At 35.7% G+C, this 63,377-nt stretch overlaps 1 protein-coding gene across 1 annotated transcript; it reads right to left on the bottom strand.

Annotated features, from left to right (window-relative positions):
- Positions 1-4,764: 4,764 nt before the first annotated feature.
- LOC127859835 (uncharacterized) lies at positions 4,765-34,073 on the bottom strand. Its single transcript, XM_052397358.1, has 7 exons — positions 34,069-34,073; positions 12,498-12,686; positions 11,938-12,105; positions 9,697-9,776; positions 9,258-9,329; positions 6,052-6,142; positions 4,765-5,059 (listed from the first exon to the last, which is right to left on the bottom strand). The coding sequence occupies exons 2-7, from the start codon at positions 12,670-12,672 to the stop codon at positions 4,893-4,895; spliced, it is 753 nt and encodes a 250-aa protein (XP_052253318.1). The 5' UTR covers positions 12,673-12,686; positions 34,069-34,073; the 3' UTR covers positions 4,765-4,892.
- Positions 34,074-63,377: the final 29,304 nt, after the last annotated feature.

Genomic DNA, 63,377 nt, shown 5'->3' with positions numbered 1-63,377 from the left:
AATCTCTTGCACGACGGTCACATTACATTCACCTCTGTGTTGGGCTCAGAACGGACTATTGTTATGAAAGCGTCTCATTCATGTCATGATCATTCCAAGCGTTCATCATTGAGGTTACAGTATACTAAACAATCTCTTGCACGACGGTTACATTGCATTCACTGCATTAAAGAAAACCATCTCATACCATGATATCTTATATCAGTCTTAATTCATTATTATATAAAATTGATATGTTTTTTATGTTAAGAAACCAACATACATACACACGTCGAAGCAATTCCTAACGTCACTCAATAAAAAAGTATGTTCAATTGTTTAAATTTGTGAAGTGCATGGAATGATTCCATCTGCGTAAATGGGCAATAAAATAGTTCCAAAGAGTTGCATTAAAACTCGCAAGTTTTTGCACGATTTATATTATATTATTTACATTTAAAAGTCATATTTCTTAATTTAATGCATGCGATCTTAAATATCCAATCAAATATACATTGAATGCGTTTGTTAGGTTTTATCTATTTTATAGACAAAATGGCGTGCTGAGCCTTTCGCAGAGTTGTATGTGATAGCAAGGAACGACAACTCTGCGTGGAGATTGTGTTATATTGTGTAGTTGTATATACTTCAATTAATTGGAAAGGTTACCTCTCTTGGTCGAAGATATTTTTACTAGTTCGACCATGGCAAGTCTATCCAGTATTTGTACTGATCATGTGTCACTTTATGCACAATTTCATTGATGTTACTGTAGTAGATGACGCCGTCGCGGGACCAAGTTGATGTTACTATTTCTCTTTGTTTTTTTGCGTACACAAGCAAGGATGTGGTTATACAGTTTGGTGAGGTGGTCGTTAATGTATAAAGGTGTTTTTTGTCTTCGCAGGATTTTGGCGCTCTGCATTATTTTGCTTCTTTTTATGCGGGAGATCAACTTCAGAACGATGGGTCTAGGTTTTCTATTGTCGAAATTACCTATTCTGTGTGTTATATCGATATCGTGTTCTGACAAGTGAAGGTCGGGGATATTTCGGTTTAGCGTATCTAAAACTTTTGCTGTTGTTTCGTTTGCGGTTTCTTTATCGTTATCGGGTATACCATCTATCTTGATGTTGCTTTGCCGGCTGTACTGTTCCATTTCGTTTATTTTCATTTCACAACTGGATTCCTGCTGTTTTAGTTGTTTGCGAAGATGTTCATTTTCGTCTTTCTGCTCATTCAATTTGCATTTCATTTCGCTTATTGTTTGTGACAGTTTATTGTTTTCAATTTCTTTGTCAAATAACTCGCTCTCGACCTTTTCGATTCTTAAGATTATTTGTTTTCTTACAATATACGCTGATGTTACTTTTAATTCACTTCCCGTAAAGCGAACTTCCACATGCACACACATTAACAGAATTCAAAAGAACAAAAATATTAAACTTTTAAGACCATACTCAAAAATCCAGTTTTGACACCAAGGGTCATACATTGAACAAATTTAGTAGAAAATATTAAGAGGATGTTACTTACCATTAAACCATCTGTATTTGTAGTTTCATGGAAGACTCATGCATTCAACACATTTTTGCATTGTGGTGGTTATTTCATTAAATAATACATTTGCTAAGCAATTCAGTATAGTGTGTAGAACACAAAAAATACTAGTGAACACAGGGACTGGTATATTTAAATAAGATATCAAATTAAGTCGAGTATTGAACACCTTGGTATCTGTAGAATTTGTTGAATTTATTCTATAGAGGATATTTGTTCATGTCAGTGTAAAGGGACCGCCAACCACAAACGACGAAATAAGAAACGTTCTAAAATAACGATTTTTTTTAATATAATTAGTTTATATTGATTAAAATATCACGACTGGTATATTACATTACTTGAAAAAAGTTCTTTTTTCCCAGTATATTCGGTAATAAAATTTTGCGATGTGAAATCGCAAGTACATCGCGAATATAGGTGATATAACGATATACACACAATAAATTACGCAAGCAGATATATGCAATTCACTACGCATGCAAAATTTGCATTCCTGGGTTTACCACGCGACGATGATGATCAATCTACTTGCGTTATATATAGTTAACTGGTCGTTATCTGGTACCTGTACCCAGTAAAATTTTATTACCGAATATACTGAAAATATGAAACTTAACAACTTTTTCAAGTAATGTAATCAAGTCGTGATATTTTAATCAATATAAACCAAAACTAAAAATACGGTATTTAAGAATTTTCTGTGTTCGTCGTTTGTGGCTGACGTTTTAAGATCGTTTGTTATTTCACGAGTAAAAGACATAGAAAATATAATTTCATATATGATCACGAGTGAAATAACAAACGATCTTACACTGACATGAAATACAATCTATTTCTTTTATGCCCCCTTTTCAAGAAAATATTTAACAGCTGTTTCCTTTTCGCTAAAAAGTTACCCTTTTTCCCGTGGAGTTCCTCAATACATTTAAATACACAAAATGACGTCATTATTTCAGCAAAATTCTCCAGTTAAACTCTTTTACAATGTAAATAAACGGTAAAAAAGGCATAACAGAAAAAGAAAATTTCTTTGATTCGATGGAATACCGATTTTAATTCACTCGTGAATTATTATAACAAAATATGATAATCTTGATATGATAATCTAAAAATAGAAATAGTAGTTCCGATTTTTTTTATTTTCACCGCCGAAAATAACAATTTGTTTATTTTCACTGCTGGTATTTCACTGCAGAAATGTCATATTTAATCATAAGGTATAAAAGAAAAAGAAAATCTTACAAATGTTTACCTGCGTTGTTCTGGATACTCAGTAGGGCAAGACGGTATCAAAACGTGCCACACTATAACAGTAGTTGTACAATAATGACGCAATAATGCGGATATAATGGACTTATTAATTATTGTCTACTTTCAACACACTGTACTGCAGAAATCACCCCTTAATTGACGCAAGTAGATGCTGGATTACCGGTAGATTGATACGTACTGTATATGCTACTGTGGGATAACTTCATTCATACCAAGCAGCAATAGTATATATTAAGGTCGCATCAATAATACGTTTAGCTCACCAGAGTGCAACTTTCTCATGGTGAACTTTTGAGTCCGGCTTTTGTCCGTCGTGCGCATTTTGTTGCAATGATATTTTGACAAAGCTCATAAGTTGAGAACATGGCCACCAGGGACATAGCAGTTTCTCGTCTATCGATATAGTGAACCTATGTGGGCACTGTATACGTCACTGTTGTGTATAATCATCATGAGACTTGCTCAGAATCTTAGTTTTTTTATGATATCTCGTTTGAGTTCGAAACTGTTTCAATTTTGATGACTTTCTCAGAACATTGGTTCTAATAACATCACGGCTGAATTCGAAATGGAACCTGTACTTAAAAAACATTGCCGACCGGAGGCCCTGCGGTTTTCATCAAATGTCAGAAGTGAATAATTGCTAACACGTTACAACTCTCATGTATTAACCAATATTCATAAAACTCACCAATTAATTTTGTGATAATATTTTCGGTTGGAATGGAACATTTTTCCGGCCCGAATCAAGGCCGCCAGGAGGATAGGCAGATTTTCCTACAGTTTTAGTGTTAAATCTTGTGATTGCTGTAGAAGTGAAATTGTTTGTCGAAGCTTCATGACACTTGATCAGAACATTCGTTCTTATGACATGTCTGCCGATTTCGAAAATGGTTCCAGTCCGTTGAAAAACATGGCCACCAGGGGCGGGAAAGTTTTTCTTGTATGTAAATAATATACCGTAGCTCTTTGAATCCTCTTTAAGTCACATTTTGTGTAAAAATCTTAAGAAAATTTGCCCAGAGCCTTCGCTCTAATGATATCTCGACCGAGTTTAAAAATAGTTCCCGTCCGGTATAAATCATTGCTACCAATAGGCGGGTTAGTTTTCCATATATGACTTCATTGAAATCATGGGAACAGTTTATTGGTCACATTAATTTGCCCAAATAAGCATACAACTTGTATCAACTTTTAATGATATCGCAAACGAGCTTGAAAATTGTTCCAGATAAACAGGAAGGTCAGAAGCTACATTTATCATACACGAATTACAAAAACTGATTAAAAAAGTTCCATAGGTTCTTATGTGGGAAAAAGCCATTCACTCCCAATTCAATTTGTTAAAAAAAACGAAATATTTTTGGTGAAATAAATGTCATATGAAACTGTTTTCTTCTTACATGCATGTTTATCTTGTATTTTTGGTGGACTGCAATTTATAGCGATGAGGTTTGGTGCCATATATGTGATAACCCTTAGCCTCTCATACGCATTCACGCGTAAAGCTTTCTACGAGAAAAAAATACTTTGCTGAAATGTTTGCTCATAATTCTGCATGATAAAATTAAGATTCTCGGTAAACGTCAGTCTTGATTATATACATTTAAATTAAATTTAGTTTTACATGTTTTTTTGTTAGAACTGGACCTCAACGATTAAAAAATAAACAGAATAATTGAAGGTCACATTTAAGTCTAGGTATTATTGGCTAAGGGGGTATACAGACGTTAACAAATTATTTGGAGTTACGATGTACTTTGATTACTTTGCTCGTCTATGCTTTACACATTTTCCTCGTGTGAGTCAAAGAAAAAACTATAGGGTTTTTCCTAGAAGCGCGTTTTTTTCTCGCTTTGGTACAAAAGGCAGTTCGGTTTCATTTGCTGGTGTATGAAATAAATTGCTCAAATAAAAAAGAAATTAAGCAAAATTAACGAACTAGAGAAGCATGCTAACATATAGTTTACTGTTAATTGACCTCAAGTCATTGAAAAACTAGAACATTGTCATATTGTTGGAGGGCCTACGCCGTTTCCACAGACGATCATACAGACTATCGGTATTTCGGTTTTTATTTACTTATGGCAAAGCCCGCATTTTATAGGACAATGGAGGATATTCTCAGGAGTGCTACAAGCCAACCGAGAACAGATGCTACTATCGTGATCGTGCTCCAAACAGCGGGGATTGGGCGTTCGATGAGTGGTAGTCGCGGTGGTTGTTGAAGAAGTTGTTGTTGGCGCTGAAATAGAAACACTCGATGATACATTTTTTTCGTTAGAGTAACACTTGCAAAGATGTATATATTCGTACGCACCAGACTGGTTCAATATGAAATATAGATATGCTTTATGCACCCATTCCTTCATAGGTGGCGTCATGAACCAGTTGTACCAGTTGTACTGTCTTTTCGTCTGTTCTAAGTTTACTCTCTCTCAGTCATTACTACTCCATATATTGATGGATTATTTTAAAATAACTTACCACTTATGTTTACAATCCTACGACGACGTTCATCGTGTAACACACGCTGTCTTATCTTGAAAGGCAACTTCATATTTAAGTCATTTGTCAAATTGGCTGTCTCAACTTGATATTCCCTGTCTGAGTCATACTTTGAAAAATGCGATGGATTAATTTAAAATAACAAATGTAATCACTAATAAGACGACGTGTCGCATGTTACGCTCGTCTCCCTACGTTACAGGTAACGGTAACACTTAAAGTTAAAGGTCAGATATTGCCATAAAACAGATTGTCCGCAATGTAACTTTATCATTTAGCATTTTATTTAAGAATAACTTACCACTAAAGAATGACCACAGGAGGAGGATGAGTGTCGCGTTTATCGCACGTCTGATATCCTCAGTGGTCAATGTCACACGTAGTGGTCAACAACATAATTTGACCATAAACAGTTAGCTTATATAAAGTGGAATGTGCGTTAATTCGTGCCATGTGGACACATGATTTGTCCTAGTCAGTTTTCTTTCCCCTGTACAGGTTTTTGTACGAGTATGTTAAATGCATGTATGTTTGTTTTTAATAATAAATTGCTGATCGAGCTAGTGTTTTCTGGTATAAGGTAGGTATTGGTTTCGTTAAATGCCGTTTATAGTTTGTACCCTTTGTATTTCATAATAATGTATGGCTAGCATATCCGCGTGGGGTGAATTATACATACATTACACATGTATTCGTATACTGAATTGATATCATTTGGATGTTACATACGGATGTTGCACCGGTCCGTATCACAGCAGCTGGTGTGAACCGTGCTCGAACTTCGACCAACCATCAGCTCGTTATTGTGTGGAATGCACAGCTGTTAATACAAAATTCATTTGTAAAGTTATAATTTGCATTGAACAAACAATTACATCGAAACGTTGTCGTTAGTATGCTTTATTGTCATGATCTTTATGATCATCACCATCTTTCCTTTTACCGGTACAGCTTTTTTCTGAAGTCCTCGACTGCAACTGTCTCTATAGTGGTCTACAGTATAGTCTTGCACAGCGAGTCGTGTCTGATGACGTGTTCAAACCAATCCATTTTTCGCCGTTTGATGATTGCCACAAGGGGCTCTTGTAGGCCAAAAAATGTTGCTGTCATGTTCCAGACGAACCAATTGGTACTCATTAGTATTGTGCTTCACTTGTGTTTAAATCCGTTCTGTGTCCTGCCCGAAACATCCAGGATTCGCAGTAGTAAAATAGAATGGAGACTTGAAGAGCTTGTAGTTGGTAGGAAAGGTGATGTATCTGCTTATCCACAATATGATCAGTCAGGCAATCGCTATTGCAATTCTTATTCGGACATGACCTGAAGTATTTAAAATGGTCACTTCTTACAGCTTCTCCCTGTTCACGTTGATGACTGCACCATGATCTTCGACTTCTCTTTGATGACCTCCATCCCATATGCTCCTGCTCTTTAATGAGTATCTACATACTCATGAGGTCGCTGAGTTCACTGCTTGTGCGACCCATTAGGTAAATGTCATCAGCGAGTGTCAACTTCGCGATATGTCCGCAATCGTTAGATAAAGAGATGTGGGGTCTTGGACAGTCTCCGGCATTATCTTCTTAGGAAGAAGATTAAACATGACGTGGTGAGCAGACATCTAAGAAGGACGCCCACTTATGTCCTAAAGAAGTCAACAGTTTGAGCAGTACTGTGCTGCTCTCTTTTCCATAGAGTTCTTAGAAAACTGCATCAGCTCTCAACACCTGCCATATGCAATCATGCCAACGTGGGTCGAGAGCTTTGTTTAAGTCGATGAAGTTGTGGAAGAGCTAAATATGGTGCTGAAGGTGTTTCTCCATGATAACTCTGCAGAAGATCTGTTCCACTGGTTCTGCCTTGATTTTAGGATGACGATAGCATGACTTATCTGGGATGACTTATGTTTATAGTTTTTATGTGGTGCAGTATTTATCGTAAACATTGTGGTTGCCGTTTTTCTAAAGGGGGATGACCGAAGAACTTTTAATGAATGTTGAACCCTCTCAACACCTGCCATATGCAATCACGCCAACGGGGTCGAGAGCTTTGTTTAAGTCGATGAAGTTGTGGAAGAGCTTAAGTTGGTGCTGCAGGTGTTTCTCCACGATAATTCTGCAGAAGATCTGTTCCATTGGCTGTGCCCAGCTTTTAATCCAGCATACTCTTTTGCAAGCTGTTTTTCGTACCTTATTTTCAATCGGTTTAGGATGATGATAACATTACTTATCTGGGATGACTGATGTTTATAGTTTTATGTTGTGCAGTATTTCTCGCAAAACTTGTGGTTGCCGTTTTTTTAAGGGGGATGACCGGAAATTGGTTATACTTTTTAGTCCTTGATCACATCTCCCCCTAGATCTTCTAGCCAAGTGCCGTCACTGCTGCAATCGTTGCCGCACCACGTGACACTCCCGCAGATTATCCCGACTTCAGACTGCGCACTGCCTCCTACGTCTCAGTCTGAAGTATCGAAGGACTAACGTCGACAGCTTCTGATCTGGTTGTCGTTTTGAAGAAGACTTGGTTTAAGCGTGTTTTTATAGGAGTCACTGCAGTACCATCCATATGTTTTGGACTTCGGAATTCTTTATCCGGGTGTTCCCGTCAACGTCTGTAAAAACTCTCACCTCGGGCTAACTGGTCTTCATGAAGGTGACGAGGATAATGGAGGCCTTACAGCTGCATGTTGTCATCTGCTTGTCAATATTGATATATCGCCACTCATTCCATTCCTCCTTAGCATCTTTAATCTTCTTTCTCATCTCCGTTTTCACCTTCTGGTATTCTGTCCTAGATTTTAGGCTGGCAACCTTTGTACGCCTCAGCTTTTTTCTTTTGTCACAGAGGCCCATGATCAAGGTCGTCACCCATGGTTTGTTCTTTATTCTGTCCTTCCCAAGAACTTCTTCGGCCGATGACAGCAGGCTTTCCTTGAAGTTGTTGGTGATGGTGTTGGACTTTTTAGTGTCTCGATTTCAAATCTAATGCGATTGTTCTAAGTGATGCACTTGATCTTTAACTTCAGCTTGATTGAGGATAGCACTTAGTCATAGTCGTTCCTGATGTATGCGCCAAGAAAAGATATTGTGTTTTATTGTTTTTGCTTGACTTGAACCGTTACGTTACCAGTTTGATATCAATCTGGTTGTGCACTTGCTCGATTTGAATATGCCATGTTGATGTTCTGGACGGTCTGTGTGGTTGCATTGTGTTATCCCGCGTTATCCTGCTACATGACGGTGGTGTCTCGCTGACACGTTTGAAAATGAGCCTGCAGTAAAATGGGGTGCAATTGATGCCGCTGTTTACTATCTCCTTCATAAGGATTTAAACAAACCGTGTCGATGTTTAGAATGTATTCTGTTGAAACATATTTTGTTCCCTTCTGTCTGTGGATGTTTTTCCGTAACCTAGCTATCTTACCTTGGATAGTTCGATGATGTAACAGTGGTAGCCTTTCAGCTAGTGAATCAGTTTTTGGACCTTGCTCAGCGCATAGTGTTCTCGTAGCATGTTCCTATGATTTTTTCCTTTGTTGGAAACTTGATCGGTGGATTAGCTCCATTATTTTACTTCTCATATCTACCCTATAGACTTGGAGTGAAATGCGCGGTCGTTGATATTCAAGGCCCGACAGTTCCGTCTTTGTCTTTTTGTTGTTTTGTCCTCATAATTTCCTCTCAATGATACTGAATCAATCTTGGCGGCGCCCTTCTCCCTGTAAAGAACTTGGAGCTGGTCGTACATAAGCATTCATTACTAACATGATCAAACAGAAGAAATTGTTTTTATTAAGCATTTGCTTTAAACCCAACGGGCATATCGGGAAATGATAAGTCCTTGCGGTGCTCGATCTACTTTTTTTTCAAAAGTAAAAGTAATTCGAACATGTTTTTAAAATTAAGAAGTAAACATAAAATCGTATCCCTTACGTCTTTTGGCATGCATCCCGCGCGGAATCCATGAGAGGCGTCGAAGTCAAAGACTTCCATCACGTAACAAGCCTGAAAAACACGTTTGTAAATTGCTTTTGTAACTGTTTGAAAAAAAAACAAAAACATTAGTACATCGCATTTATCCAAATCTCATTGGTCAGTGTATTATACGAAAATATAACATATCAGTGTGAAATATAATGTAATTTATGTTGACAATGTTTTTACTAATCCATTAAAACCGTTAAAAATCAACAACTACATATCCTTGCATTAGCAAGCACAAAATCAGAGAATGCTTTACAAAAGCAGAATGTTTTATGCAAACGCAGTGTTTACTTTATGAAAGAAGTATTTATAACGCAAAAGAAGATTCGCCTACACACCAGCAAAATGCAATGTTATTTCACAACGGGTTTGCACGTGTTTCACTTACCTCGCTTACTTGACACGTGGTCGTCGCCCTGCATTCCGACAAGCTCCTAACCAGGGTGGGGCACGAGTAACACTCCACAGCTGGAATTAAATTAATAGAGAAGAATTGATCGACATATGGAATCCTGTGAAACTCAAATTCAATGTTGCACGCAGTTTTATTAGCAAAAGAGATTTATGCACAATAGGACTCTATGTAATTAGCAGATATATGCAGAATTAAATGGCATAACCTGAAAAGAGACAGCAAGGCCTCTATCACAAATGAAACAACTTAATAAGAGGAAAATTGATGGAGTGACTTTTCGAGATACAACTATTGTCAACGACCAGATTCGAGAATAGCTGAATTGTATAAATATTTGGAATATTTCCATGGAATTAATGAAGCAACGGACAGTAAAGATGCTGGTTTGCAACCACAGTCAAACAGTTCTACTAACAAATTAATGAGGAATAATGACCATAAGTTTACAATAAAATAAAAACTTTCCCTAAAATCAGTTTTTCTCAATTTGTAAGAGCAGTTCTACCATTTTTAATGTTATGGGCTAAATAGGTTACACACAATACTTTTGTTTAGACGGTCTTCACATTCTTTCAAACATATCAGTTTCGTAAAATGTGAGATAATTACATTCTACTTCAGTTACTGCTGGACTTTACTGCTACAAAAACCACACATTTCGATGATTGTTATAGGACAATCATTAAATCGGCTACTTCTTCTTAAACAATTACTACTACAACTATATCTTCTAATACTAATTGTAGTTTCTACTGTTTCAACGTGTAAATTTTCCAGTATATCAACAAAAATTGAACAAGAATGATTAGTATGTAAATGATTAAATGAATCTTATTTTGTATGTAGTATAATGTAACTCATATCCGTTTAATTAACGACCGTTTCGATTATGAAAATGCTGCAAGTAATTATCTTCAATTTTTTTAATATTTTCATTTCTTTTGTTTTACAAAACAAAATAACTCACTTTTAACTCCGAAAACAGGATGACATGTTTGTTTTGCATGTTTAACTTTGTTTATTTTTATTTAAAAATAAAATGTAAGTTCTAAAAACTGACAATGCTAATTAATATATAAATTCGGATCTTGCAAACACATGTATGTACAAATACTACATAACATGATCAAAATGTATTTATTTCTTAATTTTCAGATGATACAAGTTTATTTATATGAAAAAATAACAAAAAAGCATAACGTTTACCTGAATTATCACAGAAAGCTTGGATATTTATGCAATGGAAACCTTTTCGGTTTTTGTACGAAGCCACATCATAATGTGGCGCCTGTATGCAGATGTAACTACCATTTATGCAGTCAAATATATTCGGGAATCCTGCGATTGTATACACGTTTGCTGAACTATGTTTGTCTCCTGTGGTGTAGGTCACAACGAATGTTTGCAATTGTTTTATGTCGACAATTCTGTCTAGTTGGCAGTGCCTACTGTTCATTTATAGAACCATGCAGTGTCACCAATGACAGAATAGTGTGCTCTTGAACATAACAATCTCAACGATGTACGGATATAAGACTAGGACTTAACGATGCCTTGAGTAACTGGACTCAGAACTATATTTATGAAATTATAGTGAGAAAGATGTTTTTATATTCCATCTTACCCCGTGTCATATCCTTAGCACATTTTTCGTGTTATGTCATGTGAAAGCTTGGAATTGAAATCACAGGGAGCACTGTTTGCAAAGTGCAAGTTAACACATAGTAATATAAGATGAACTAACTGATTACAAGAAACGAAAGTATCAGTCTACATAAGCATACGTGTTTTACTTTAGCACACAAGTTAAATAGATTCAATATCTGCTTGTCATGCAAAAGCTATGAAGGATCCACGTAATTTATGTGCCATAAAACGCTGAGTTTGTTCATCACTTAATTGATCTATGTTGTATTTAACATAAATTTCAGTCAGTGCGACATTTTAACCAACGTCAACTGTTTTTTGACGGCGCATTAGTGGTATGTTTCAAACTAAGTACATGTGTATACAGTTTAATCATATTTAGTCGTTTGTTTAAACTATATTTCTGTTCTTTTTAACACAAAATATACTGTTTCAGTCGAGTTTTGATTTCTATATGTAATTATATCAGAACGTATGTTTAAAATTCACCGTTGGTATTTATAGGCTTTAAAACCTCGACGGCTCGAATTCAAGATCGCAAACAATTCTATGTGTTTTCCGACTTACGGCATCTTCCACAGAATCGTTTGCAGGCGAGCTCAGCGAGACTGTCGTCGAGGCAGAGGTCTGGTTTGCTTTGTTGCATCTTTTGACAGGCCAGCGTGTCGATGTCCTCACACGGCTTTGTCGTCGTTGTCATCAACACCGTCGTTGTCTGTGGGGGCAGCGTGGAGCCTGAATCATACATATCCGAGGTCGGTTTGCGTTTTCATGATTGGACTTTTATATGTGAAACAATATCATTAGTCCGATCGTTCGTTAACACGTACAAACAGCATTAATTTTACTTTTGAAATAGTGTCACTTTTATATTATTCAAGAGTACACATGCGATCGTCTTTATTAAACAATCTTCCAAATTTGGAAGAAAACAATCGTCAAATCATGCCTAATAACTTACACAATCCGTAAATCGTTAGAGAAACATTTAATAGGGATAGAACTATATAGAACGGGGCACGTTTTTTCAAAAGAAACTTTGAAATAATTGTGTGGCTGATCCTGCTCTAAAGGACGTGCGTCTCAAGGCAACGAATTAAGTTAACACAATTTAAGAGCTATTCTACATTTTCCACAGTATTCGGGGCACGCCGATTCAGCAATCGGCGTTCCGCAGAGGCCCGGTTGCGTTGCATGCATGCGCACGCACGCCTGAGTGTCCAAGTCTGCGCATGCGTTCTGGCTATGGACTGAAGATATCATCAACATAATACAGCATGTAATCACGAACGGTGTCGACATACTTCTTGTTGGTACTGAAAAAACAAAATAACGCGAAATTCGCTCGTGACTTTGCCATGTTAATCAAAAAGTTCTCGAAAATGTGAAAGTTCCCGTATATAACATGAAAATATGAACGGTTTTAATAAATCAATAAAATATAATGACTTCTTTAAAGGGGCCTTTTCACAGTTTTTGGCATGTATTGAAGTTTGTCATAAAATGCTTTATTTTAAATTTAAACATTGGTCCTAAAAATATCCACTAAAAACAAGAATACAAATTTAAAAAAAAGAAAAAAAGTAACCCTCAACTGGGCTCGAACCACTGACCCCTGGAGTCCTGGAGTAAAAAATCTTCCGCCTAGACCACTCGGCCATCCGTTCTCATGCTATGGGGAGTTTGATTTTTTACTTTATATAAGCAATCCTCGTAGTTTCACAAAATATAACGACAACAACAGAACTTTCCAAATTATTCAATCGTTTCGCGTTGCAACGCTTTATAATTTTTAAGTTTTCAAAATTTCAAAAGATGCATATAATGGATATTTTAGAGCATGGTAAATGTTCAGTATTACTATTTCCTCACAAATATCATAACTAAAACGAAATGTTGCGATTTTTAAACAACTGATTTAATTTTGTCAATTTTCCAAAACGTGAAACGACCCCTTTAAAGCATGCGTAACTTTGTTAAAACTATGTTCCAAACGGCCGATAGTGTTAAGTAAACGCGGATCGGAGCTTTGCGTCAATATTGTCCAACTAAATGTATGTAATTTTTATCCCCCGCAAAAGGCGTTGGGATATAGAATTACGTTGTTCGTCAGTCTGTCCCTCATTCCTTCAGTCTGTCCCTATGTCACAGACATTTTGGGATGTATCTCAGAAACTATATAAGACATCAACTTATACATGATATATACTTCATGGATGTATATACATATCAATGAGGAGAAGGTCCATTCATAAAAACATCACCCTACACGTTCTAAAATAAGAGTTATTACCATTTGTAGTTTGTGTAAGATGAAACTGTTCATGACTAAATCTCAGATAAAAGGTTCCAATATAAAATTGCATGTGGGTGTTGCAGGAAACTAGAAAAAGTGCCATGCACACGAACTATAAACCAACATTTTCTTGAGTAAGACTTACTGACAATTGTTGTTATTATATGCTGTAACTGTTTAGGGCTATATCTCAGATACTATAACATAAAACTTCATGGATGTATAGATATCAATGAGGACAATTGCCTTGCACAAGAACTATAACCCTATACTATAAGTAAGACTTATTTCCCTTTGTTTGTTTTGTAATATAATACTCTTAGCAAAAGTAATAACCATGAGAATTGCAATTCATAAAAGCAATTACTGTACACTTCTTTATTTTTTTTAAGGAGTATACCGTATATCATGGGATTGCACCCACATATAAACCAAATTTATTTGGCTGGGTATATTAATTCGATGAATTTTCTATGTTATTGCTTATATGACTTTAGGTTTTGAATTTAAAACTTTGAAATTCTGTTTCCTGAGGAAAACGATTATCGTTAAAAAGATGTGCACATTCTTAAAGATTGCTAGCTAATGTTTCACGTATTGTAGTTCAGCCATTTTGAGTAATAAAATAAGACAATACAACCTATACATTTTGGTAAAAACGTTAACGAAAATTAGCAATCACATACCACGACCGTCCTGTTATATGTCCAAGTGCTTTAGAATTTGAGCACTCTTCGTGTACGTATCTAACGGGGTTAGATGGATTCTATTACACTTAAGATAAGACGGCATGATTTGGAAAGTGTTAAAGTCACACTGACGATTTGTTACCGGTCGTATGCGATAAAAACGTTAGTATCATAAAGCCTAGTTCACAGCTTTTAGTTATGTTATACAATTCAAATTAGGCCAGTGTTTTTGGATCAAAATTAGTCCAGTTGACTTCAAAAACATCATACATGGTCATATAATAATTTTTGTATTGCATTAATGACAACCGACCAAGGCCCGTATTCACATTGTCCATCGGCCACTAAACAGCTAGTGGGTATATGAAAGAAATATCATGCCAGTTCATTATTTCATTTTATCTCAGGTGATTTTAAATCCAGTTTTCGTTAAGTTTCCATTAAGTAAAATAATGCACACACGTAAGTATAATTCAAAAGTACAAAAAAAAAACTTTTTAAAGATCATACTATACTTGAAAATTAATACTTTTGAAAATTGATACAAACTTACCGTGAATATCTCACAGACTCTGTGCAGCAGGAATATACGCCTGAAAGTGAGATACATGTAGGTATCTTACAAGCTATATCACTGTACGTTTACAAAGCTCAACGAGTATCAATTTCACACATTTTTGCGATATTCACCTTCGCAGTTGTAAAAACAAAACGTGTATGTGTTCATTGAATTATATAACTCTAAATGTACTCCACGAATATTTATATTCAGTTTTTGTTACAATTAATTGTATACTTGTCGTTAGGCTTTGAACAAGAAGATACAACAAAGAATCCATACACGCATCAACCTCTTATCTAAGTCCAGTGCCATTACCTTTCATTAGAATCCTTTAAAACTGTTTACTATTTTTAAATATGTTTATATCTAATAATCTCTCAGCATGGAGTCAAATCACAAACATATTAGAAGACAACACTATTGTAAAACTGTTTTATGGAATAATATTAATACAACACAAATAAAAACACCTTGTTTTATAAAGGCTGGTTCGAACAAAGTATTAAGTATGTCGATCAACAGTTTGATTACCGAATACACGATTTGTATTCCTTCGATAACATATACTGCATATATGAAATACATACAAGAACTTTCTAATGTATAACACACTATAAAAAGTATAAATCACTTACAAAAACCCATTAATAAACACAAATAATACTCCAACTAAAAAACAATAATTTCTGCAGAAACTCACAGCAAAACTAAATACAAAACAGACATTTATACAATAAACAAATAATAAATAGCATAACCGAACCATCTAAATTCCAAATTAAATGGTTAACATATTCCAGTAGCAGGAATTAAATTGCAAAGACACATGAACTATGTCTTACATCGAAACAATCGACGGCACATTTAGGGACACTTAGTACAATTACCTCACATCGAATTTGCTCTCTTTTTTTATTCATTTAACAAACAAACAAGCTAATGGTTTTCAATTAAAAAAATGTGAAAAGAAACGTTTTTTTTAAAGGCGTGTATCTAGTATTTTTGTAGACTGCAGTAGATTGATGAGCTTTTGGTGCGTTTATTGAACATAACCGTGAACTCTCACGAGCGTCTGTAAAGCTTAAAACGAAACTTAACAAGCTTATGTGGTGTAATGTTTGCTAAGAAGTCAGACCGATTAAAAAATACGAAAGTCTTGATTAACTATAATTTTCAATTAAATTAAATGAAAAATACGGATACGTGTTTGTTTGACCATGGCAACAACGAATAAGAAGAAAACATGAGCTGTGTTTGTGACACTCAGTGCCCCCTACTGCGCCGGTTTGAAGCCCTATATTTGACCTTTGATCTTGAAAGTTGACCTTGACCTTGTCCTTAAACCACTCAAAAAGTGCAGCTCTTTGAGATACACATGGATGCCAAATATCAAGTACAATAACCTCACATCGAATTTTCGCGACCAATATTTTTTATGCAACTAATCTAACTCTTATTTGTGTGACTTCTGCGGCGAGAATATTGAAACATTAGAAAATTTATTTTGTGACTGCAAACACATCCAACCTATCTGGAATCAGTTGACATCCTATCTTTGAACAACAGCATCTAAACGTTTAACTATTCTTCTATACTGCTAGTTTTGGAATTAACTCGTTAAAATCTACAGAAGTTAATAATGTAATACAATTGTATTATTATATTTATGAAATATGTTTTCTTCAACACGAAATACAGGAATCTTAGCTTTATTTGTTTTATACTTTTAAAACTTAAAACTAAGATTGAAAAATAGCCCTCAGCTATGATAGATTGCATATTTTGTTAGCGAAAATGGAATCGAATTAAATTTAAATTGTCCATTTATATACTATTCACTTGATGTATATTGTTTAGCATGTCAGTATTTTGAAATCGTTTAACATTCACTTTAAGCATAACACATACTGTTGTTACTGATTTAAATGTTAACATTTTGAAAGGTAAAGAAATAGTATAAGCCAAGATGGCGACCATTAAACATGATGCGTATCTTGTGGAGGATGACAGAGATAGTCGATGCATCACGATTGTAATTGGAGTCATGAAATCAGGCAAAAAACTCATGTATTTTGGTAAAACATGTTAAGGAAACGTATCTTTTTCACATACCACGATCGTCCTCTGTTAAATTTTCTAATGCTATATACTTTTAGATATCTGTGCGTACGCTCGGAACAAACTAAGAAGGATAATATTAAACTGTTGATAAGATGGCCCGATTCGGAAAGTGTTGATGAAACACCGAAGGTTTAGTCATGCGGCAAATGCGTTGGTATTTTATTTGTTGTCATTTGCAACTTCTGGAGCAAAGTATATCGTCACAACTTATATCATCATATCACCACAACATCGCTGTTTAACACACAACTTAAATACACCTGAACGCAGAAACGTAAAAACTACGCAATTACTTTATACGAAGAGAAAAGTATCTTAAAAGTAGAAATTCAATTAAAGTTTAAACTTGCCACTCAAATGTGTTTACCTCACTCGTTTGCACTGATAATGCCCCTACATTGCAGTTACAGAACAACACTAAATGATTTCCTTTCGTGTCGCCTATTTAAGGGCGAAGCTGTTTACTGTCATTTGATATAAGATATGAATAAGTGCAGTGGAATTCAATAGTATTATACATGGTCATGTAATACGACTAGAATACAAATTGTTCTAACTAAAACCGATCAGGGTCCGTAATCGCATTGTGTATTGGCCATTAAACTGCTTTTGGGTATGGGCGTCACGTAGAGGAAAGACATCTTCTCCTAGTATATAATTAAATGTTGTATCACAATATATGCTTCTGTTTAGGTAACTTTCAACTTATATGTCCCGTTAACAGATTTGTTCCAGCACGCGCGTACACTGAATTTAAAAGTACAAAAATATTCAACTTTAAAAACTATTATAAACAAGGGCTGTTTGTAAAACATGCATGCCCCCCATATGGGCTCTCCGTTGTAGTGACAGCCATTGTGTGAACATGTTTATTTTCACTGTGACGTTGACCTTTGACCTAGTGACCTGAAAATCAATAGGGGTAATCTGCCAGTCATGATCAATGTACCTATGAAGTTTCATGATCCTAGCCATAAGCGTTCTTGAGTTATTATCCGGAAACCATTTTACTTTTTCGGGTCATCGTGACCTTGACCTTTGACCTAGTGTCCTGAAAATCAATAGGGGTCATCTGCAAGTCATGATCAATGTACCTATCAAGTTTCATGATCCTAGGAATAAGCGTTCTTCAGTTATCATCCGGAAACCATTTTACTATTTCAGGTCACCGTGAACTTGACCTTTGACCTAGTTACCCCAAAATCGATAGGGGTCATCTGCGAGTCATGATCGATGTGCCTATGAAGTTTCATGATCCTAGGCATAAGCGTTCTTGAGTTATCATCCGGAAACCATTTTACTATTTCGGGTCACCATGACAATGACCTTTGACCTAGTGACCTCAAAATCTATAGGGGTCATCTGCAAGTCATGATCAATGTACCTATCAAGTTTCATTATCGTATCCATTAGCGTTCTTGAGTTATCATCCGGAAACCATTTTACTATTTCAGGTCACCGTGACCTTGACCTTTGATATAGTGACCTGAAAATCAATAGGGGTCAATTGCGAGTCGTGATCAATCTACCTATCAAGTTTCTTGATCCTAGGCATAAGCGTTCTTGAGTTATCATCCGGAAACCATTTTACTATTTCGGGTCACCGTGACCTTGACCTTTGACCGAGTGACTTGAAAATCAATAGGGGTCATCTGCCAGTCATGATTAATGTACCTATGAAGTTTCATGATCCTAGGCATTAGCGTTCTTGAGTTATCATCCGGAAACCATTTTACTATTTCGGATCTCCGTGACCTTGACCTTTGACATAGTGACCTGAAAATCAATAGGGGTCATTTGCCAGCCATTATCAATCTACATATGAAGTTTCATGATCCTTGGCATAAGCGTTCTTAAGTTATCATCCGGAAACCATTTTACTATTTCGGGTCACCATGACATTGACCTTTGACCTAGTGACCTCAAAATCTATAGGGGTCATCTGCAAGTCATGATCAATGTATCTATGAAGTTTCATGATCGTAGCCATTAGCGTTCTTGAGTTATCATCCGGAAACCATTTTACTATTTCAGGTCACCGTGACCTTGACCTTTGATAAAGTGACCTGAAAATCAATAGGGGTCAATTGCGAGTCGTGATCAATCTACCTATCAAGTTTCTTGGTCCTAGGCATAAGCGTTCTTGAGTTATCATCCGGAAACCATTTTACTATTTCGGGTCACCGTGACCTTGACCTTTGACCGAGTGACCTGAAAATCAATAGGGGTCATCTGCCAGTCATGATCAATGTACCTATGAAGTTTCATGATCCTAGGCATAAGCGTTCTTGAGTTATCATCCGGAAACCATTTTACTATTTCGGATCTCCGTGACCTTGACCTTTGACATAGTGACCTGAAAATCAATAGGGGTCATTTGCCAGCCATTATCAATCTACATATGAAGTTTCATGATCCTTGGCATAAGCGTTCTTGAGTTATCATCCGGAAACCATTTTACTATTTCGGGTCACTGTGACCTTGTCCTTTGACCTAGTTACCTGAAAATCTATAGGGGTCATCTGCGAGTCATGAAATGTTAGCTTTTTATCAACAAAAATCTTTAATCTATAAATAATCAACATTTGAAATAAAATGTCAAGTTTTCATCAACTGCTAAGGAGAAGCAATAGTGCAATAAATACTTAAGACACTCTAGTGGTCAATACTCAACAAAATTTGTTACAGAATTTAATTAATTAAACAAATCCCCTTCTTTGCTCTAATTTTACGTATGCTACCTACACTATACAGCATAATGTGTTATTTTATTAAATATGGTCCACTCAGAACAGAAAATCTGTTAGCATTCCATTATCACCACATATTTCTCATACACTATATAATATTCTAATGCTATTTAACTCAATTTTTTTATCCTCATCAATAATGTTTTCACTTTTAAATTTAAAAGGTTGAGCTGTAAACCGCTGTATCTGATAAAGAACTGTTCAGCAAATACAACAGTTCAACACTAATCTCTTCATTCATTGTAATTGAGTTGTGGCAACTGTAATTAATTTTTCATCGAGATTTTCAAAATGTTCTGCATATTGGAACTTGTTCAGTCTTCACAACTGGAATCACCTGACAGTGGATTTGGCTCTCCAGTCACACTGCACCTAAAAATACAGAGCACTGAGAATGAATGAGTATTGAGAACTGATGAGCACTGAGAATCGATGAGTATTGAGAATTGATGAGTACTGAAAACTGATGAGTACTAAGAATTGATGAGTACTAAGAAGTATCGAGTACTGAGAATAAGAGAGTACTGAGAATTGATGAGTACTGATAATTTATGAGAACTGACAAATAATGAGAATTGACAAGTGATGAGTAGTGAGAATTGATGCGTACTGAGAATTGATGAGTACTGAGAATTTATGAGTACTGATAAGTGATGAGTACTGAACATTGATGAGTATAGAGAATTGATGAGTAATGATAATTGATGAGTATTGAGAACTGTATTTTGGGAACTGATGAATACTGAGCATTGATGAGTACTAAAACAAGAGCACAGCATAACGGGTGCCAACGCTCGGCTGCAGGTGAAGTTTTGAATAAATGAAAGCTTGTCAGATTTTTTAAAAAGAGGTCACAGTGACCTTGACCTTTGACCTAGTTACCCCAAAATGGGTGTGACGTGTAGAACTCATCAAGGTGCATCTAGATATGAAGTTTCAAAATTGTAGGTGGCAGCACTTTGATTTTAGAGCCAATGTTAAGGTTCTAGCACGACGCGGACGGCAGACAACGAGCTGGCTATGACAATACCTCGGGTTTTCTCAGAAAACAGCCGAGCTAAAAATGATGAGTACTGGGAATTGATGAGCTAAGAGAACTGATGAATACTCTTGACAATTGATGAGTAATGAGAATTTATGAGTACAAACAAATGATTAGTACTGTGAATTGATGAGTTATGCAAATGAGTATTTGAAAACTGATGAGTAATGAGAATTATTGAGTAATGAGGATTAATAAATACTTGAAAACTGAGGAGAACTGAGAATTGATGAGTACTGAGAACAGAGGAGTACTGGGAACTGGTGGGTACTTTGAACTGATGAGTAATGACAACTGATGAGTAATGACAACTGATGAGTAATGACAACTGATGAATAATGACAACTGATGAGTACTGACAAATGGTGAGTTCTGCAAAACCAGTACTGAAATAAGAACTGCGGGTAGCACATCCCTGGACTGAATTAGCACAGGCCTGTGAACCTTCCACTTGTGAAAATATGTGCTGGTCTTGCCTAGATTTTAGTTATCTGTAGTTAAACATTTCTTACAATCAACTTCTTCATAAACTGACTTGATATATTTGGAACATGATGGTGAGAATAGTCACCATGATAACCAAAGATTTTCAAGTAAAATCTCAACATTAAGTACATAATTCTAGAAGCATTATAACAAACTTCGCAATATTCTTCCATTATATATAAAATACTTTAAAATATACCTTAATACAAAGTGTTCATCAAAAAAGTGAAAAGAACACATTTCTAGAAAATATCCCCTATCAATGGAGATTTCACATTATATCAACATCAACATCAGGCCTAACTCATTGATCCAATCTCACTCATTTACATCTTTGAGTTTGTGAGCATGTTTTCCATGTGTCTGATGTTCTAATCATCCCAGTGGGGGAGACCACCCTACCCCCATTACTCACAAAACTGTGCATTTTTAAATAGATCCAGCAAAGTTACCAACAATTGTGATATTATTAAGCACTGAACAAGGCAAATATGCTTAATGAAAGATGAAACAAACTCATGTTTCTATGCTAACCCTTCACAACTCAGGTATGACTTTGTAGTCCTTTAGAAAATCAAACTTAATTAAAAACCTTTCTTACTACTTTCAGTTTTAGAACCTTCATTTTTAACCCTAAAATAAAGATGAGCAGCAAAAACAACATTAAACATGAACAGACTGCGAGTTACTCACATGCTGTTCTTTTTATGCTGGTTGCATATAGCAATTTTCACTTTGCTTCCTAGCTGAAAAGGGTTGATATCAAACCTGTGCAGTATAGCCTTCTCGTAAGCCTTTTGGACAGCCTTCCACACGTTGGGTTTCTTGTTCTCCAGCAGCTTGCTCTTATCCAGCCCTGAGTCCACCCCCAGGGGCTCCAGCTTGTTCCTAGGTAACCACTGCCTGAAATGGGCGCAAAATAAATGAGCAACTCTGAGAAAAAGGGGCTTAATGCATGTGCGAAGTAAAGTTTCGTCCCAGATTTGCCGACGCAGTCCTCACAGGCTAATCTGTGACAACACTTTCCGCAGACAACACAGGCTAATCTGGGACGAAAATTTACGCACATGCATTATGCCTCTTTTCCTCATGATAAACAAACTATTCCTCAGGATGTTTGTAGCTTACATCAAATTGGTGCTACAAATCTGTGTGGTTATGACAACAAAAAGTAAACTGCTATTTGCCTGCATCAAAAAAGCAGATTCTGCATGAAACAAATGAGTTATTCTTTTGACCTACATGTATGTCTTTTCTTCATTCTTCATTCAACTTTTACTTCCTGTCACCTTGATTTACAATTGTTTGTCACTCACAGCAATTTAACATTGTTTTATGTATATTTACATGATAGCGTTGTAACTTTGGACACCAACACCAATCAATGCAACAGGATAGCTTAATTATGCACACTGTGATTACACTTTTTTGGATCCTAATCTTCTAAAAAAGCTGATAGTGAGATTCTGTATCAACAAGTATACTTTGTAAAAAGGCTACACATTCCAGTGTTTAAATAGAACCTACGAAAGATGCAGGATACAATTACGCCAGCAATTAAAAAAACAAGAACAACACTTCATTATTCCTGCCCACTATCATGTTCAAAGACAAGACAACCGCAAAAAGACCATCATGCACCTAGCTTACCCAGTATCTTAATAAAGTTTTAATTTTCTCTTGATTAGCGCTTTTACAAGGGAGGAATGTTCACCACCAACTGTGTCAAATTAATGGCTTTCAAGAAAACAAGGATATTACTTCACATGTTGTATATGTTGTCTATGATGTACTGTTATCAGAAGCAACCCCATTGGCTGCCTGCACAAGAAACTCTTTTATGTACTATAGAAACGCCCATGAACAGTCCCCATGAACAGGCAAGTGATTATTCTCAGTATTATCTCAGTATTATGTCAAAATTGTTATATTAACATTTGATCCATGGCTTAAAAAACTGCGCGTTATCTAACAGTTTGTTTTCAAAGAATTATGTTATAACTACATTCAATTTACATTTGAAGTGTTTGTGTGAAGTATTTATACCACTTCTTAATTTCAAGAGTTCACATTGGACAATACATATCATAAATGAAATTAAGTCTTAGTGTATTTGTTCACACAAGTTTAAAAAAGTCATAAAGTGCTGCAAATTATACAATAGTTTTATACTTGATTTCACAAATTGTAACAAAACTAAAACAAGGATTGTCACAGGATGTGAATTATGCCTCGAATCAGAGAATTTAATTCATATTTGACCTTGAATTGTAACCTAAATCTTTCACTGAGAAGTATGGGAGTTGTGACACATGGTGAATAACCAAAGTTATGTTAAAATCCTCACAAGCTTTTGATTACAGAGCGCACATGAAATCTGGACACACAGACAGGGCATGTAACCTTCTATAATGCAAATGATTTTAATGGGGTGCAACTGGCCCCACTTTCCCGAAGCTACAAGGGTTAAAGCATTTTAAAACAAGCGATGTGATTGTGAAACACTAAGTCCCCATATATTTGACCTTAAAGAATGACCTTGAAGGATGACTTTGACCTTTCACCACTCAAAATGTGCAGCTCAATGAGATACACATGCATGCCAAATATGAAGCTGCTATCTTAAAAAGGGCTGTTTGTAAAACATGCATGCCCCCCATAGTGGCTGTCCGTTGAACTGGCAGCCATTGTGTGAATACGTTTTTTGTCACTGTGACCTTGACCTTTAACCTAGTGACCTAAAAATCAATAGGGGTCATCTGCGAGTCAGGATCAATGTACCTATAAAGCGTCATGATCCTAGGCAAAAGCGTTATTGAGTTATCATCCGAAAATCATTTTACTATTTCGGGTCACCGTGACCTTGACCTTTGACCTTGTGACCTCAAAATCAATAGGGGTCATCTGAAAGTCATGATGAATCTACCTATGAAGTTTCATGATCCTAGGCATATGCGTTCTTGAGTTATCATCAGAAAATCATTTTACTATTTCGGGTCACCGTGACCTCGACCTTTGACCTTGTGACCTCAAAATCAATAGGGGTCATCTGCGAGTCATGATCAATCTACCCATGAAGTTTCATGATCCTAGGCGTATGCGTATCTTGTGGAGGATGACAGAGATAGTCGATGCATCACGATTGTAATTGGAGTCATGAAATCAGGCAAAAAACTCATGTATTTTGGTAAAACATGTTAAGGAAACGTATCTTTTTCACATACCACGATCGTCCTCTGTTAAATTTTCTAATGCTATATACTTTCAGATATCTGTGCGTACGCTAACAAACTAAGAAGGATAATATTAAACTGTTGATAAGATGGCCCGATTCGGAAAGTGTTGAAGAAACACCGAAGGTTTAGTCATGCGGCAAATGCGTTGGTATTATTTGTTGTCATTTGCAACTTCTGGAGCAAAGTATATCGTCACAACTTATATCATCATATCACCACAACATCGCTGTTTAACACACAACTTAAATACACCTGAACGCAGAAACGTAAAAACTACGCAATTACTTTATACGAAGAGAAAAGTATCTTAAAAGTAGAAATTCAATTAAAGTTTAAACTTGCCACTCAAATATGTTTACCTCACTCGTTTGCACTGATAATGCCCCTACATTGCAGTTACAGAACAACACTAAATGATTTCCTTTCGTGTCGCCTATTTAAGGGCGAAGCTGTTTACTGTCATTTGATATAAGATATGAATAAGTGCAGTGGAATTCAATAGTATTATACATGGTCATGTAATACGACTAGAATACAAATTGTTCTAACTAAAACCGATCAGGGTCCGTAATCGCATTGTGTATTGGCCATTAAACTGCTTTTGGACATGGGCGTCACGTAGAGGAAAGACATCTTCTCCTAGTATATAATTAAATGTTGTATCACAATATATGCTTCTGTTTAGGTAACTTTCAACTTATATGTCCCGTTAACAGATTTGTTCCAGCACGCGCGTACCCTAAATTTAAAAGTACAAAAATATTCAACTTTAAAAACTATTATAATCAAGGGCTGTTTGTAAAACATGCATGCCCCCCATATGGGCTCTCCGTTGTAGTGACAGCCATTGTGTGAACATGTTTATTGTCACTGTGACCTTGACCTTTGACCTAGTGATCTGAAAATCAATAGGGGTCATCTGCCAGTCATGATCAATGTACCTATGAAGTTTCATGATCCTAGCCATAAGCGTTCTTGAGTTATTATCCGGAAACCATTTTACTTTTTCGGGTCATCGTGACCTTGACCTTTGACCTAGTGACCTGAAAATCATATGGGGACATCTGCAAGTCATGATCAATGTACCTAGCAAGTTTCATGATCCTAGGAATAAGCGTTCTTCAGTTATCATCCGGAAACCATTTTACTATTTCAGGTCACCGTGAACTTGACCTTTGACCTAGTGACCCCAAAATCGATAGGGGTCATCTGCGAGTCATGATCGATGTATCTATGAAGTTTCATGATCCTAGGCATAAGCGTTCTTGAGTTATTATCCGGAAACCATTTTACTATTTCGGGTCACCATGACATTGACCTTTGACCTAGTGACCTCAAAATCTATAGGGGGCATCTGCAAGTCATGATCAATGTACCTATGAAGTTTCATGATCGTAGCCATTAGCGTTCTTGAGTTATCATCCGGAAACCATTTTACTATTTCAGGTCACCGTGACCTTGACCTTTGATGTAGTGACCTGAAAATCAATAGGGGTCAATTGCGAGTCGTGATCAATCTTCCTATCAAGTTTCTTGATCCTAGGAATAAGCGTTCTTCAGTTATCATCCGGAAACCATTTTACTATTTCGGGTCACCATGACATTGACCTTTGACCTAGTGACCTCAAAATATATAGGGGTCATCTGCAAGTCATGATCAATGTACCTATGAAGTTTCATGATCGTAGCCATTAGCGTTTTTGAGTTATCATCCGGAAACCATTTTACTATTTCAGGTCACCGTGACCTTGACCTTTGATATAGTGACCTGAAAATCAATAGGGGTCAATTGCGAGTCATGATCAATCTACCTATCAAGTTTCTTGATCCTAGGCATAAGCGTTCTTGAGTTATCATCCGGAAACCATTTTACTATTTCGGGTCACCGTGACCTTGACCTTTGACCTAGTGACCTGAAAATCAATATGGGTCATCTGCCAGTCATGATCAATGTACCTATGAAGTTTCATGATCCTAGGCATAAGCGTTCTTGAGTTATCATCCGGAAACCATTTTACTATTTCGGGTAGCCGTGACCTTGACCTTTGACATAGTGACCTGAAAATCAATAGGGGTCATTTGCCATCCATTATTAATATACCTATGAAGTTTCATGATCCTTGGCATAAGCGTTCTTGAGTTATCATTCGGAAACCATTTTACTATTTCGGATCACTGTGACCTTGTCCTTTGACCTAGTGACCTGAAAATCAATAGGGGTCATCTGCGAGTCATGATCAATCTACCTATCAAGTTTCATGATCCTAGGCCTAAGCGTTCTTGAGTTATCATCCGGAAACCATTTTACTATTTCGGGTCACTGTGACCTTGACCTTTGACCTAGTGACCTGAAAATCAATAGGGGTCACCTGCGAGTCATGATCAATCTACCTATCAATTTTCATGATCCTATGCTTAAGCGTTCTTGAGTTAGTATCCGTAAACCATTTTACTATTTCGGGTCACCGTGACCTTGACCTTTGACCTAGTGACCTCAAAATCAATAGGGGTCATCTGCGAGTCATGATCAATGTACCTATATGAAGTTTCATGATCCTAGGCCCAAGCGTTCTTGAGTTATCATCCGGAAACCACCTGGTGGACGGACCGACCGACAGACCGACAGACAGACCGACATGTGCAAAGCAATATACCCCCTCTTCTTCGAAGGGGGGCATAACAAAATCTCTGACGCAAGTGGTGTCAGTCAAGATTTTTGAAATTATTACATATACAATTTTATATAAATCATGTAACCATATGGCGTTGCCGGCTTTGACCAGAGCGTCATAGATTGAAGAAACTGTGTAGAGGAACACTAGACGACGTTGCTTACAAAATAGTACACTCCTGATTGTGGCAGATTCAGAGAAGACTGTGGCATGAAACCCATTTTTACATGACGTGGTAATTTCATAAAATACAACATTATTTTATTTCTAAGCAATCCTGTATTATGTATGTAGAATAGTCTGAATAATTAAAATACGACTGAAAACAATGGCTAAATAAATTTAAAAACTAATTCCGTCGAGCATTGAACAAATATCTATCTGCATAATTTGTTGAATTTATCCTAAAAAAAATAATAACAAACTCTTACTCTTACTTTTAGCTCCCCAGAGCGCAACGTTTTCATGGTGGCTTGTCAGCCGTGCGTATTCAACATTTGCCTTGTTTACTAGAGGTCACATGTTTTTCCTATATTCATTACTTTTGTCGGAAAATGTTTCCAAATGAAATATCTGACGAGTGGTATATTTGGTATGGGGGTAAAAACTATGTTAATAAGCAAAATGGTATCGAGGTAAAAACCTTTTAATAAGCCGATTTATAGCAAAAGCTTATGGACACTTTTGATGTATTTTTTCCCACTCTTCATGAAACGTAGTCGAAGCATATTTGTATATATATTTTGGCCGAGTTTGGAAATTGATCCGGTCCATTGAACATATGGCCGCCAGGCAGTTTTTACGTCTTAAATGGACATGGTGATTCCCTGTAAAAACTCAACATTACATTTTTTACAATCTTCATGAAACTGACAAAGAATCGTTTTTGTTATAATATCTCGGTTGAGTACCGAAATAGTTTAATTTTAATGAAATTTGCTCAGAACATTGATTCGTACAAATTTATTCTGAGTTACTCTAGGAGATGCATTTGTTGTCCAAACTTCATGCAACTTTCTCTGATCATTCGGTTTAATGATATCTCAGCCGATTTTGAAAATGGTTCGATAAAATTATGGCCACCATGCATTTTTTATCAAGATTAAATGATATCTCTCTGTCAGGTTTTGAATCCATATTTTCAATGCGACTACACAAACTATCTAACATTGTCAATTTTGACAAAATTTGCTCATTTATCGAACCTTTAAAGTTTTGTTTATCATTCTGACTAACTCCTGCTGTAGCAATTTCATGAATAGTTGTACTACCACCTGACTGATACATGTTTAAATTACTTTCAACATTTCTATCGTCACTATTTCGACACAATCTAGGACTTTGTATTATTCTATGTGATCTCATTTCCATCTTGAAAAAAAAACTACAAATTTGTTTGATATTTAGAGCAAAACGTGAGAAATGGATGTTATATATTTAACAATTATATTGCTAATTTAAGAGCGATCCGTGATGGGAACAGTCTAACCATGCAAGACCAGACACAACAGCAGAAGATTTTGGTTTTCATTGTCATAATTAATAAACAACAAAATGCTTTGTGTTCATTTCATTTTGGAGATTCTATACTGTTCAGTACTCTGTAGCACATCAGCTTGTTTAAAAAAACACATTGTCACAAATTAAACATTTAAGCAAGTATAAAACATCGTTTTCGTGGGTCAGTTACCTATAAACTTAATCCCACTTCTGACACCAATCACCAATGTAATGTCGGTCCGTCGGGTGGCCATCAGACGGCGCCAACACCACAAATAACTAGTTGAAGCAAAGAAAAATAACAATATTGAATAAGTTTAAATATTTATTTTGTTTACATTAACAAGTCATTCTATGTTTCTTTAATTATTATTTGTCTAATCGCTAGCCTCACAATCACAAGTTATCTACCTGAAAATCCATTTGTCCAACACAGCCGTTCTCTACGAGTGCCCAAAAGGTACTGAAGCCAAACGACAGTTTGTCCCTATTTATACTCGTAGTAAGAAGACGTCATACGCACAATTCAATGAATGACATCATATGACTAATCACTATCTCAATGAATGACGTCATATAATAATAAACATTCAAGATGGCGGAAAAGGGAAATGTCGCGAAAACTTGAGAGTTAAAATAAAATTGATGACAAAGGTAATCATTATAATATGATGAATTAATAAATAATATGCATAGAACTCTAATATATTTATATATTGATTATGATAAAATGGCATTTAATAATTATAAACTAAACGATGATTTATTCATGACATTGACATTTGTACTCAATGTACATTGTAACATTAGAGTAATAATACGCTTTGACATAGGTCATAGCATTATTTGCCACATTTTCTTAAAATGCACCACACATTGTCTAACCATTAGAAAATATCTCAACGTTCTCTGCGCTTCTAAGTTTTAAATCAACATTCAAATATGATAAAGCCCACGCTTTTCTTGTGGAGAACGCGTCACTGAATATCAAATATAGTTATTGCACTTTTAAATAAGTTATGCAAAAACAAACTGTAGCTTAATGACGTCCCCAAACTTTACTTATTTATATGTAAATAAATGAATGACCCGACAAGTTATATCGCGATCCGGATATTTCGTGATAGCAATCGGGCGTAGATATCGCGAATAATGTAATGAATCTAAAGTGTACGTGAAAATTAGGGGGAACACTGAAATAAAATAAAGACAATACCAGACGGTGCTGTGGTTAAATAGATCTTAAGAAGGGTAGATTTTGATTTAAAATATGTAGAAAAAAATTACACCCAAAAGATGTGTTAATCTTCTGCAACAACCCACTTCCGTGTTGCCTTGGCCTTTTTTTCCATAGACATTTCTAGGGGATTGGCCTGATGTTAGAAGGAAGACCAATTTTAGTCCGCTTTAAAAACTCCATGACCAAGTTGCTCAAAATACCGTTAAGGTAACGCAACCTCCGTAAAGTATCCTTACGCTTCGTAACTAAATCAGCCGTTAACTTCATCTTGCTCTCACAGTTATATTTACGTAGCGATAAGACTTAAACGACTGTGGTAAATCCAATAATTCATTCCAAAACTACACTTTCTTTTCATGTTATCCAAAATGGCCGCCAACACGGAAGATAATTAGTTTCCTGAAATATAAATAAAGAAACAGAATTTTAATTTATGTAATGCTGAAATTCTAAAGATGGAAGAGCATGTTTGAGAAGAGAAAATGTTTGCCTATTCAACAAGTATTTGTTTAAGGTAGCGCACCCCTCATGATTACCCGCGATTTCTTCGAAGGTTGAATAGCCTGATATACGGTGCCGTTGCCTAGTGGTTAAGGCGATAGACTAAACATCTTTTGGGATATTCCCGCGCAGGTTCGAAACCTGCCGACGATGTATACTTTTTGCGACGCGTTTTATTTCTTTTCTAACGTGATTTGATTTAATATGGTATATATTTATGTTTATTGTTCAATATGTTGCAATTTGTATGCATATTCTTCAATTTGTAAAATTAAAACAACGTTATGGCTAAATTGGGTGATTTACTGCTGAAAATACGAACCATGCATGTTGCATTTTTATTTTTATTTCAAAAAGTAAACTGTAAATCTGTCTATTTCTTGGTATTTTTGCTGTATATAGTGTATCTATAAAAACTAAGTTCAAAATATTACTTAAATGATACTATATTGAATTTTATGACACTTTGTTTTTAACCAACCCAATTTCTACTTGCCTGAAACCGCTTACATTTCATGGCGCTTTTCCATAGATAACAAGTTATAAAAAATAAATGTCTGTATAAGAAAACTTTTGTTCATCTTGTTTAAACGTTAAACACCTTTACTGCATCTGTGCACACCATCTGCATGTCTATATTTGGAAATCTGGGTGAATTATGGAACTTTCATATACCCCAGGGGTGCACATACACTGGACAAAAGCCGAGTGTGGGGTTGGTTTTGAAAAAATCAGTATATGATTTTAAAAAGCATGGAAAGACTTCCTAAAAGTGCGCATGTAGTTCAGTGAAATGATGCTGAATAAGAAAATAATAGATTAGATCATATTTTGATAGGTGCCCATTACGGGTGCGCTACCTTAACTCGTTATACAATCACATTGGAAAAAAGCAAACTTGGCAGATAAGAGAAGAAGATATTTACGCATAAGGAGACTTCGTGTAATTAAAAGAGATATGTAGAATTAAATGGCATTACCTGAAAAGAGACAGTCGGGCCTCTATCACAAATGAACAAACTTAATAAGAGGAAAATGGATGGATCGAGATACAACTATTGTCAACGACCAGCATTTGAGAATAACTGAATTATATAAATATTCGGAATAATTCCATGGAATTAAAGGAGGAACGGACAGTAAAGTTGCTGGTTTGCAACCACAATCAAACAGTAATAATAACAATTTAACGAGGAAATATGACCATAAGTATAACAAAAACGTTCTCTAATACTCGGTGTTGCGCCGTCTGTACTGCTACAAATACCGCTTCTTATAGTAGTTTCTACTGTTACAACTTGTACATTGCCCAGTATAACAACAAAATAAAACAAAAAATGAACACAAAGGATTAGCTTTTTAAGTTTAAATGAAAGTTATTGTGTATGTGGCATACTGTAACCCTTTAAATGTTCATTTTAGAAACTACCGTTATGACTATTAAAATGCTACAAGTAAATATCTCCAATGTTTTTAATATCTCCCATTTCTTTTGTTTACAAAACATCACTCATACATTAAACTCAGAAAACAGGATGACATTTTTGTTTTGCGTGTTTAACGTTGTTTATATTTATTCAATAACTGTAAATTATAATAAACTAACCATGCTTATTAACTCATGAGTTCGGATTGTGCAAACAAAAGTATATACAAATAATACATCACATGTTCAAAATGTATTTATTTCTTTATTTTCAGGTGATACTTGTATATTTAAAGGGGCCTTTTCACAGATTTTGGCATTTTTTAACTTATTCATTGAAAGCTTTATATCGATAAATGTAAACATTGGATCGTAAAAGCTCCAGTAAAAAATCAAGAATAAAATTAAAAAAAGGAAAAGAACATTGCCCGGACCAGGTTTCGAACCAGTGACCCCTGGAGTCCTGCCAGAGTCCTAAAGTAAAAACGCTTTAGCCTACTGAGCTATTCCGCCAAGTACACATAATGGACGTATTTAATACTTTATATAAGCAATCTTCGTAGTTTCACAAAATTTAACGACAAAAACAGAACTCTCCAAATTATTCAATCGTTTCGCGTTGCAACGCTTTATAACTTTTAGGTTTTAAAATCGTCAAAAGATGCATATAATGGCTATATTAGACCATGGTAAATGTTCAGTATTACTGTTTCCTCACAAATATCATAACTAAAACGAAAATTTGCGAATCTGAAACAACTTTTTTCAATTTTGTCAATTTACCAAAGCGTGAAAAGATCCCTTTAAAAGAAGCATAAAGATTACGTGGATCATCACAGACAGCTTAGGTTATTATACCTTGAAAACCTTTCCGGTTTTTATACCAAGTCAAATCATAATGCGGCGCCTGTATGCGGATGTTGTTACCCAATCTACACGCTAAGTTGTCGTTCCATGCTCTCACATACAATCTCTGCCATCACAAGAAAATCCTACCAACTTTGGTAGGATTTTATTTTGTTTAAGTATTTATTATGAAAACTTTTATCATATTCCTTTATACTTTGAAAATGTATAAGTTTAGGCATAATAAAAAAAATACCTAAATAAAAAAAGTAAGCAATAACAACGGGAAAATAAGTGTACCACGTGGCTCGACTATCATCACGTGGTTGGTTATGGCGGCAGGGATTTGATCCAGCTATGCTGGTCCTAGTCATATCTCTGCGCGGCGGTTGGTTTTTATCATTTATGCCGTAAATTAAATATATATTCGGGAATTCAGCGACTGCATACTCTTTTTGCTGAACTCTTTTTTTCCGCTGGTGATGGCCAGACAACGAATTTGTGAAACTGTTTTATGTCGACAATTCTGCCTACTGTTCATTACTAGAAACCTTAAGTGTCACCAATTAAATAAAAGTGTGCTCTCGGACAAATATCAACGCTGAGCGGATATACGACTAAGACTTTACAGTGCCTTGATTAACTGGTCCAAGAACTGTATGTATGGAATTTATAGGAATACATTTATTTTCTTGTTTCTTTCCACGTGTCATATCATTATCACATTTTTCGTGTTATGTCTTGTGAAAGCTCGGAATGGAAATCATGGGAAGCACTGTATGCAAAGTACATGACTACCAGAAACGATAGCAGCAGTCTTCACTGATATAAGTGTCGTACTTAAGTACATATGTTATAGGTATCCAATATCTTTTCATCATGTACACGTTGTAAAGGTTCCCGGAAGTTCGCGGGCCCTACAATGCTGTGTTTTTTCATAAGTTTATTATTTGGTATTAAAACTATATTTCATATATATTTCAATTTATTCAAGCAATACACACCAGTTTATTGTTTTATGTTTTACATTAGTTGTATGTATCAAACTAAGTATATGTGTATACATTTTGATTATATTAAGTTTATTAAGGGTTTTTATCATCGTAATGAATGTGAATGCTATTATTAATATGAATTTAAGTCTTAAATGTAAGCGTTTTAATTTCTGTTTTCTAAGGAACATGGTTATCGTTGAAAAGATGTGGACATACTTAAACATTGCAAGCTGATGTTTAACTTGTTGTATAACAACCATGTTGGGTCCGCAAATTCAGACAATACAGCCAAAGCATTTTGGTAAAAAACGTAAACGAAAATTAACAATCACATACCACGACCGTCCCCAGTTAAATGTTCCAGTGCTTTAGACTTTCAGATCGCTACGTATTCGTTTGTTACGGATTCTATCACACTAAAGATAAGACGGCGCGATTTGGAAATTCACACTGAAGGTTAGTTACCGGCTGTAAGCGACAAATACGTTAGTACTGTAAGGCGTCATTCGCAACTTCAAGTTATGTTCTACGATCCAAATTAGTACAGTGGTATAGGATAAAAACTAACCCAGTTGACATTAATAACATAATACATGGTCATATAATAATGTTTATATTGCATTTACGACAACCGTCTAAGGTCCTTCAAATTGTTCATCGGCCACTGATCAACTAGTGGGTATGGACGCAGAGGAAAGAAATATCCTGCTAGTACATTACATTTCGTCTCACTCGCGGTAAAGGTGATTTGGAATCCAGTTTTATTTATGTTTCCATTAAAAAAAATGCACATATGTAAACAGATTTCAAAAGTACAAAGCGATTCAACTTTCTGAAGACCATAATATAATTTTAAATTAAAACTTTGTGAAAATGGTCAAAAACTCACCGTGAATATCTCACATACGCTTTACGCAGGAATAAACTTCTGAAAATCAGATACATGTAGTTATCTGTCAAGAGATCTAACTGCAAGTTCAAAATGCTAATTGAGTATCAAGTTAACCCATTAGTGCGATATTTACATTCAAGGTTAGGAAAACAAACACGTTTATTTTATAATCGAATAAACAAAATCTAAATGCACTATATTAATAGATACATGAAATTTCGTTCCAATAAATTTTATACTAGTCGTTAGGCATTCAACAAGATGATAAAACAAAAGGTAAATGAATCCATTTACGTACCCACCTCTTATCACAGTCCAATTTCATAATATGAAGTTTCCTAAGAATCCACTAAATACTTTTAAATCTTTGATGAAATGATAGAAGATATTTTGTTGGATTCGATGGAATATCGATTTTATTTCACGAGTGATCATATACAATAATATTTTCACGAGTGGCGCGAGTGAAATAAAATCGATATTCCATCGATTTCAACAACTTTTCTTTTTATTTTATGCTTTTTTCACCGTTTATTTACATTGTAAAGAGTTTAACTGGATAATGTCGCGGGATTTATGACGTCATTTCGTCGAAAAAATGATGTCATTTCACTGTAAAACAGTGAAAAATATCGTTATTTTTCACTATTATTTTTCAATGTTTCAAACAGTGAAATACCAGTTTTATTTCACTGATATTTCTCTATAAACCACCGGAAAGCATAAAATAAAAATATTTATTTTTTGAAACATACAGTAAGATATAAGGGATTGGTAATGTAAGGCAACTATGTTAACGAGCCTTTTCGATTAAGTGACCAATTTATTGACATAAACAAATTACCTTATACTACCAAAGATATTCCTACGTGCTCTAATACTTATACTTATGGAGTTATGCTCCGATAAAAAAGAGTAATAACCTTGTAAATATAGAAAAAAAGCCGTGCTCCGTGTGCTCTGAACCTCCTGTCAATCCACTGTCTGATAATTTAACGTATTGCTTTAAATGTAAAATATACATACATAATATATTTTAGAAATTGAAAAAGTAAAAAGCCGTTTGCAAAACAGGAATGAATCCTTCACTATTTTTTGGTGATACATGTCATAAAACAACAGGGCCTAAGATCCTATGTTGCTAAACTGAAACATGAAGAAACCGACCTATACAGTATAGATTTTGTGATGTTTGTGTAATAACAGTGAATTTTGTATCGGAGTTTAACTCTGAGTGGGGCCGATATTGACACCATGGACATGACTTGAACAGATTTTGTAAAGAAATTTTAATTTTTAATTTTTAATTTTTAATCTTATGTACTGTCTAAGTATAAATAAATCATACGACACTGTAGTAAGTTTTGGGCCCAGGGACACAATGAAAAAAAAAACTTAGAACTAGAAAAGTATTCAATTGTACACACCAAATATAAACAACTAACTCTTAGGGTTTCAGAGAAGGTTTTGTTAGTTTATCGTTTTTAAATATAAAAGTCTTCTTAAATAAATTGGCCCCTGCGGGCTTTGCAAGTTTTTAACCTATTGGCATGTTTTAATCAGACAGTAACCAACGGTAGAGCTGGGCCGAACGTCTATTATATGCCCGCTGCCGACATAGTCTTTGGAAAGGCCATCGGTCTATAATGCGGCTAGGGCCGATAATAGACGTCCGGCCAAACTCTACCGTGTGTTATCGTTTATATTGCATATAATACGTTTTCGTTCCTTCATCGAACTAGCTTATCGTACTGTTGTTTTCCTTCAATTGATTATGCCAGTTATGACGTTTCTCGTGTGACGTATTTCCGTGACGAAACACGCTAGTTTAAGCTAGACTCTTTAGATTTTAGAGACAACAACTCGGACGTGGTGGTTTATTTAACAGTCACACATGTTTAAAGCATCGAACGAATCCAAAGGTTATTTTGGAATTCGCGTTGTTTGGTAAAATGCGTAGCATTTGATAATCAAAGCGCTGGAGGCACTGAATTTGTTCGCTGTTGTATAATTTTAGACGCAACTCAGTTTTCAAAATTACGTTATAGCTTTTCATATCGCAAGTTTGAAATGACCACAACCCATTCAATTTTATAAAAAGTGTGATTTAAAGCACAGGTCGATATGTGTGTTTTTTCAAATCATTGATACAGCTGATCAGTGTGCACAGGTTTATCTTATTTGACATGCATTAAGCCCCGTTTTCCCTGAAAGCAGCCAATATGTACAGATTTCAATGATAAACACTAGACTGGTCAACGTTGTCTTACAAGCTGCTTAATACACACTATGTAGTGTACCAGTGAGAACAGGCAGATGAAGTGGTTAGAGCAAACGCTTTAAGAATTTGTCGTCTGCTAAATTTTACTGCAGTTATCCACACAGGCAGTTATGGGTTACGGTTCCTACTGTAGCTAAGCCATACTGATTTGCAAAATTGCGTCTGCATTATTAAAAGCTCACAAATAAAAATGTTTTCAATAAATTGGACAGGTTTGCAATAAATTTAGATAAAAGGACGGACAAATAGAAAATAGAAGTGCCTTTTGGTGTATTTTTTGGTTAAAAGCATTGTCGTTAAGATGTCAATGAGGTAAGCGTTTCGTTTACCAAATTGAGTTTAATTATGACTTCTGTTCAAGCTCAAATAGTCCCATCAATCTAATCTTCAGTTCAGTTTCAGTTGCATCAATATTTGAATTATCCCAATTGTGTGCTACGCTTAATAATTGTTTGTTCAGTTGAAGGTATGCGATCCGATTCTTTTTAGATAAGAAAATACAGCCCATGGGTCGATATGGTCATATAGGCCCGCCAGGCAGAAATAACGGCCCGCTCGCGACTTCAATTTGTTACTACTTTGTGTATCCAGCATAAGACGTTACATGCCAAATAACAATTTGCTAAGTTTTACGTTTTAGTTTAAACCTATTTATTTTAGCTCGATTGCATAGAAAGGATAAGACTTATTTGAAACGCTCTCGACTCCGTTTCCTGGGCTTACAACCGGTACTAAGTGTCTATGGGGGAAATCTAAAGAATACTCCCACAGTGGGCATCGAACCAGTGACCTTCCGATCGCTAGGCGGACTTTTCTAACGATTTAAGATAAGATTTTGAAAGTTTTCACTATATACATTTACGAAAAACAAGTATCCATAAAGCTACGGTCTTCACTCCAGAGGCATGATCTGTACACACTTGAGGATCACTGAAGGATGGTAAACTAAAAAGCAAACCCATGACCTTAGCGGTTTAAGATAATATTTTTTAAGTTATTTACAATGAAAGTTTTTTTAATGTGTTAAATCAAACATCTATCAATAAATATTATAATGTTTTAAATAGATCTGAACTTTTCTCTAACAAACAAAAATAAAAGCTAACCTCGCGATTTTCTTACATCGAGCAGAAGCTTTCTTTGTAGACAATATATTGTTTAAATAAAAATTATGTTACTGACCCTCTCCTGGAGAATGTTCACATAACAACCACTTTTCTAAATACTATACTTCGATTTATCGTATATAATAATGTTTGTTTGATATTTGTGTAATTCTCTTATACATAAGCTCACATGTTTTTACAAAATGTCATTTTTTTTGTAACCTGTGAAAACGAAAAAAGTACTGTTCAGCTATCCCGTGAATTTACTTTACCGAACACAAGCTCATTTGTCTGTCGTATGATTTGGACAAAAGCGCACCCGGACATTCACTCGTCATAACATTCGACACTGATGAACTAAGTCTCAAACCTGAGGCTAAATAATATTGTATTCTATATATGTTTAGAATAGCCGAAAGTCACTTTAAATAGAATTGTTTTAAACAAGTCGATACATTTGATAACACTTTTATGCATTCTCTAACTATTGACTTTATAAAAAAAATATACCCCAAGAAGGACCAATGATGGGATTTCAGTATAACTGTCACAATTACGTAAGCGTTGAATACCGTTTATAATAAAAATAAACATGACTTCTATATAGGACATTGACTTATATGCCGAAAAAAATTTACAGAAAGGTTTCTTCGTTAGGACATTCGACTTCACCATCCTACAAATCAGCGCCTTCTGGCGAGTGCTAATCTCGAGGTATGATAAGGAGGATGCAGCACACGCACAGGGACTAGCACTGATGCTTTCCAAGACGGAACAGCGAGCGGTCATCGGGTGGGAGGCGCGCGGACCACATATAATGACAGCCTCTTTTCATACAAAGAAGAAAGGGATCAACATGGAAATAATCCAGTAATACGCCCGACGAACGACAGTGAAGTGGACGAGAAGTACAGCTTTTACAACAGACTGTCAGCCATCATACAGAACAGACCAAAGAGAAACATAATTGTTATGGGAGACCTCAACGCCAACATTGGCAGTGATAACCGAGGATAGGAGGAGATCATGAGGAAGCAAGGTCTAGGCGAGATGAACGTAAACTGTTGGAGATTCGCCGACCTATGCGTCAGCAGTAACCTGGCCACCAGAGGAAGTGTATTCCAACACAGAAGGATACACAAGGCAACAAAGAAAGTTGTCTACTTGAAATGGATAAATAATGATAGCATTGTGTTTTACGTTTTAATGGCGTCCTTTTTCCAAGCATGACAATATATATAATATATAAACAAGAACAATAAAATGACGTACATGTCTATGACGTTATGCGGCGTGGTCACACGACGTCGCGCCAAATTCCCAACATTCTCCGGGCCGCGAAATGTTAAATGGAACTTACAACAATATGATTATTTAAATAAAATAATTAAATCTACTGACGCTTTTGAAATTTCATATACCCATAACATTGGAAAGACTTAAACACTTGATTACAGACAATTTTAAGTCAGTTGTCGTCACATTGTACTTCTAGCGGGTATAGTTTTACGATAGGTCTGGTGGTGCTTCCACCTGATGTACGGAGGCGCGCGGACCTCGTTAACCCATCATTTCCGGTGAGAAGCTCGTCTACCACAGCCAGGGTCCACTGATGTCGCGGTTTGATATCGTCTTGCACGATAACAACGTCGCCCAAGCGTATGGGCTGATGGTTGTTGCCGCCTTTTGTCTGGAATTCCCTCAGTGACGTCAGATATTCGTGAGTCCATCGGTGACGGTACTGTTTGATAAGACGCGCATGAGCCTGTGCGCGTTGTGTGATATCACGGCGTGTACCGTTGGGAATGAACTATCACCAACGGCTTTAGCCTCACTGTATGGTAGTCCAGTCAGTCTTCTTCCGTGGAGTAGATGCGTTAGTGTGAGTGGTTCTGGATCATCTCGACGGGAAGTGACGTATGTTATCGGTGTGTTATTCATGATTGCTTCAACTCTGTAATCACTGTCTGAAATATCCGAAAGTCAACGGAAGCCCTGCCAAGCACTTTCTTGATGGTAGTTTTCATGACTCCGAAAAGCCGCTCCCACCAGCCGTCGTACCACGGGGCTCTTAGGGGAATATACTTCCACTTCGTTCCTTCCTCTGTCAATGATGCTTGAATGGTGTTGAGCTACATATGCGTTCAATATGTGTAGCTGCTGCGTGGAACGTTGTTGCGTTGTCGAAAATCGCTTTTTAAATGTCTGCTGACACAGAGTACTTTTTTAGTCTGAAGCGCATGAGCAGCGTTTTTTAAGATTGTTCAGTTCCGGTGGGTTGGACTCCAGACAGTCATTCAAACTGCGACTACCAGCTGATGCGCGGCAACTGCAGTCGTACACTATTTTGATGGGAGTCGCAGTAGAGTCCTTCTTCACTCCGTGGTGAGGAATATAATGAACGTGTTTCGATGTGGAAACACCATCTATTTTCTATACTAAATAGTTGGTCTGAAGCGGTGGGTGGTTTTGATTCCACGGTAGCTTTGCTTTGTTCTTTCCGTCTGTAAATGATATGCTGTGTTCTTGTTAGTGACGGAGATTCATGGCATTATCTCTGTCTTCAACCTCGACTGGGGAAATACCCATCGACTATATACTCCAGAACCTGGTGAGATCCGTTGAATCTAAGACGTGGGCAGCAATAACGTCCATCACGTGGGAAGTACTATCGGTGTGTGCAGACAGTGGTCCGGACAGGAAATAGCCGATGCGAGAGCTGACGGCTGTGAGACCATAGCCTCGTAATACCTGGTCTCCCACGATCTGCCAGTAGAAATCTGCACCGACGCGTAGAGAGTTGTCCGATGTATCCTCAATCGTCACCGGATGTGCGAGTCGCAACCCTCGTAGGTACTTAAAACTCTTGATAGACTGCCGACAGCGGTTCGTTATGGGTTTCGCTATAACATGAACGATAAGTACCCGAATGGAAATCATTCATCCATCAGTTGCCACGATGTATATGGTTGATGTACCAATATAAAGAAGTGAAACTCCAGCCAAGACGTCTGACGCTATGTGCGGGGTCTCCAAAAGATGATAAGTTGATGATGTCAGTTCCGTCATGTTGCAACCGCAGCATGTCGGCTTACTTCTGCGTTATGAATGATTTCTGCGCACCTTCGTCCATGAGTATATTGGCATCAGCGTACCGGCCGCCGGCGCACACAAGTTAGACTGCTGTCTTCAACAGAACGTCTGAGAGGGATGTCAATGACGACGAGTGTTATATGGCTGCACCCTTTCTGTTACTCCATGTATGACAATTGTGACTGCTAGAACGATTCTGTGAAGTCTCAGAGGTTACACAATTCAATGATTCCTGTGACAATTAATATATGAATGAATGATGTTTGCCTTTACATTAGCGACACCGAAATCTTGATGGACAGTTTACAGCTTGATGTGATTTGCTCAGGCAATTAAAACAAAGTCCGTTCTTCTTTACAATTGAAATGCGCACTAAAATATCACTTACTGTTTTGCATTCACCCTAGTTGTATTTTTCACTGAACACGCACATACTTCGATTTCCTTCTGAAACTTCCGGTTGTAGGTGGTCTCCTTCGGTTCAGTGTGAAACGCTATCAGGTCAGTTTGGTCTTTTTGTGTGTCCCCTGCGCCCATGATGTCGATCTCCCGATAAATGGGGCGCCGAAGTTCGCTCAATTTCCAACTTCCGGTCCCGTGATCTCCGGCTAAATTATGTTTCGTGTCACGCGGTAGTCTCTGTAGAATGACGGGAACGAGGAGGGTGCCGTTATATTTCCAGACCCCGAATATTCGTCACCAACTGGTCATAAAATCCACGTAGACTCTGTACAGTTGCGGAAGGGAACGGAAGCTGTAATAACGTATTCATGTATGCCGCTATGATTTTATGTTTTTTGTCCATACCTTTCAGTCGAAAGCGAGATTGCCTGGCCGTAGTTAACGTTGGTTAGAGCAAACCCTTCGATTGTTCTGGCCGCCTCGCCCGCCAGCATTGTCTTCAAATAATTAAACGTTTGAACATCTGTCAAACTTCCGTTTTTATGTATGGCCGAGTCGTAGCTGTCCCAAAACGATTGCCACGTTAAGATATCGCCGTTAACTGTCATAAAGATGAGCTTTGGAAGCTGGTGAAAATACATACTCTGCTGGGTTGGTTGCATTACGTTGGTGTTAGACATGGTCGTCTCGACTTGGCGGGGTTGATGACAGACCAGAAGCGACGACTGATTAACGTTCTCGCCTGATGTCGGTAGGGTAGGTAACTGCAGAGACGCGATAGGTTCTTCCTCTACGCTTCGATAACGTGTATTGAATATCTCGGGTGGCTGCATAACGGACATCGACAGGCTACTATCATGGACGGCTGTACTACTTGAAGATAGGTGATCACGCAGATTTTGACGATATCTCCAAAGCTTTGCACCCATGTCAAAACGTACATCTGCGAGTCCAACAGCTCATCTGGTGTCGATTCCGCGTCTGAGAGTGCGATTATTTTCTCATTTGAATCCCGTATAATCTCCAACTGGTTCTCTATCGCAACGATGGTTGGTTTAAACTGCAATTCGTCATATTCTTCCAATAGTTCGATCAATCGCTCGATTACTTTCTGAGTTCCTTTTCTCTGTCCCTTTAACTCATCAGTATTTATTGACGGCATCCTTATTTTTTTAGTCACGGCAACAACATGCCTACTTGAAATGGATAAATAATGATAGCGTTGTGTTTTACGTTTTAGTGGAGTTCTTTTTCCAAGCATAACATTATATAAACATGAATAACAAAATGACGTACATGTATATGCCGGTATGCGGCGGGGTCACACGACGTCGCGCCAAATTCCCAACAGGAAGCAAGTACAAATAACAAGTGCAGAAACAAAAACACAAGAAGAGTACACAAAAACAAATACGAAGGTCAAGCGAAATTTAAGAGCAGACAAGCGGAGTTACCTTGCGCCGCTCGTAACAGAAGCAGAAGAGGCAGCACACAAGAACAGAACAAAGGACCTTTACTCCATAACCAAGAGAATAACAGGAAAGTAGGCCAAGCCAGAGAGGCCAGTAACGGACAAGAGCGGATGATTGCTTGCAGATGACGAAGGGCAGACGATGTGGTGGATCGAGAACTTCCAGGAGCTACTCAACAGGCCAGCTCCTGAGAACCCACCGGAGGTACCGCCAGCTACATCTGGCCCTAGTTTTTACATTTCCTTTCAATGTAGGGTATTTTATTCGCCTTATGTCATATTTTTTACTCTACTTCTAATCGATGAGATGAAACTATAAAACGTGTTGAGGCAATTTGGAACTTATAAATGTTAACACATGTGTGACTCTAGTTGTATTTACAAGTTTCGCTATGATTACCAATGTGACACAAGAATAAAAAAATACATAATAGAAAAATGCTGCAGTTGACTTCCGGATATTGACATTCGTTTATAGATTAGTATGCACGATATCAGATGTAAAATAGCAATTATTACCGTTTATTACAAAACAGTTTGGTCGTGATCATGTGCCGCTTACTTTTTGAGCAGACATGCGTCGACCATTTTTTTAGATTGCAGATGAATGATAAACGCATTAACCAAATTTCCTCATAGGGGTATTCCACTACGACCCGATTTCCCACGAATTGTCCCGATTTCCAATATAATGAGGTCGGGGACATTCGTAACTCAATCGGCGAAGGTCCTAACTCATTCGTAGCTAGTCGCGGGCGAGTCGTGAGCTCCCAAAAAATCGCGGCCAGTTTTTAAACGTGTTTAAAATTTGACCAAGACCTCTAAGACTGAATTTAATCGCAGTTGACTCGTAACATTGTCGTAGTGCGTTCTTGGGCGTCGTAATGGAATCTTAGGTAATTCGTGACTCAATTGGGGAATCGGTGATCACGTGACCTGTCTACGAATCATTTACGACTTTGTCAAGACTCTCAAGAGTTCACCCCGATTGAGTTGCGAGCCCGCTAAGATTCTCGCGATTAAGTTACGAAACAGTTACGATTTTGTAAAGAATGATAAAGAAATAATATTTTTCCATCATGTTTTGTTGTCGAATAACCCACAGTAAGGAGTATAGATGCGTAGGAATTAAATCACGAATGCGGAGCACGAGTGCTTTGATAACACGAATCTATACTCCTTACTGTGGGTTATTCGACAACAAGCCATCATAGAAAAATATTATCTCTATTCTTACACGATTCTGATTGATTTGATTCAAGCTTTTGGACGTGAACTATATTTTTCAATACTCCGCCCTTCTTAGTACAAAGTTCACTATTTAGTGACGTCATTGAATTGTACAAACATTTGACGTCGTTTTCATTCATAAATATTTTGCAAATTACGTCACTTTCATTGAGGACAACACTCATAGAAACTAAATGACGTCACATGTGTTAATTCTTCTGAAAAGCTGACATGCTATAAATGTTTTCTTAATAACGTTTCTTAACAAACACATTTAAATCAGGCGTGGTCATGCCACTTATCACCAAATATACAATTTGTTGTTTCATTACATTTATATACGTGCTACATTTTTTAAATTTCTTTAAGAGCGGGATTTAAGCACGTGCATTTTACTGCAATATTTTCTTTAATTATTCGGAACTATTTTCGAAACATTAAGCTCCGCCCATAATTTATTGCAGAATAACCCACACTTTATTTCCTTCTTTGTCTATAGAAAACAAGTCGCGTGCCGTGTTAGAATCAATATCAGTAGATATTGGCGCCGAATTCATGGGTGCGTTCGGTGAGGCACTAGCTTAGTCGTGACCGATCTGCATCGTTCGTAGTACAGTCGCAGTAGATTCTTACACATCGTAGTGAAGTCGCGACCCTATTCGCAAGACTTCAACCGAACCCCACGATTCGTCGTAACTCAATCGAACCACTGTCGTAACTGAATCGCAGACTGTCACGAGTCTTCCCGATTCAATAAATGTGAGAAATCGTAGCGAATCGTGGGCTTGTTTTCGTAGTGGAATAGGGCCATCAGTAAAATGCGTGCATGCATCATGTTAAAGAACACTGTGTTATTGTACATGTATAGTTAAAACCAATGAATTTAACAATTGAACAATATTGATTTTGCAATATGTCAAGCTAACAGTTATACAAAAAATAAAAACAAATAAAATAAATACAACATGTTTGTCGTCGTTATGTTAAGTTTTGCTCGACCGATGGAATATCTCATAAATCTAATGCAAAATGTCAACAGTATGTTCCGCAAAAAGTCATTTATGCAATTTAAGCTTAGTTCTTTAGAAAATATCGACACTACCAACAGTATCACGTTGACGTACATAAGCAAGCCAGCCCATGACGAAAAGAGTCATACTTCATACGTTTTTATTGGCTGTACAAGACTTAACAAGGCTGTACAAAACTGTAAAAGGCATAAACAAAAATGCCGTTTTGGTTTTCCGAATATGGACGTTCGTTTATAAATAAATATGCACGATAAAAGATAAAATCGCAAAAACACCATTTATTATCAATTATTACATAAACATGTAGTCTCTTCGTGATTATGAACTGCTAACTTTTTGCAAAAAAGCAGACCGGCGTAAACTTTAAGGGATCAATTTTATAGCAGAATTGCATCTTTCCTTTGATTGGATATAAACATTCTTAAAACTAAAAAAAGTTATCAACATGTTCATCATGTCCATTTATACAAATTCACATTTGAAATTTGATACTATTGCCAATGGGAAACGTTATGGACCTATGATTGCAAAATATATTTTATTTTTTTCCATTTTAATAAGTTATAAACACTCTAACTAATCTTTGACAACTACACGTAACATAACTGTTAACATTTTACTTTTTAAACACTTGTCTAGTGGACAAAGGTCTTCGTAGAACACGTTGAACAAATATCCCATATTATATTTCGTATTATATTTAATTTATGTGCGTGTTTGTCTCCAGATAATGATTGTTGTTAATATGCTTTATAATGTATAACTTCAATCAGAATTCATTCTGTTCGATAATGATGTAATCTCTCCCTTATTATATGCCGTGCTATTTTTTATGTAGCGCCTCTTAACAAAGCTGCGGATTGGATTTTTAATTTAATTAAACCAATTATTTTATTGGACGTCATGTACGTAAGCGCAACGAACAAACCTTGTAAGGTATTAGTTACAACGGAAAAATACCACAAAATAGAGTAATTGCTGATGTTTGCAATGATTGAGAATACCAATGTTAGGCCTATGACCATCGACAATTTAATATGGACCACAGTCCAACACATATTTTGTTTGCTGTGTTTATTTTTGACTTGTCTGCGTGTACGAGGGATATTAAAGGTCGTCATAATGAAGGCAGAAATATCAAACAATTTCATCAATCCTAACGGTTTAATAAAGAATTTAAATAAACCCAGGCTAGAATTCAACAAACAGGCGCCTTGGCCATATTGGGGCTTAATATTTTGAGGGATCAGTTAAAAAACTCCCACATCGATCACTATTGCGATACTAACAACAATCAAAGGGACAATCCAGGCGTATAAACTGTACATCACAAATCGTTTGGTGCTATTGGCACGAAGAGATGTAACCACAGACTGATTTGAAAATGTTCTCCAGATATAATAAATAGAGAATACATGGTTGGTGCCGAGATGGAGAAAGTTTATCCGGTGAGGCTTAGAAAAAGAAAATAGGGCGAGCTTTAGCGAGCCCTATTTTTTCTTTTTCGGGCCGAACCGGATAAACTTTCTCCATCTCGGCACCATCCATGTATTCGATTTATCCTGCCTCATGCCGTTGACACATTTTATCAAAGACAAATGATTAATTGATATAACAATTCTTGTCGGGCCTCCTACATTCCTGACGACCGAATAACTACCGATTGTGTCACGTAAAAAATAGTTCCACATTTAACTGTTCCTTTTTATACTTTCGTATTAAAAATATGAGAAGAAATAAAAAACGAATCGAGAATTTGATATTTTTCTTGGTACAAAAATGGAAACAAAGTGCAGCAGCAAAACAATAACTAAATTTTATTCACCTTAATGACAACTTTAATCCATTGCTTATAACAAAACATTAACAACGATATACACATCCATTTTCTGTTCTTCCATCCCTTTGTCGAAATCCATTTCTGTTTTTACATCTGTATCGAAATGTATTTTAAACCACACTATTTTTTGATAGCGTCTGTATCGAATGCTAACCATTCTGACCCAAATTCCGATTTACGAAATCGTAATCCTGTCGTAGCGAATTATTCTATTCCTATCGAAGTGAACACTTATGAATGACAAACACACAATCCGGAATACGTTTATGATTCATTCGATGCTTTAAATTCTTTGAAAAAATACTGTTAAAACCACCACGTCAAAATTGTTGTCCCTAAAATCATGAGAGAAACTAGATAGTATGTTTTGTCTGAGAAATGAAGTCACACTAGATACGTCATAAATTGCGTCATCAAGTAAATGAAAATGATAAATACGGAGAGCTGGTTCGTTAATATGTTTTAAAGAGGAAGAAAGGATGATATATAATATAACGATAACATTCATGATGCGTCCCAATAAATTTCAAAGGTCAAATATTAGAACACGTTAATATGTACATCGGCGCGTAGGAATACATACTTACGGTTAGATCACGGTCACGTGATGTACTGCCGGATATCAACTAGTTTATCCGACACTGCTTTATTTGGTCAATGTTTGCAACAGAGGCAGGATAACTAAGGATATTTGTCCAACAGAATGTACAGTCCAACCTGTCAATAAAGACCACTCAAGGGATTTGGTCGTTGTGGTCTTTGTTCACAGGTGGTCTTTATTCGCAGGGTCGATCGAAACTTTGCAAAATATGCTAGTAGTTTTTTAACAGGTACCTTATCTATGTGTGTGCTCTATTGTTTAAATGTTTGAATACTTATGCATGTATAATGAAATAAAGGATTGAAAACACGGTTTTGTTTTACATTTGTATATTTATTAGATGTTGTATATCTATTCCCTTATGTTTTTATTATTTATTTAATTTATCATATACTGTATAAATAACTATTGACATACATGTATACGTACATGTACATGTAATTCTACAAAGAACAAAGTACAAAATACACATAACATAGCAAACATTTATACATGAAATACATGAATCACTACTACACAACCAGTAAAGTTGACAATAATGGACAATAAATGACATCTGATATTTATATAAGACTGAAAACATCCAAGAATAAGATTCACTTGCACTTGCATCAACAAACCACTTATGCACTAAGTCATTCACTGACGCGAATTCCGACTCACGCTTAGGGCGTTTACTTTCACAGTTTACGTTCTCCTCGAATTCGTCCATAATCTCATGTTTACGCTTTAAAATGCTCTGAATTTGAGTTTTTCCTACACCAAGACCACTAGCCACTCGTCTACAACTGTGTCCTTTACCTAACAAACTAATGACCTTAACGCGTTCTTCCAACGTCAAGAACTTACGCTTGGAAGCAATGATGGTTAACTTGAACTGACAATTTACTTTTTTATAATCTATGAACGTCTTATTACGGAGAAATTTAAGAAGAGAATGACTATTCAAATGTTTGTCTTTAATAGGCATCATAAATGATATGAAACCGTTAATTTCTTTAATGAGTTCATGAAAGCCCCAAATGTGTCTTTGATATTTTCGGCAATTAGTACATTAATCGCGAGTCACTTAAATACAAACGCAAATTTGTACACTTTTGACAAACTGTCAAATGCATAAAAAAGCAGGCGACTGCCAATTAGCAATGCATGTTAAATAAACAAACAACTGCTATCGAGTGCAATAAACTGTCACTTGCCAATATCTCCATAGCGACCGACGAGTCCACTGGTAAGATGTGTATCACGTTACTACGCAGCGCTCGGCGGCCATTTTGTTTTTTGAAAGTTGCAAAATCGTTGATTTTTATGATTGCAGTGGTCGTTGTAAGCTATCAAAATGGAGATTTGGGAATGTAAAAGGGTGGTCGTTGGTCTTTGTTCACAGGTGGGCTTTATTCGCAGGTTCAATATATAGTGAAATCGTTCGGGAGGAAATCGGTGTGGTCGTTATTGACTGTTGGTCGCTATTAACAGGCGGTCGCTCGGGCAGGTTGTAGTTAAAAAGAAAAGGTGTGTGCAGACCCCCATAACTATGCACACGGGAGGAATTGATTGCGTGTTCGGTGCGACAATAAAACTCAGCTCTGCTAAAAACAAAGATATCACCAAACAGAACTGTAGTTTACCATGAATAGTTAAAATTTGTTGAAATAACAAATATGCCAAAATTGTAAGTAACAAGAAAGAAAGGGAAACGAAAAGGCCGATAAATGAAATTGTACTTTGCAGATCCTGCCGCATTGTGACATCGGGCTTAGATTTAGTGCTATCCGAATTCTCTAAACTTATAATTAAGCAACAAAATAAATCCGAACTGTTCTGAATAATGTTGAATACTGTACGAATCGTCCTGTAAAAAACATAAATATCCACGAATCATTTAAAATTCGGTATTCATAAGATTTTAATTTAACATATGCACATTTGACTTCAGTCATATTATCACCAATGCCAGTCAGTGGTACACATTGGCGGTGATTCAAAACATAATTTGGGGGACATGTTATAAATCTGCATTGTCCAATCACGACATCGTATGCCTTGTTCTCTTTGCATTTGAAATCAACAGTTTGCCCTGGTTTATGTCTAAAAATTTCATTTAAATCCACGAGCATGACAAAATTGTATTTTGATGGAGACAGAACAAGTATCGTAGGTATACAAGTATTGCTTCGTCGGCAATGCTATTACAAAATGCACAAAATTCATTACGATATGTTGGGCTAGTGGATTCGTAATAAACGACGAAGTAGCTTCCATTTGTGCAGAGATCAGCAAAATGTTGATCACTTCCTGGAGGACATTCAGAAACATTTTGTAAGGTTGACCACGGAAAAATATCAAACGCCGTTGCCTGCAATTGGCTCCCAAAAAGTATTACACACAGTTCACAACATTGTAAAAATGTGCATCTGTCCATTTCACAAATTTAAGAAATTCGATAGAAGAACATTATAGCCAACTTAGGGCTTATGGCATAACGTTTGGTACAAAGGTAATGATAAACATGCGTTGTGTCGAACTGTTACATAAATGATTATAGGTAAATCTTAATCTTGTAAAAAAGCGTTCATTAAATAAGCGCTTGTTCAAAAATATTTGTTTTCAAATGCTGTACAATCCATGCAAATAAACTCAAACAACCGCACCATCAACCGATTGTTCCCTGACCAATTGTAATTTGAAGCGGAATTCATATATGGGAGAAGATGAACTAAAACCACTTTTCAAATTTATTAAAAGTCATTAATAGTTTAGTGCACAAGGGAAATCTCTCTGTAGGCGCTATGAATACAACACTTGCCATATGAAAATATGCAATTTGATTTGAGATTTCATACATCTACGCACGTTTGTTAATTTATTTCAATCCTCTTAATGACAAGAAAGCAATTCATGTCAAGCATCAAACGGGTGCCATTTAATAGTTAAGATTGCGGAACAATTAAACAATATTAGAAGTGATCATTGCCTCTAGACATCACACGTTTTGCGTTTCTCATTTTACACAAATTACATAAAATAATGAAATCGAAAATCGAGTATTTTGGGAAAACACAGTCAATTTAATAATGAATACTACTACTGATATGCAGTACCGCTTATTTGGCGCTATTTTGTCATTAAAGGTATGTTTTTAATATCAAAATGCTACCGCTATTTTAAAGATCGGATGAGGGGGGGGGGGGGGGGTAAGCAGCAAAACGCAGACATTTGCATTCACCGTCATGGATTACGTACGACTACTCCTACTCAAATAAGCGATTTGCATTGAATATATAAGCATATTAATAAGAAAAAACCTTTTCGGGGCTCACAAGTTCTGAGAGTGCACATAAATATTAATTTCGACCATCTGCCCTTGATAAAGGACGTTAAATACAACTTAAACAAAAGCACTTAAAATCCTATCCATGCATTGTATAGGCAGTTTTGGGAATCTGTAAAGAAAACAAACATTGTACGTGAAAAAAAACGTTAAATTGCCGATTTAACAAAACTGTAAGTACTCGAGTGTTTGGTTAATGTATCAGGCACGAACTATTCTTTTATCGCGTTTTTCTGCGATAGAAATTTCATGTGAATAAAAACAACCAATTCAAACAAGTCGATCATCACGTCATTAAATTAAACGAAAATCTGCGCATGAAAAATCTAGGTATGTTCAATAGCTAATGGTGACCAATAATGTCTAACATCACACCTACCCTTCCATTTATTTAACTATGGGCAAATAAATTAAAAGAACACACTTAAATCATAAAGGGTGTGAGTGGCATTTTGGATTGTGTGGCCTGTTTCATTTTTTTTTGGGGGGGGGGGGGGAGGTTTCGCAGTTAGGCCCATTCAACTTGTGACCGGGGATGACTTACCTCCGATTTGTATGGTCTTACTGATGCGACTGGAGCCAACCCAATCATGTGAAAATAGTTTTAATAAGTTTTGTTAAGCAAACAAACACAAAAACATGCACATCACAAAAATATTAGTATTTTATGTAGTCAAATACAATCGCTACTTTTTCTAGTGGCAAAATAAAATCGCACCTGTTTGACTCAAAGCCATGTACATATACTTATTATCCAGCTGTTCGGATTGAAATAAATTATTTCGATATACATAGTAAAAAAAATATATACGGTTCCTATTGACTGAACGTTTTGTGACTATAGTACTAAAATATTCAAATATACAACTTTTAAACTGCTTTATTACAGTAACACAGTGTAAGAAACTGAATTTAACATTAGCATAATATTGGTTATTTTCGTTTAAAAGTGTAATTAATAATGGAGAGTAAGTTGGTTCCTTTTTCCAAATTCCTGATTCCTTATCCGAATAAGGAAAAGGGAACATTTCCTTATTCATTTTTCGAATAAGAAATACGGAACAGTTCCTTATTCCTTATTCACGCTTAACATATTTGGCAAAAGGTTTTTAAGAAAAATAATGTATACAATTCTTAAGTAAATTAAAACAAACTAATACGAATACATTTAATTTATGTATTACGATACATACTCATGTTTCTTCTTCGCGTTTGCATAGGATTTCTTGTATAAACCGAACCGGCATTTTCTACTTCGAGTACTTTCTTTACCTCAACCAAACCTACAGCCTGTACACTTATTTAATATGTATATGATACAAAAATGAAATATACTACATTTCAAAATATTTGTTTTTATTTAAACTCCATTTGCTTTTCGCGGCTGAATAAGGAAAATGAAACCAGTTCCTTATACCTTATTCAATAAGGAACTAACATTTTCTTCTTTAAAAGATAAGTTTAAATTCACCAACGTGTACCAATTATAAAAACATATCATTTTATATGTAGTTTGGCTATTAATAATATATTTATTGATATACCTTTCGTGTAAGTTTTACTTAATGATAGCCCTTTTCCTTTTTCGCGGCTTAATTATTTAATTATCAATTTACTTATTGAAACCGGAAGGAACTTGAATGTTCATACTTAACAAAATAATCAAAATGAACCAGAGAGTACCACATATAAATAAAAATCATTGCATTTGTAGGTTGGATAGTAGAAGTATTAATTGCAATATATTTGTACTGAGTTTTGTTGACTGATAACCCAGTTCCTTGTTCGCGGCTGAATTAGGAAAAAGGAACCAGTTTCTTATTTCTGATTCAAGCCGAATAAGGAACTTGCATTAACTTACTAAAACATCAATGAAATTGATCAAAAGTGTACTCCATATAAACATCATATATATATACGAGTGATCATAGAAAATTCCTATGATCACAAGTGAATTAAAATCGATAATCCACCGAATCTAACAAATTTTCTTTTTATTTTATGCTTTTTTTCACAGTTTATATACATTGTTAAAGAGTTAAACCTAATAAGAATTTCGCTGAAATAATGACGTCATTTCGTAAAAAATGACGTCATTTCACAGTAAACACTGAAAATTATCGATAATTTTCACTCATAATTTTAACTGTTGGAAACAGTGAAATTATCAGTTTTAATTCACTGATATTTCTCTCAAAACCACCGGAAAGCATTAAATAAATAAATAAATAAATAAATAAATAAATAAATAAATAAATAAATTAATAAATAATTAAATATATATATTATATACATAATAATATGATTATAGGTGCTACCTAATTTACGGGCAAAAGCTTTTTAAGTTTTTTTGATAACCATGTATTTTTAATAAATATATGGACATGATTGTGTTCAAAATATGATAATTGTTGCAATAATTAAGTAATGCATCCAAATAAATCTATCTTAAAACGAGTTACATGTTCCAAGCTTAATGATCTAGCGTCTTAATTTTTTTTTGTTTTCTAGCCACAGGAATTTCTAGCTGGTTCGGTGTCTGTGGTATAGTGGATGGGGTGTCTGCTAACTGGCTTAGTCACTGGGAGGTCTCTGTATTGATCCTTTAAGTGGGAGCAGTTTTTAGATAACCCTAAAGACACACTATGGCGTACCATTTGGGTTGAAAGTCAAGAAGACCTACACGTTAAAAAGAGAAATGTACGTCGAAGTACAATAATTGTACGTCGACATGAATATAAAATACACTTCGAAGTATATATTTGTACATCAAAGTACAATTTGTACTTCGATATACATGTTTGTACTTCTACGTACACATTTTCTGAACAGCCAATCAAAACACTAGTCTCTTGAGCCGCTTTTTCTTCAGATTTATTCATAATAAATGTTTAAAATCTCTTTTTTAGTTGAGGACAAAATGAATAAAAATATCAGAATGGCAAAAAAACAACACATAGAAGTTTCAAGTATTTAATGCATTGAAATAGATTATATACAATTTTGAAGAAGATTCAATTTTTACCTTTTTAAAATTAAAATTATTCAGCATATTGTGTGTATGAAATGATCATGCGGGGCGGAGTATCACGACCGTCCAGCGCATTACTGTGTAGGAAATTCCCAACGGTAACCAGTTACCAAGCATTCATGGGATAAATAATGTATTATAAACTCCCCGTTGGTCGTATTTTGTGATAACCATAACTTGCATAAGTCAGAGGTTAATTCCGCCATGCCAGGTCAATAAATACGCACAATATCTATGAGTTAGCGGTCGATAGTCGCATAATTTGGTATAAATAATAATAATAATAATGTTTAATAAATACGCACAATATCTATGAGTAAGCGGTCGATAGTCGCATAATTCGGTATAAATAATAATAATAATAATGTTCAATGTCAAAAATCTCTAAAAGCAACAGACGTAAGGTGTCTTCTGATTGGCTAACACTCAAGGGTCGGTTTAAATTGTACGTCGAAGTACATTTCTCGTTCTACTTAGTAGGTCTTGTAGACTTTCGACGTCATGGTACGTCATATAGACACTAAGTACTGGTCCTACCCAGGGCACAGTTTGTTTCATCAAATGTCTCAATTCAACTTGACAGCTTGCTAAAGCAGTTGCATTTAGCATACAGTACACTGATTTAACATAATCAAAATCATGTGATGTGTCAAATCAATTTTGATTGACAAATTTGACAGGATTTTTTTTTAATCCAATAAGTTTTAGACTGTCAAATAACACACACTACGTATTGAAAGCCATACCTGGAGCTTTCGTCTGTATATCACTGACTTCATCAGAAGAATGATTTCTACTGTTGGGAAACGTTAACACCACTAATTGTCTTCTTATTTATTATCAATGTATAATTATGTGTAACAGCATAACAACATACTTGATTCGCAATTAAAATATTTAATAAATACAGGTATCTTGCAGGTTTCTAATTTGCTTTCGCAAACTATTGTTGAATAGTTTAAATTTTGTCGCCACTAAAAAACTAGCCATTTTGTAGCAATTCTAAAATCACAGTCTAAACTGCATACTTAGCTCTATAAATACAATTTGAATGCAAATATTAGAATGCATCATGTTATATCATCCATATTTTTTTATTTAAACATTCAAATAACACATAACACAGTACATATATAAAATGGTATGTGGTATTGTGTGGAGATACAAAACACTTCACATCATTTATTTGCACATAAAATAATAGTTACAAAATAAGTAAAACTAAAACACTGTCATCAACCTACATTTCAAGAATATTTACGTAAATGAAATTACAAAGTGGTGTTATTGTATTACCTTTTACAAAATTAACATGGCTGGTTTTGTACTAGCCATAAAACATTTATCATGGATTAACAAGTAACAACCAATTTATTAATTACACAATAGAACGGAAATCATATTAATTGCATTATGCAATTTTACTTAACAAGCTATTTGCTACTGTTTAGAATTACACTATCTTACTAAAAATGATCACAGGTACTTAGTGCTTTTATATACTTGTGGTAAGTTTTGTATTACTAGTTTGACAATTATCAGCAGACACTTGTCAATATACAGACAAAATTTGCATGGGAACTTTCATGTTTTTTCAGCATAATTGCCTTCAAATTGTTAATTTAACAACCCTTTGACATTGTTTGCACATCTGATCTTATTATACAATTGCTGATCTTTGTTTATAGATAGACATATATAGACTTTTCAAAGTTCTATAAAAGTTCACACATGTTCCATCCAAGTAAACAAACAGAACCAATAAAGATCACCACGGATAATAACTGTGTGTATAGCTTGGAAATTTGATAGTTCAGGAATCCCTCCTTTGTTGATTTCTGTAAACCAAAACTTGCAGTTTTGCTGGATAGAATGGCTTGTATGATGCCCAGCTCTTGCCTTCGCAGAACAGCTTCTAAAAACGGAAAACCAACAAATATCTTAAAATTTGATCAACAATGCAGACAATTTATAAATGTCTTGTTTTTTGTTGATTTCGAATCTGGAAGATTTTTTACGTTAGATTGTGGTACGAAAATCCAACGGTATCGGATTTTGTGGTTTTAGGCCTAAACTAATTATAGTGATATGTAACCTTTCGGGATATCGTTAAAGTGCGAGCAGACGAGGTGTAAATACGTTAAAAATTAAAGCTAAAAGACTAAAAAGTTAGATCGGAATATCTTTGAATTTTGTGAATAAATGTGTTTCTGGTAGATAACAACGACAACTTACCAGAATATTGCTCATGATCACACGTAAAACTTCTTTCTGAGACATTGTGTACACACCGGTCTTACTGACAATAACGAAGTGACGTCACCATCTATGTATAGAATGCTTTCTGAGAGCGAATGGAAAATGTGTCACATATAAAACGACAAATAAACAGTAGGGTGTCGTTATTGAAATACCGCGAGAATACTGGAAGAATAGAGATGCCAACTATAATGTTTAAAACAAATAATTTTTAACAAGCGTTTGTGATTTTTCAGGATAATAATAACAATAAGATATCGAAAAGATCAAAGCAAATAAATTCGACAGAAATCTGAGATTCGGCAATATATTAAAGACGGGTTATGTTCACGTAAATTGTGTTTGGTAAAGACTGTCACTATATGTAGTGAACCAGTCTTCGGCTTATACCCACTGAAGAAGAGCATTCAGGGGAGATAATTGAGTAATGACTTAATTCTGGAACGGTTGCGAAGAAAAACAAATAATGCGTGAATATTTAGTGCGATTCGCTACACAATTATGATGTCATTGATATAACTTTTCCTGAGGTATGTATTTACATGTGATTTAGCATATGTCAAAGTGTTTTTGATTTGTTCAAGGTCATAAATAGCATCGCGAAAATATATGTCGCGTGGCAAATTTTTTTGAGGCGTATCCATATGTGGTATTCTTATGTAATTTTATGTCTAAATTCCCATATGTATGAACGGTCAACGCCCGCTTCGCGGGCTTTTGCCCGTATAAATATGTTGAAGCCGGTTCGTTTGGTAAAACGGAAGAGCTTCTGAAAGATGAAGAGCGCTTCTAAAGCTCTTCCTTCGATTCCGCGCGAAAGGCAGAAGAGAAAGAAGCGGAATAGGTCACGTGACACGAAAACGTGGCTGATCAATTGGCGTCAGTATTACAAATGAATTTAAAATTGTATTTTGAACACTTAATCTTTTTGACAACGCCAAAAAATTGATTTTCATCAAGTAACATAAGTTCATGATATCAGAAGCCAACAAAACGCTCTCATGTAGCATAAAATAAGTGTGGGGTAATGGTATTTGTTGTCAATTAGGCAAAACATGAGTCACGAGTTCTGTATCTGTTCAAATACCTAGAAGGGCCACTTCTGCATGGTTTATTTCTACGGGGGAGGAGTCTTCAGAAGTGATCTGGGAGGATCTTGAGCCGATAATCTTTATTATTTTATTACAATGCTTAGATTGAAGCATTTTCTATGTTACAATAAAAGTTGACTGGTAATAAGTTCAATCATGGTTGTACAAACTACAATGATTTACTTTTTTCATTTTATTCAATTTGTATGTATTCCAGAACATTCATTGTGAGCATTGACGGTGTCAACCATCAATTAGAAGCACCACCGGCGATTGTGGAATCGCTAAATTCGTCTGGTATGTAAAACCATAATGTTAGTTAAAGAGTAATAATTTATTTTAGCTCGATTGCATCCAAAGCCTACGGCTTATTGAAATGCTCTAGAGTCCATTATGTGAAGTTATCTAACACCAATCTTGTATACATTTTGTTTATGCTTCATTTTTTTATATTTTGGTCTAGACTGACCGCACAATTTTTTAAGCTTTTTAAGAATTCAACTGTTTAGTCTAAAGTCAATATCTCCCCTCCTACAAAAATGACCTACTCCGATTGGCTTAGAGCGGTCAGGTGCCCATGGTGTGTTTTCCATACACCCCGAGTACAGGGTTATATATAACTTTTGTGGGGGTATATTGGGTAATTCACCCCCTGTTTTTTGACAACAATTGGGTTTTTGTAAATTCAATAGAGTTTTAGCAAAAATTTTCAACCCCTACTTTTGAGCTTAATTGGGGTTTTCATCCCCGGTTTTTTAACTCAAATGGGTAATTTAGGGAATAACATATATAATATAATAAAAATCTACTAAGGTAACAATGTTATTCATACAAATGGAATTCAACAAGGTACATGTACATAACAGCAAACAATTACTGAATTTCTTATCAAAGTTCATTCATTTTTGCGTTGAACAATATTAAGAAGTGAAACAGACCAAGATCGGGAAAATCGCTGCACAATTTATGAAGTCATGGCTGTTCAAAACGATGTACCCCGTTTTCGGGTCATTTTGAGTTGAATACCTTGAAAATGAAAGTAGAAATCGGACGGGTCTACGAATAATAACAATAATACCCCAAAGATTGATAACCACTGGAAAAGACTGCCTTCTTTTCTTCATAGGAACTATCCGATACATTTTTGAACCGAAAATAACCAGTCTAAAATGCGCCCGGTGTTCGTAAGATTTGCGTTTTGTGACGCTTGTGAAGTTTTTTTTTTACTGGAATTACGTTACTGTCGATTGGTGTATAGCGGATTTTAGTGAGTAACGGATAGGTTAAAAGTTTTTTGCAAAATACTTTTATTTATGTTAAGATTTACAGTTTTCTATGAATTGAATACAAAAAGCCTATCGTTGTTCAGTCGATTCATGTTTTTGTTGACGTGTGTCAATGTTTACAACGGTTTCTTTTTTCGAAAGCAAAACAAGGTCACGTTGTGTACGCACCGTATTTGTGAGGAAAGGAAAAGTGCAGACGTATGGTTTCTTGAATTTTGCATATTTTGTTTGGTAAACATAATTTTCATTGATGTAATATTCAAGTATAATGTGTCCTTTCCAAAAGTAAGAATGCTCAGAAACCAAATTAATGCGTACCATATAAAATAAGCATGAAAGCTGCAACTCGTGATTTAGTTAATAACGGACATGTGCATGGTGACCCATATTCAGGAATGTGGGGATTGTCTCAAACTACATATACACTCAATTGAAGTTGTCCAAAACACAGGTGGTTAGCGTGTGGCTATGATATTAATAAGTAAAAAGCATCGTTTTGAATGAAAAATAATCAAATTATAACGAAAAATTCTCTGAAAACAATATTAGCCACTATCAATTATAACAAGGTATTCAACTCAAAATGACCCGAATATAGGGTGCATAGCTTTGAACAGCCATTACTTCATCAATTGTGCAGCGATTTCCATGAACTCGGTCTTATTAAACGCAGACATGAATTTTCTTTCTGGAAATGTACATATCTTACAATATTATTTACAATGCTTGGTCAAATTTTAATAGATAACACGATACACATGTAATCCGATAAAGACCTAGGCGATCCGGTAATGGCTGAATCTGTGTACAATGACATTCGCGCTGTAAACAAATAATATTTGTCGGAAATTTAAAATCGCTGGCATGTTTCATTAAGAAAGACATTTGTCTTTCGAGGTTTAATGGTTTAATTACTGAATGTATGGTGTTAACGTAAAAATGAGACTCAAAGTCCTTAGCTATCCGTTATACACCAATCGACTGTATTAAATTTGTATTTGCGTTTTTGTACGCTTTATTTTGAATTTAATCACGTTTTTGGTTATTTTTTAGCGTAATAACGCAAGTACGTTGGTAATCTATAGCCCTGCCAAGTAATTGACATACATCCTGAGTAATCGGTTGAGATACAATCATTACACAGTAATTTCGCTCTCGTATGGTATGAAATTACTTCAAGTGTATTTCCCATACACCCATCAGTTACTAACAGTGTAACTAACAATCCAAATGTATGGTTATCTGGCAAATAAAGTAATTTTAAATATTTAGATCGGCTGTTTTTGGAGAAAACCCGATGTATTGTCATAGCCAGCTCGCCGTCCGGCGTCTGCCGTCTGCGTCATGCTAAAACCTTAACATCGGCTCTAAAATCAAAGTGCTTCCAAAAACAAACACACAAAAAACAACAATAAAAGTCTTGTTGAAATAAATGGTGGGTCACTGCTTCCAAACAAATTTCCCATGAGTCATTCAATTTACTATGAATTTTCTTTTCAGATCCGCTTACCAGACAACGTGCGTACGGATACATCTCGTCGCTGATCAATCAAGGTTCGACCTTTAATCTGTGTTAACTTTACTATGACAAACTATTCCAGTAATGAAACGACTCTTCAGAGTAATTGTGTCTTTCGTCTACTATTTCTTACTACTTTATTTCTGTTTAAGTATTTCAAAGTATGTAAATTGTTTCATTTGGTTAACTAACAACATGTAGGTCAAATCGCTGTTGAAGCATACTTAAAATTGTAATCTTATGGTCAATAACATTGAGGGCTCAGGCCTATTGTTACCTGTGCCAATTAGCAGGGATACTGTGTCCTATGGACACATTTCTAGTTAATTAAAGAAAAGGCACATAATTTAGGAGCAACATTTTTCATATAACACTTGTGTACTATGTCAAATAATGTCAAAAAAGTTAACAAATTGGTGGTGTGTGCGGGTTGTAAACATTACAAACAAGATGGTTATTTGTATGCCCCTTCCATTAAACAGTGGCAGGGATTGTTCAGCAATGCACTGTCCGGCTGTCTAAAGATTATGTGAATGCCACTCTGCTTAAACCTTTGTTATGAAATACATGTAGATGAAACTTACCAAACTGCCACAGAAAAACTAAAAAAGGATAGGTGTGCATGAATTGGTAAATTCAATGCTGGGTTTTCCATTCAGAAGTCCAGCTATAAATATTAAAAATCTACAGTTGGGGCATCCATATATATTTTTGGCCAAATTTATAGTTTTAATTAAATTTTCATTTAATTTACCATCTTAAGTTTTATCTAAATTACATTTTTCTATTGTAGTGACTACTTCTGCTGTACCAGAAGTAGCAGAGCAGGAACACAAAGAACAAGATGACACTTCTACAGAGACATTAAAGTGGACAAGGCCACAAACACAATTGCTTATGGCTTTGTACAAAGACAGAGTGGACAAATTAAAAATCCATCCAATTAAAAAAGGTTTTGTGGATGGAAGTTACAAATAAATTAAATTTCATGGGTTATTCCTTTACACCAAAGTAGGTAGAAGGACGATGGAAGACACTTCTGTCTTCATATAGACGGGGACAGGACCTAAACAGGCAAACTGGGAAAGACAGAAAATCCATAAAATTTGAAGATGCTCTGGACGACATACTTCTAGACAGGCATGATACCACTGCCAGTCTACACTTTGTCATCATCATCAAATAGCCAATCCGAAGAGCCAGATTCAGATGGATCAACACCATCACGTCAGCGTGAAGAGGGGGACTCGGATTCACGTGAGCCACCTAAAAAGCATGCAAGACGAAAGGAAGAAGAGAAAACTCTGCAACTCAAGTCATTAACTTTAGAAAAGTGTTCCAAGATAAAGAAGAAAAAAGGGAATATAAAAGATTAGAAACTGCTTAACAAATGCACAATAAAAAAGTTTCATTTTTCAGTAAATTGATTGATGCTATGAAAAACCAACAGTAGTAACATTTGATTTCAGAAATGCATTCAATAAATAGTACACTCCATCTCATAAATGTGATCATAAAATAAGATCTATGTTGTGACACCTTCTATGCTTGAATAAATGTAGCTAAACCTAATTACTTAGGATGTAAAATGTAACCAAAAATGAATAATTTTGTAACAATTAAACTTTTGCTATTATTCCGTCATCTATGAGTGCGCAGGCTAAGAATATGTTTTGATAGTTGTTTATTAGATGCTTTGTTCTGTTAAGTATGTTTTTATAAAGTTTTGAGCTCTTCTATCATATAATAAGAGGAGCAATTCTTCTCGACAGTGGTGTTGGCATCACAGTTCTTTGCTCAACTGAGCACAAAGTGCTCTGGGTGATTAATTGTGACCGGTCTTTATCTGTCGTTGTGTGTAAACAATTGTACTTGCGCATCATTTCCTCCTAATTTGCTTGACAATCCTGATGAAACTTTAAAACAAGTTATAGCATGCAGCCTTTTCAAATTTGTTCAAAGAATTGCATTCCATGCATAAAGTTTTCCTTATATGTATGTATATCTTTATTTCTACTAACGGTCAAACTTGTCATGCCTGAGGGTCAAATAAATAAGATTTCATAGCAGAAGAACTTCTGTTAAACAGCATGGCCAGAATTTCAATACATTGTATTTGGAAAATAAGATTGTGTAATGGTCCTCTAATTAGTTTATTCAAGTTGTCACCCTTGAGAAAAAAAAGGCCACAGTAGTAATATTTAAAAACATTTCTCTCCAAAGCCGCAATTTCTTGAGGTCAGAAATGATACTGCTGTTGATTTAAAAAAAGTTATTGTCAGTATTAAAAACCAAGGTCAGGTGAGCGATATAGGGATATCATGGCCCTGTTGTTAAAGTTGTGCATGCAACTTCCTAATATCTAAAAAATGTTACATGTAAATGACAATGTATTGACACCAAATAATCAAAGTTGACGTCTCTCTATCATATTTAGAACTTAGGATTTTCCCTTTGACCAAATTTGGTTTAACCCTTTACCACTTAGATACATATTTTCGCGCATTTGTAGTCCCTTAGATACTTATATTTAATTTAAGATCTTTCTTACTAGATTCAAGATTTTAAGGCTTCATCTCCAAACCTTATATACTGATGAGCAGCAAACAGCATATAACCTGAACAGTCTGCGAGTTACTCGCAGGCTGTTTGCACATAGACATTTTTAATTTGCTTCTAAGTGGGAAATGGTTAATTATATATTGGAGAGAATTGGCTTTAATGTTTTTGTGCAAACAACTAAAATGTAAATAATTCATTTACCACTAGTGATATTGATATGATACTTAAATTGATAATGGGCTAAGTGATTATTTTCTAGATATTTAAAATGTCTATTTTTTATGTGAAATTGAGTTTTTAAATACTTAAAGACAATGATGTGGTGCATTATACACTTGAGGTAGCTATTTATTGAAAAAGATTGCCCTCATTTTAATGCATACCTTTACTTAGTTATTTGAAAAGTTGAGTGTGCTGTCCAAGACAGTTATTGATGTTTGACTATACCTTAGTTGTCATGGTTCCTTATATGAAGGTTTTATACATTTTCAGAATCAACAGTTTGTTTTTCGGATGTTGAGTAAGAATATTCTCCAATAGTTCAACCAACTGACACAGAATACAACCATTATGATGAAGTCCACTTTGTTCATCCTTGAACATTATTTCACCTACTTGT

Source organism: Dreissena polymorpha, chromosome 1 (assembly GCF_020536995.1).
Source record: "Dreissena polymorpha isolate Duluth1 chromosome 1, UMN_Dpol_1.0, whole genome shotgun sequence".
NCBI classification, from domain to species: Eukaryota; Metazoa; Mollusca; class Bivalvia; order Myida; family Dreissenidae; genus Dreissena; species Dreissena polymorpha.
This window is presented reverse-complemented; position numbering and strand designations above follow the sequence as displayed.

Coding starts and splice junctions, on each gene's coding strand:
- LOC127859835 (XM_052397358.1), bottom strand. CDS start 12,672: ATGTCGACACCGTTCGTGATTACATGCTGTATTATGTTGATGATATCT. Junction 9,777..11,937: donor ACGATTCTGTGGAAGATGCC/GTAAGTCGGAAA, acceptor ATTTAATTCCAG/CTGTGGAGTGTTACTCGTGC. Junction 6,143..9,257: donor CGGGATGCATGCCAAAAGAC/GTAAGGGATACG, acceptor TTGTATTAACAG/CTGTGCATTCCACACAATAA.